General features: G+C 35.6%; 1 protein-coding gene across 1 annotated transcript; it reads right to left on the minus strand.

Annotated features, from left to right (window-relative positions):
- Positions 1–44,772: 44,772 nt before the first annotated feature.
- On the minus strand, positions 44,773–52,949 carry LOC126752856 (protein tiptop). The gene is made up of 2 exons (XM_050463859.1): positions 52,077–52,949; positions 44,773–48,710 (listed from the first exon to the last, which is right to left on the minus strand). The coding sequence occupies exons 1-2, from the start codon at positions 52,130–52,132 to the stop codon at positions 45,134–45,136; spliced, it is 3,633 nt and encodes a 1,210-aa protein (XP_050319816.1). The 5' UTR covers positions 52,133–52,949; the 3' UTR covers positions 44,773–45,133.
- Between the last annotated feature and the right edge of the window lie 19,140 nt (positions 52,950–72,089).

Consider the following 72,089-nt stretch of genomic DNA (forward strand, 5'->3'; position numbering starts at 1 on the left):
ACTTAAATATTTGCAGATCTGCTTCATAATCTATCTAAACGAAGACTATGTACAATAGGTGATTATTTAAGTAGCGGCTTCTTTAATTATTTTATATAAATAATTATTAAGATAAAACAAAGCCATTTAATATTTATTTAGCGGTATTTTTAATGAATATGTTGTCACTTTTTGGGTCAGTCAAAGGGCTTACTTAGTACATATTTACATAAGTACATCTACAAATTGTACATTTCTGTGCAAGTCATTGGTATGTTAATTCTATAACTCTTTAAAGTTTAAGGGTTTAATAGCTAAAGTCAAAAATATTCTCTAAAGTCTTCTACAGCATTTTACCATTTGATCTAGAATAAACTGCATCCGCACGTTCTTAATACAAATCTTCACCACCTGCAATATATGCTTCTTTTTTACTTCTCAATTTTCCATAAACTTCTCTTAATCCTCGGCCACCCCAATTGTTAAGGCAATTCAAATGTTTTTTATTTAATGTGAAGTACAATCGATACATTACGCTCTGCATATAACATCATTCAAAGGGATATGTGATACGTGATCAAGTTAGGCATAATAAAGACATTTTCAAAGCATTGGACATTGGGAATATTGTTTAAGTGACTTTTGTGGAACATTTTCGAAACTTTGTATGGCAAAGTTGAAAGGTGGAAAAATATGTGGTATAGCAATTACTGAAAGATACAGATTTATCAAAGTTATTAGTGTTCTGGAGAATAAATCGTTGAAAAAAAGACTCTAAGAGCAAATAATGATTATTAAGAAAGGCTATCTCTGCAATCTCCTGGATAAGTTTCCGTTAATTTTCGAAATTATAGTTATGAACAGATAGAGCGTTTCAACCATGATTTACAGGTAAGAGTGATTTAAGAATAGTATTAAAGCTGATGAGACTGTCATATTAGGGAAAATTACTGCTGGTCCTTAAAAAGACATTATGTTGAACTAATATAACACAAGTTTTCGACATTTCTCTCCCTGTTTACATAAAGGTATTCTTATTTTTTCAAAGCAAAGCTTACATGATAAATAAATCTGTTATTTGGTATCATATATTCTTATTTTTGTAATGTAAAATGGAAATAAATATTTAAAAACAGGAAAAAACGTTAACTTCGGTTGCACCGAAGCTAAATACCCTTCACAGGTGCATTTCTCTTAGTAACTATGTGTTTAGTTTGTATGGAAGCTACATATATGCTATAGTAATTCATTCTGAACAATTTTTTTGGAGATTATATTGTTACTTAAGCAGTAATCCATGCCAAATTTCGTGAAGATACCACTTCAAATGCGAAAGCTTTCCATACAAGACCTTGATTCCAATCATTCAGTTTTTATCGCAGCTATATGCTATAGTAATCCGATCTGAACAATTTCTTCGGAGATTACATTGTTGTCTTAGAAAATAAACTATATCAAATTTCGTGAAGATACATTGTCAAATGTGAAAGTTTTCCATACAAGCCCTTGATTCCGATCGTTAAGTTTATATGGCAGCTATATGTTATAGTGGTCCGATATCGGCAGTTTCTGACAAATGAGCAGCTTCTTGAAGAGAAAATGAAGTTTGCAAAATTACAAAACGATATCTTAAAAACTGAGGGACTAGTTCGTATATATATAGACAGACGGACAGACAGACAGACGGACATGGCTAAATCGACTCAGCTCGACATACTGATCGACATAGTGATCGTTTATATATATACTTTATAGGGTCTCCGACCGTTCCTTCTGGGTGTTACAAACTTCGTGACAAACTTAATATACCCTGTTCAGGGTATAATAAACGAGAGCAAATCGTATAAAACCGGTATCAAAAACTGTGGGAACATAGTATGTATCCAAAATCGATCTTATATATAGGGCATCAAAATCACTGTAGGCCAGTGTTATAGGCCCTGGTTCACTGGCAGTACCACAAGCTGAATGAGATGAATGAGCTTGTGGAATAATATTTTTGGAATTTTCGCTATGTTTTCTAGCATTACCGCCTCTTGTTCTGCACACTTTATCATTTGTACTGTCACTGTTATACAAAAGTTCGCGATCCGAGCATATTATGAGAATGAATGAATGGAATGTCATAAAACTTTCACAGTACTATATAAGTCTAAGATAATGATAGACATTTTTTGTTCAGCTAAACACTTTTCAGACGATGTTGTAGGTTTGGTTAGCCCGAAGAAACATTGAGAAATTAGTGAAAAATTATTTCTAAGGCACCGAATCGTTGAAACAAAATTGTATTTATTGTGTAACTGGCCAGTTAGAATCAAGTATTCAGCGTTTTATTGACGTATAAGGAGGTGAACGCTTAAAAAATAATAAAACTTGGTTCGATAATCTTCAGAGGACAAAATCAGGTGATTATTATATTTAAACATTCCATTGGAAAAGCTTACGAAAAAGTTAAGGAGTAAGCGCTTAAAATTAGTAAACGTAGTCTAATTAAAATAGTGATATTAGGTGGACACCAGCGCTTAGAAAATCATCCAAAGTATTAAAAAGACGGAATCTGCAATAGCAAATATATTATATTCACAGATGATATGGAAGCGTTTAAGTGTCGTAATAAGAACTGAGCGAGGTACGAAAAAGGTAGGTAGGTATTGTTAGATCCATTTAGTTGCCTTAAGAAGTGTAAATTGAAATCAACAAGCATTTTGTTGTTATAGAAAAAATGGTAGTTAAAGAAAAAAATCACAATCAACAAAAAGTCGTCTAAGCATCTCCCCGATTGGTTGAATTATGAAATTTTAAGTGTTAAAAGTAAAGTTTCTTCTTCTTCTTTATTGGCGTAGACACCGCTTACGCGATTATAGCCAAGTTAACAACAGCGCGCCAGTCGTTTCTTCTTTTCGCTACGTGGCGCCAATTGGATATTCCACCCGAAGCCAGGTTCTTCTCCACTTTGTCCTTCCAACGAAGTGGAGGTCTTCTTCTTCCTCTGCTTCCCCGGCCTATACCCATTGGTGCCTATGTCGGTAAATTGTCTCGAGTCGGCTCTGTTCCTATGCTTAGCTTTTAGTTGCTTCAAGGCCTCGAGTTTCCATCTGTAAATCGCTACTGAAACGCAACAAAATCGATACATTTCTGAAACGGATGTTTACTGGTGATGAAGACTACGTCACATACGATAACGTCAAATGAAAGCGGTTATGATTGAACCACGGTGAGCAGTTGCAAACGATGGCCAAACCAAGTTTGATGGCCAGGAAGGCTCTGCTGGTTGTTTGCTGGGATTGGTAGTGAATCATCTACTTTGAGTGACTTTTCAGCGGCCAAACTCTTAATTCAGACCTGTATTGTCAACAATTGGACTGTCTGAAGGATCAGATTTGGCCAATAGATGGGAAATTATGCTCTATCAGGACAACGCTAGGCTCACACTGATCAATAGTGACTCGGCAGAAGTTGCGCTAGTTTGGTTTAGAGGTTTGCAGTCACCTTATATGTACTCCTGGAAACAAGTGATTACTACTTGTACCTTTTTATGATTAATGGTTTGCACCATTGTATCGTTTCAAGAGACGCTTGTGAATATCGACTGTCCCAGTTTTTGCCAATAGAGACTATGTTCGATGAGAATGGCATCATGAAAGGCAACAAAATGTGGCAAAACGGTGCATGTTTGAACTTAAATTGAACCATAATCAAAGTCAACTTTTTAAGCTTACCGTTTATTTATTTAACATTCCCTTTAACGAACTCTGGTTGCTGTTATTTTAAGGTTTGGTTAGCCCCACCCTAATATTGTGAAGTAGATACATACTTACGAGTATACGCGCCACCAAATACGTGAAGCTATCTGTATGCGTTTGTATAGTATTCGACTAAACTTATACATAATATGACACGCTAACACAAACTGCTCCTCAGGAAGCAGGAACACAATATCAACGCAATTGTAGCATTTATCTGCGAAATCCACGACAGAAGCGAAATAGAATCAAGTAGTCCTAAGCACCAACCCATATGTATATGTGTATGTGTATGAGGTGGTATGACGCTGCTGCGCCTTCACTTTTTGCATTCGTAATGATGATCGTGCACGAGTTACAAGCGTTTAATTTGTGTATCTGCGCTGAAATATCTTTCCCACTGTCAAATGAACATATTGAACTGCGATTCTTGCGAGGATTACTACAAGCGCAGAATGCTTGCGGGTATTTAGTGTGTACGGATAGCTATATTTTTACTTAACCACTTACTATATGTGTATATACATACTTTTTATACAGCATACATATGTATATCTATCTATAAATATATACGCGCAGATCGTTCTTTGCCACTTTTAGGCCCTGTTTTCCTATTTACGAGTGAGCACCTTTCATCTTGGGTTTTGGGTTTCGTGCAACATTATCAATATATGCAAGCTTGTCTATATCCATACATATATACATACTTACACGTGTGTGTATGTTTGCATTTGTTTTTGTATGCTGCTGTTGTTATCGCTGCCAAAGGGTCAAGCCTATGTTGAAATCTGTTGCATCGCTTCGTCTAAGCCACTGCCCACTTACAAATGGCGGGGTGGTGGCAATACATTTTGCTTGTAATTTACGATTTGCCCAACGCATTTGGTGACCTCTGTTGTTGTTTCTTTTTCTGGCCATTTACAAATGCCACGCAACTACTGCGCGGCTGTGATATGATCTTTTCGGCGTCTGATTCTGTAGTTGCTTTTGCAATAAGTGGAATTCAATTAGTTAACTGGTTTGCAAAGTTGTTGTTGTTTGGTTAGTTTTTGCCTAACCGGAGGCAGAGGTAAAAATCAAAAAACAATTCTTTCAGAACTACTTATTTCTGTTTACAGCCCAAAAATTTGAAATTTTTTTAAAGCTATAGAGCGGGTTATGATAGATTTAGACCCCACGAGTCAATTAAAACTTAGTTTAAATAGTTTCTTTTAGAATTTTTCCTCACAGAGTTAACATTTTTATAAGACTCGAGACGTTTATTATAGATATATCCCCTCAGAGTCGAAGAAAATTCTTAGTAATAAAATTTGCTACCACAAAAAGCTCCCTGCTATAAAAATATTGCTTCAATACTTACTTTTCTTTTTGGACTTTTGGTTAAGATTTTTATACAACTCGAGAAGGTGTAATAGTTTTGGTGCCGAGAGTCGATAGATCTCTTAGTACAATAGCATCAATATAGTAAAGACTCCCTATCTCAAAAGCTTTGTTTTATTAATTTTCTTCAAAGATCTTTTGTTCACAAAGTTGAAATTGCTAAAGACTTCGAGAGGTTTATTCCCTTAGTGTCGAAGAAAATTCTTACTATTAAAGGTTCCTTACCGCAAAAAGTTCTTTACTATAAAAAGCTTCTTACTATAAAAGCTTTTTTACATTTCTTTTTAACTTGGTGTTTGAAAAAGTAAAAGTGTAAAAAATCTCGATTGGTTTACGAATAATAATATGATTTTTTTGGTAAAAAATTTGCTACCATAAAAAGCTCTTTACAATAAAATTTTTTTTATTTTATTTTAATTATTTTCTTTTCGAAGTTTTTGTTTCTAATTGGAATTTTTATAAAACTCATGAAGTTAATCACAGATTTAGCCTCTCAGAGGCGAGGAATATCCTTACTATAAAAAGTTTACTACCATAAAAAGCCCCAAAGCACAAAAACTTAGTTTTTCAATATTTTTTTTAAATATATTTTTTTGTTCAAAAACTTGATTTTTTTGAAAACTGAGAAAAAAACTTCATACTATAAAAGCTTAGTTTTTATTAGTGTTTTAGTAAATTTTTTTATTCAAAAACTTTTTTTTTTGAAAATCAGAAAGATGGTAGTGACATGCCCACAGAGTCGAAGAAAATTCTTACTACAAAAGGTTTAATACCATAAAAACCGCCTTAGTTTTAATTGATTTCATTTTAAGATGTTTTATTCTTGAGACAGTTATAATGATTTAGCACTTCCATAGTCAAATACAGTTCTCACCTTAAAAAGTTCAGTACCATGAAAAACTTCGTACTGTAAAAACTAATTTTTAAAAATATTTGCTCAAAAAGTTTAAATTTAATATAATTTAATGCAATTGAAAGCTTTTCTTCATAAAAGCTCATTACTTCAATTAAAAAAGCTTACTTGAATTAATTTTATTTTTTAAGTCTTTTTGCTGAAAAATTAAAATTTTATAAAGTAATATTAAGAAAAGTCTATTTTGACATATTAACTTCAATCTTTCCACATAAGATTTGACACAACCGTGGTGAAAAGTGCCCAGGATGAGCCTCTACTCCTTGGTTCCTGCTATATGCCTCACGAATGCCAACGGCAGAGCTTCAAAGGCTGGCGGCTACATTCAGCAGAAGAAAGCAAGCGTTGGTGGTGGACGCTGATGCTTACACCCATCATACGGTTTGGGACAGCCTCGACATCTATCAGCGGTGTGAGCCTCTACTCAATTATATTTTAAAAAGTAGTCAAATGATAGCTAATCGAGGTGAGGAATCTATCTACATAGGACCCACTTCCAGAAACGTTCTAGACATAACACTACACACATATAGAGGTAATCATGTTTTGTGACTGCTCCTTTCTTTATGCCCTCTTTTGCCTCTGGCTAACGATAACACTCTGCAATTCAATTTTTCGGGAATTCAGCGATTTATTTAGCTTTCATTTACGTGAGCTAATTATGTGCTGAAAGCAATGAGAACTGGTAGGTTAAATAAATAATTGAAATTTTTATGCCAACGATTTTAATATCAAAATCTTCCTTGTCAGTGATTGGCAATCAGCTGCTAGATGACTTTAAATTAGTTTAGCGTTTTTAGCTGCTTGGTAACACTGTGTTTGGACGGCGCACTTTATGGAAGTCTGATTGATGAGCAATGGGATTAGTAAACATAGCTGAAAAGTCCTAAAAAAGCTTCATTATTATTAGACCAAAAAAATTTTCGGACGATAAAAATACTCCTCTTTCACGGACTTCCCAGTCTCAGTACCAAAAGCGTCCATTGTTTTGATCAAGGAGCAAGAGTCGTTAGAAACCGATGCTAGTTTTTTATTTTGCATAAAAATATGTTTCTTAAAAGAAATTAATAACACAATGCCTAAGCCCTAATGAATAAAAGTACTGAAGTAAAGTATTTAGTTATTTATTGCGATTTTCTCCATACTCTACTCTTCACCTATTAAAATATTTTTGGGTTGCATCCAGCTCCGCAATACATATAATACATATTTATATACTTACATACATACAAAATATGGACATACCTAAAACAAACAGTACCAAAGCGCAAAAGTTTACGAGATAAATCAAACCTTTTGCAGACATTTATGGTTTTAAGGTTAAAAAGAAAATAATGAAATTAAAGTAATGGGCAGAGCGACGTTGTAAGCCATATTGGTTGCGACATAAGTGGGTAAATATGTATGCGGAATAAGGTGGGAAGGATTCACTGGAGTATATAAATATCTAAATATGTATAGTAAAAATGCATGTGTGTATGTAATTGATATACTATATGTGCGGTTGGACTTCAGATACATGAAAATGCAGTGCAAATTTTGAAATATACAAAAAGTATTGAAATTGAAATGTGACAAAATTTATAAAATTATTTTCTTCAATTGTTTCTTAATTGCTTTGCCTAAAAATATCCTTGGTTGGGTTTGTCCTTCCTGCCGTAAGCTTCATATCGTCAGTTCTTCTCTTTTCAAAACGTGAACTTCGGTTATATTTTAGTTACTTTAGGATGACCCTTAGGTTTTAATAACATTTTCTTTTCCTTATTTTTTTTATTTCTGTATTTTTGGAAACATAAAAATAAGGTACAAATATTTACTATATATTACTGTTCCTGTCCCCATTAGGTTGTCACATTTTGTTGATTTGAGCAGAACTTCGATATTAGTAATGCCAAGAGCTCTATTAAAGCCTACTAATACCTCCTGAACCTTGTTACTGCGTACAAACTTCTCTGGCACATCAGTTATTGCCAAAACATTTGAAGAATTGCCGATTTATCAATAGTTATCATTATTAGTATAACATATGTTCTAATAGCGATTAAGTGATCCAATACAGCTTTCATTCAACAAGTTCGGAAATAATCCACGATTGATTACAAAGAAACAAGTGACTAATATCTTTTAACATGGATTGCTTTGGTCGCTTTTGTTCCAGTATGTCCTATGATGAGGCTTCCTTATCATTTTGTACCTGAAAGGCTAAAAGATGGAATAATCTTTTCAAACCTTTTACGAACTAGTAATTAAGTTTCTAGTTCTTGTAGTTCCAATTAATCGCGTAATATTTTGAAGGATATGTACTGCGTATTTTGGTTGGTTGAAAGAAAGATGCACTGACCGCATGAAGCTGCACTAGCGCAAGTCATAAGGGAGACAGTAATGCCAAGGTGCAACCAATTTCTCCCTGTTCAGTAAATCTGTGGATTCTTAAAGGAAGTTTGTTATGACCCTTACAATGTTGTTTAGTTAATTCTAACTTATGATTATAAGCTTTTTGGTCTATCCAACATCGACGCGGTCTTGCGTTGCTAGTGTTCCAAGACTTCAGTTGTTCTTTATTCCCTTCTATTCCAATATAAGTAAATGGGTACCAAGAGGTTCTTAATCGAGGATTTTACAGAAAGTTTAGTGATTGCCTCCTTATATAATCTTACGCATTGAGACATCGAGTGGGCGCTGCGGCTAGCTTTTATTGCAGCTTGGTATTCCCTAGAAATTTAGTAGCATTGACGGTTAGAACAAAAGCTCACTTGACTTCTGCTATTCCTACAATTTCGGCCTGAAAGATTGAATTGAAGCCATTCAGTCAGAAAGTATATCTTTTTCCTGTTCCATTTTTCCATCGACTCGTTGGTACTGGTAATCAGAATACCATTGGACCAATCTTTTTTATGGGAGAAAATAAACGTTGCGTTTAACTCCGGACTATAACAGGATGCCTTTTGATTACCCCTACACAGTGAGGTCCATAAGCTTCCGGTTAAGGAACATAACTTCTCTGCAAGCAGTTTCTGCTGGAGTGTTTTTGCGGAAACTAGTCCTGCAGTCGCCTACTTGTCGCCTCTTAGGAACATCAAGAGGTCCTTCCATAACTACGTTGACGACATTTGACCGTACACCGGTCAGTCTTCGGACGAAATACACTTTAGCCATGCATTGACCGCCATCCATAGTGGAACCATTAACACCCTTATCGACTCTCTTTCAGTGATTGGGGTACTTGGAGTCAAATTACCACCCATTGCAGTCCTCGAGCTCGCGTTGTCGCAGGAATCTACAGTGACCCTCACGCAGCTTCGTTCTGAATACTGTAGCAGGTTAGAAACCTACGCATCCAGAGGCGATCCCGACAAACCAAATAAATGTCCAGCATGCAACGTGTCTCCGCATGACTCTTACCACCTCTTTGCATGCCCTGCAAACCCAACTCACCTAACACCCCTCTCCCTATGGTTCAACCCCGACGAAACAGTACGTTTCCTGGGCCTACCATTAGATGATCTCGATGACAACTTACCTGAGCCTTACCCCTCAAGCGGGGATTAAATAATCGTTACAACAACAACAAAGCTCGAGAGTGCAATAAATTGACCCTTTAGAAATGGATGATTGAATTGCAAGATTTTCGTCATTCTTGTGAAAAGAAATAATTCTATGTTCTCCCGATTAACAGTTGCCGGAGATATCAATGGATCCCCCAAATGAGTCCGAAAAGACGCTTATGGTTCCTTATGGTTATGAATTTAGAACTCCTGCAGAAAAGTTATGAACATAGTCCGCATGAAGGTAAAGCTTTGCTTATCAAGGGATATAAGATATCACTTCAAGGGTTAAAAAAATTGATCTGGTGAGCGATTTTAATACTTCCTCCATCCTTTATATCCTATATACGATCTTATCTATTGCTAAGGATCTGACTTAACCAGGTCACTTGATTTTGGTTGTTGTTCATCAATAGAAGCCACAGACGATATTAGTGCATTGGCATGCCGCTTTGTATTTTAATGAACTATTTTTCGCGTGTTCAATTGCAATTGGAAATAACGGTACATTATTTGTAGGTATGAAGGTTCGTGTGGTACTCTCGCATTGCTCGCACTTGTAATCGACGATAGTCAAATATGCACACATACATATCTATAGTCATAAAATAAATAATCTCCGTTACAAATACTCACGCACAAACACCTGTCTTCGCTCACCTACATTCATAACAATAAACATTCAAAAGCAGATTTCATAGAATATTTAATCAAGACTTATCTGCACCGCTAATGCTGCTTTACATATTCTTCCTCACATATTTATGCATTTATTTTAGCTTTGTGCACTTTTCACAATAATATCTCGCTCAAAATGTGTATGTATGTATGTGTGCGTTGCAGCAGTCGGTACAAAGGATGCCGACAATGAACAGCAATCGTAACAGCTATGTATGGGCGTGTGTACCAGCAACGCGAGTCGACGAAATAACTGTAGTAGCGACACATCAACGCGTTGTTGCTGCTGACAAATACATATACAACAACAGCTGCTGTAATAGCAACAATCAAGAAAAGATGAAAATAAAAAATCGCATATGTTTGTAGGTATGCATTTATATGAAAATTTGTATGCATGTGTAAGTATGGGCTTATATTTGTATGCGTGTCTGTATGTTTGTATGTGTGCATTGCATAGCGCGCAACATTTTATGCTGATCCCTGTCAGGTTACAAAACACACATAATCTTCAAAAAACAAAAAAATTAAAAAAGGAAACAACAACAATGACAACAAAAATTGCAAACAAAATAAATTTCCATCAACAACATGCGGCATACTATAACATTTACTGCGGACATTCCCGCTAGCTAGCTGTTGGTGGTTCTGGTGGCAACATCAACATCAACCAATAATGCAGGCGCGATTATGTCCAACAGGACACACTAGCCAACAAATTCCATTTCTTCACAAAAGTGTGTGTCGAGAGTTTTAAATGGAGGATAGCATGGAAAAATGGAAAAAAGGACTTCAGCGAGGTAGCTGGGCCAACCGCGCTGGACCCTATCTATATATGCATGGATGTGTGTGTATGTGTGAGTGAGGATGCTCATGCCACTAAATTTGCACAACGGACACTAAAATAACAATGCAAAGCGAAAGCGAAACGAAAAAAATGTATAAATATAAACAAACAACGAAGTTGACAATCCGCCCTTCAAGTAATCCACAAAAGAAAGGCGAGCGTAATGCACAGTGGAAAAGAATATGGAGCGGACTTTGGCTTTTCACAAAGATGTCCATGAATAATGTAGAGAATCTTAAAATTGTTGTAAATAGGTAGCAAAAGCCATAAGATAAAACTATGTCTAGATTCTGCAAGTTCCAAAGGCTGCAGGATATGAAGGAAAGAAAGCTCGTCAAATGCAGATTCAGGGTTAAGCATTCTTAAAATTTGTGGCAGGTTAGAAACAAGAGTTATAAAAGAAAAGCATATGGAAATTTTGCAAGTTCTAAGGGAACCAGGGTAAGGGTTACATCCCGGGGTCATGGAGACGAGTCAGCGTTACGTTCATCCCGAAGGCTGAAATGGGCTCCTACGTTACGGTCAAGGACTTTAGGTCACTCAACCCCTCCTTCTTCTTACTAAAAACTTTGGAGAGACTGATAGTGGATAGAACACACTATATACACCATAGTGCAAACCCATTAGTTATAGTCTAAGAGTCCAGATGTGGTAGGAAGTCTCCGCTTAAAAATTTCAACTTAAGATGGTGCATCTTCTGATCCAAACCCACTTGAATACAGTCTTGTACATTTTATACAAAATATGTTAGGAATACGGGGTTTTTCGGGAACGTAAAAGAACTGAGTCGATTTAAAAAAATGTATTGAACCAATCGTAACAATTCTTTAAAAACTTTTAAAATAGGCTCCTTCTGCAGCGGCCCGGCAGCGCGATTTCCAAGAATTGAATGCGTCACGGAAGGCATTATCCGCAATAACCTTGACAACCGAGGTGCATGCTGTTTGGATACCCTCTGTGGCGTGGGCCACTCGGAAGATTTGTCTCGGGATCATAATCAAAGATCCATTATTCGTCACTGTGATTACGTTTTTAAAAAATTGGGTTTCACTTTCACACATGCTCAAATTTTCTTGGCACACTTCCACTTGCCGCAATTCCTGGTCGTCAGTGGGCACTTTTGGGACCATCTTCGCGCACACCTTGCGCATGTTCGAATGCTCCGCCACAATGTCATGAACCATAGATTTTGATAAATTTAACATCTGGGCAATTACTTAGTCGACGGTCTGAGTTCAAAGCTGTGTGCACACGAGTCATATTGTCGGTGTTTGTCAAAGTCGCAGGTCTCCCAGCGCGGTCTTCAGGAACGTCCTCTACCGAATCCAGTACACTCGCGGCAGAAGAAAATCAGTCCAATTACTTAACGGACAAACCCTGTACTGTTTTAACTTCGTCAACTGTGAAGAGATTTTGAAATGGAACACCCTGGGGATAACAAAAAACTTCTGATGCAAATCCTTGAAGGTGATATTTTAAGGAAAAGTTCTTTTAATGATATACTAAGTTCCTTATATGGAGGTCACATCTAAGATATTTTTTGCAAATCTTATTAACTTCGTCAAACTGTTAAAAATTTTGAATAAATTCTAAGCGAAATAAAATCTTGGTTTACGTTGGGTTACGTTAGCTTCGTTGTAGGGTTGATCCTAATCGATGAATATCACTTGAGCAGTTGTTGGTCTTTAATGTGACCCATAAACTCCTAAAAAATGGATCACCATATCCTTATAGATCAATGAAGCGTTTTTATATTAACAAATATTTCATATCACATTATGGCAGAAGTCGGACAATATAGAAAAACTTGGCAAGATGATTTCATTTCGCCATCCTCCATGCAGCTTTGGAAAATATTTAGCTGCATCGCGTGTGAACCTTTAGTTTCCAGTTAGAACAACTACAATTGCGCAGAATAAAGTTTGCTAAGAGCAAGAAGTTAAGAGGGCTTCTTACAGTTCACTCTGAGAAAGAAGAATAGCACAGTCGTCCAAGCTCTGGTTGTTAACTAGCGCCTACCGAGCTCACAGCAGGTTCTTAGGTCCATCATTAAATCGCAAGATAACAATGGAATACCGATTCGCTTTTAATCGTATAAAGTTGACGTAAGGAGCCTTCCCTAGCAAGCTCATGGGCTTTGCAATTCCCGGATAATTCTTTGTAACTGGTCACCCGAACAAGTCTAATACAGAAGAAACTTGATGCTATTGCAATCCTTGACTAGTTTTGAGCAGTCGGAAATCGGAGCAAATGTACACTTCTCTGAGAGAAGCTGCAATTCGAAGCAATACATCTGTTAATATGGATTTCTTGAACTGTTATTTGGACTTACAGTGCTGAAGAAAGAAATTTATAACAAAATGGACTCATCGATCTGCTGTTCAATACATCTTAGAACTGAATTCAATATTCAATTATCGCGTCAGACGAGAAGTATTTTATTTATCAGTACGCGTCACAGTGCACTTAGATCGACATTTTCGAGAATCCAACAGCTGCTTTAGAGCTTGAAGAGATAGAAACATTCATCTCTTATAGAGGCCAACAACTTTTTCATCTAAAAAACTGTCGAACTGACTAAAGATCAAAATAAATAACATGCATTTCGGACGATTTCGCTGGTAATAAGAATTGGAACCCTCGATTCGTGTGAAACCGTATTTGGTAAGAGGAGAATGGGAAACGTAATGCCACTGATCTAAGGCGGTTGAAGAAGCTTGAAAACAAGTTTCCTCGAACTCGGAAAAGCAGCTTATAGAGGATTGAAATTATGAGCTTAGAAAGTTCTCATAACCGCGAAAACAAGTTTTCTTGAAGGGTTTTTGGAAACAGAGCGTAGGGGACCTTAAAGACCTATAATATGGATTTCACGGTAATCTACATAGAAATTCATATATCATTACCGTCTGTAGTTCCTAGGTAGTGATCCCCTATATTAAAAGTACCGTTTTGAGCCAAAATAGTCTTCAATTATTGTTTTTTTTCTCAAAATCCTTACCGTGTACTAATCCAAGGAGGTGAAACTGTAAAAGAGGCGTGGATATGCTCCACACTCGACTCCCTACACGAACACACTGATTTATGTGTGTGCGCATAGCAGCGTCCACAGGCGACCAACGACGAACTGAACATAAGAAACCGAACAGAACCCAACCGAGCTGTAGGAATGTTGACAAGTAGTTATAAAAGCATCGTATCGTATCGGCATCGTCACCGGTTAGGGGCGGTGGGGCTGACCGGAGAAAAATGAAATGCCTGCAAGGCATCAACTTTGGGGCAGCAAAATCTTTGCGGCTATTCTACCTGGCCTATCTGTGGACCAACTCCACACACCAACACAGCCGGCTCACCTATTTTCAACGTGCTGCGCCTTTATACAGCGGCGACGCCGCTGACATTGTACGAATATTTATACTTACGAAGTGAGCGGATGAGCAGTTGAGCGGTATGAGATCACAACCAGATACACACAAGCACACACACATAACTGCCTGGCAGCTGACCACTCATGTTAGCTGCATTCGTACAATGAATGCACTGTTGGAAAATGGCACGCTGGCCACAAAATAGTCGCCTGAGCCCCGGCGAAAGAGTGAATGCGAGCTTTCGCAGGGACTGAGCGGCATTCACAGCCTTGGCGCTTCAAGTCATAATTCGTCCAGCACCCCGATGCCACACAATACAACTAACTGTTGACACTGCTGTGGTTTGTGTAGCACATTTCTTTTCAGTGTTTTTTCTCTTTTATTTTTACTCACATCTTCTGTGTCTTTTTGCTTCGCGACATCACTGCTTTGTGTTATATCGCCGTTGAGCGTGTTTCGTCCGTCGAAACGGTGATAGGTAGTTACAGTTACTGTACATATACACATATTATCCTTTCGTGGCTCGCTGGTTGGTGTGTCTTTTGTCGTCCTCTCTAATAAAGTTTAGTTTTTTATATTTTATTTAGCTTTACGCCACTCAAGTTACCTCCGACTCGTCCGCACTTGCTCGTGCTATGCTCACTGCCTGTACTCTCCACACCTCTTCGACGTGTTGTTGTTGTTGTTGTTTGGAATCCGTGTTGTGACATTTTAAATTGCACAATTTTATATAAAATCCTTTCGGGTAGTCTGTGGCATTATTTGCGCAGAGTGTTTGCCCAGCTTTGCTGCGTGTCACTTTGGTTAGTGGGTGCATTCTCTCTTTGAATTTATGCCGTTTTCTGAGTGGTCCGACCAGCTGCAGATTATAAATAGTTACTCGTGTATCAAAAACATTCCAGTACAATGCTGGTAGTGCAAAAAGGAAGAAAAAAAATTTAAAGGATTTCAACGTCCATAAGGTTACTCGAGTATCCCTCTCGACGTGGAGATGTTGTTATAAATTTATGTTTGCATTTGTTTTCCTTTCTCTTAAATAAATTTGTTTACTTTGCTAATGAACAACTGTAATTTAGCTAGATCTGGATTATTATATTTTCTGGATTTTAAGTTAAAAAAATTGAGACAAATATTTTTACTTTTGATTCTGACGTTCTGATTTTGAAAGTAAATAATATAATATGTTGTTATATAGTTAAAGAATTTTCTCCTTAAACTCAGAAATGTTTATAGCGGTGATCTTAGATATTGTTTTCTAATGTAGTAGTAACTTCTTTCTGGTATGACACAAAAATATCTTCGAATCATTCATTTTATCTATACTACTTTTCCTGTCAAATGTTGTGCCTTCTTTTAAGAGGCCAGTTTAATACCATTTTAACATACAGTTATTTGTGTTCTTCTACTACAACCGTGGGTCGGTCTGGGCTGAGAACACAACATTTCGCCAGTTGTCTCTACTCTTTTCAAGGTCACGCCAGTTGTACATCCCAAGTGCAGACAGATCACCATTAACTTGGTTCTGCTAAATTGGACCGTGGGGCCTTGCTTCCGCTGACCTCCCATGTGAACTCTTCACTGGAGTATCATCCTCCTGCGAATGGCCTAACAAGTGCATTCGTTGAATTTGTATGCACTTAACTACATCAAAGTATCCGTATATACGTAGTTCATACAATTTGTGGTTTCATCTTTCTCGATTCAAAGATCTTGCGAAGAAAAGTTCTCTCGAATGGTCCAAGTGTTTTCTCATCTCGGGTTGTCATCGTCCATACTTCTGCGCCTTGTATGACGTACTTCTCAATTGCCTACCGATCCTAAAATAGCACTTGTTGGTAAGAGTTATTCTGCACTTGATCTCCAGGCTTAGATTATTGGTGGAAGTCCTTAACTTTTTCAAATTTATTGCTGTTAGCAGTAACATAGTTGGACGTTGGGAATCTTTGTATGTGGCCTCTAGGTAGTTTGTCCTACAAACGTTCACCACAATATCAACCTCTTTCGTTTCTTTTTTAGCCTTGAAAAGGACTGACTGTTCTGTTGTTAAAGCCTATGATATCAATACATCTGGGTACCCCAGTAGATACGCCAGTAGATAGTGTCCCTGGGGCTCAGATTTGCGTCACATATAATTTTTTCCAGCATCATATTACTACAGAGCATCACCCTGTCTAAAACTTCGTTTGGTATCGAACGGCTCGGGGAGGTCCTTCCTGATTTTAAAGGAGCTTATGGTTGTACTCAACGTCATTCCGCATAGCCGTATGTGTTTCGCATGGATACCAAATTTAGACATGGCGTCAACAGGCAAATCCTATTAGATTTTTTCAGTGCTGTCGAAAGCGGCTTTGAAAAGGTGATGGTGTCGATTTGTTTGAAGAGGGTTCAGTATTTAACATATTTTGAAAGTCTGGTCTGTCGGAAGAACCTTGTCTCCGTTCTTGTACACTCATCTTCCAATCATTGGGCATGCATTCATCCTACCAAATCATGCTTTGTAGTTGGAACATACGCCTTTCCAGCTCGTCTCGGCATTAAACAGCTCTGCTGGTAATCCATCAACTTCTGGGGTTTTGTTGTTCTTAAGTCGCTTTAGAACTGTTTTTATCTCGGCTTGATCGAATGGCGGGACGATAATGTTGTCACATTAAATTGTTGATGCGGGTTCTTCTCCATCTGTTACAGCATTGTTTCCGCTATTTAGCAAGTTCGAGAAGGGTTAGCTCCATATTTGGAGTGTACTCGGTGCGTACAAAATACAGCTTTTGCAAGAGCTGAAGCAGCTCGACCATGGGGGCAAAACTTTATGCGTGTCATTCGACAGTTACCCGTCGAAATGCTCGAACGAGTTATCGAAAATTGAACTCAACGGATGGATCATCTGAGACGTAGCCGCGGCCAACATTTGAAAGAGATAATATTCAAAAAATAAACGCCAAAGAATGTTATTTCGAATGATAGTAAACATTCCCCATTAAATTTGAAGTTTCTATGTTTTTTTCTTTAAAAAAGTAAGGAACCTCGAAATGGATCACACATTAGCTACGGGGCAACCGAAGTTATGGCCTTTTTTGTTATACCCTGAACGGGGTATATTCAGTTTGTCACCGTCCGTCCGTCATTTTTAAAATTTGAAGTTTCTGTGTTTTTTCTTTAAAAAAGTAAGGAACCTCGAAATGAATCACACATTAGCTATGGTGCAACCGAAGTTATGGCCTTTTTTGTTATACCCTGAACGGGGTATATTCAGTTTGTCACCGTCCGTCCGTCTGTCTGCCCGTCCGTTTTGAAGATATCGTTTTGAAATTTTGCAAACGTCATTTTCTCTTCAAGAAGCTGCTCATTTGCCGATATCGGACCACTATAACATATAGCTGCCATACAAACCGAACGATTGGAATCAAGAGCTTGTATGGAAAACTTTCGCATTTGACGTAGTATCTTCACGAAATCTGACATGGATTTCTCCGAAAAAATTGTTCAGATCGGATTACTATAGCATATAGCTTCCATATAAACTGAGCACATAGTTACTAAAAGAAATGCACCTGTGAAGGGTATATTAGCTTCGGTGCAGCCAAAGTTAATGTTTTTTCTTGCTTTATATTAAAAATGAAACGAATTTAATAAAAAAATTATTTAATAGTAAAATAATTATTGTTAACATATAAAACAAAAACAATTTTTTTAAATATATTAATTAATTAAATTATTTTTATTTTACTACTGAATGATTATTTACACACAATCACACATGCGTTAGCACCTTTATTGTTATGCAATCGATTGTCTCCAATATATGTATGTTTGTCTGCCGACTTGCCTTTGCTCACCATCCTTTTCTTCATTTTCACCACGAGTCCATCCTCGAAGGCCATTAGCTGGTTGTGTTGTGTTGCTTATTGAATGTGATCCTTAGCATTGGCACCAACTTCTCATGTGTTTTTTTTTTTAATTTTTTGGGGGATTCACACAACTGAACGAATGGCGGCAATGGCAGCTGCAGCATAAATCAAACTTCCATTACAAACGAAACGAAAGATCCTCCCCACATCAAGAACAACGCGCTGCATTGTGATTTATGTGGAAGAAGAATCAGTGCGCGTGCATTTCTTTCGTTGATAAAAATTTCGAACTAAATCAAAACTTCATTTCACTTCAGTGGCATTTCTTGCAATGTGCTGCGCTTGGCTCACTACACTTTTATGTGTGTGTTTGTGTGTCTGTGTGTGTGTGTGGGAATGCTACGCCCTATGCTGTGCCTGCTTTAGCTTTAGCGCTTACCAAGTGGGTGGTGGTGGTGGTATAACGGTGAAATATCGCTTAAAGCACGAAGATGCTAAAGCTCTTGAGCGGGCTAGCAGCCGTGCAAGGATCGAATGGATGTGCCTATGTATACACACATACATACATGCATACTATATTATGTACATGCAGCAGTGGCAGCAACCAACGGCTGTACATCATAGTTGTTGCTATTGTTAAAGTTAAAGTTGTAGTTGTTGCTGTAGTTGTAGTGGTAGTGATAGCAAGCAGTTTGCTGCTCGTCTCATGTCTCCGAGTGGAGTCGACTCGACAAAATTCTCGGCTGTCAGTTCAATAAATCATTTGCGTTTTGACAACGCAACGCTTCAGTGCATCCTCGTCTCGCTTTTGGGGCGCGCTGAGTTGTGCGCCACTAACCGAGAGCACTGCTGCTGCTGTTGGGACTCGAAGCTCGTCTCACTCTCGCACTGCAGACGTGGTGGATGTGAAGTGTTGTTGTTGTTGTGCGGATGGGGTGTAAAGTTGCTTTTGTTGTTGTTGTTAAATATGTTGTTGTTGTTTTTTTGTTGTTGCATTAGTGTTGCTATTGTTACTTTTCTGTAGTTGTTGTTACCTATATTGTTGTTGTTGCTGTTGTTGTCATTATTGTTGTTGTTGTGTAGCTGGGGTATGCAGCAGCTACAAATTACAGTTGTTGCAGTAGTTTACGGTTGTTTCTCTTGTTGTTGTCTTATTGTTTTTGTTATTGTTGTAGCGCCAGTAGCGTTATTGTTGTAGCGGCAGCAGCGGCAACATTTGCCAAACACGCGACGGCGTCGTGCCAATGAAAATCCATAAATAGCAAAACAAAGCAAAAATGGCGTAGTAACTACATCTAACACACACACATACACCCATACACATACATACATTGCAACATATCAGCACATTGCTTGTGCATCGTCGACGTCAACTTTGTCATCAAAAAATATAAAAAGACAACATCGAAAGCCGGAAAAAAAGTGAGCAAAACTTGTGACGTTGCATGGCAATGGCAAAGCAAAGCAAAGCCAAAGGCAAAGGCGCAAGAGCGCAAAAGACACAAAAAGCACTAAAAACCATAAATTCTCAATGCGACCATGCTGGGTTGGTGGACCTATGAGGCTGCGCACAAAAAGCATTTTACTTGAGCTTTCATAGATCAAGAAGGCGCAGACTCCTGGTGGATGTGAAAGTATGCCAACAACAACAAGAAAAGCAAGAGCAGTAACAAAAGCAACAATCACAACAAATATAACTGAAACAACAACATTCCGTTTTACTATCCCACAAGCTCGCTGCAGCCCTTGCACGTGTCGCTTACATACACACACTCATCCTTTGTCCATCTGTCACGAGGAGAAGGTGTATCCAGCAGCCAGCCGTAACTACAGTCACTGTTTGCATTTATGCAGTTATACAGCCGCCATGTTGTATATGTTCAGCGTCACATACAGTCTCACACACACACACATACGAGTACACGTACAGTGAAAGCCAGCAATGACAGCAACAAAGCACGTGGCAAGGACGCGAGCATAAAATATCCTTGGCGTGTGTGAGATTTACGTTTGTACTACTTACTTTTGTGGATTTATTAATGCGTGTAAATATATATATGTATATATATATAATATTCTGCAGTACTATATACATACATGCATAAACACTTGTATATACAACAATTTTTGGTATATAAAATCTCATTTTATACAAAAGTATTGAAGCTTACGATAATTATAAGTTCTATTAATATAAGTGAGGATTACGCGGCGTCCACTTAAAACCAAGGTCAATGTATCTTTAAAATGCATATACACTCAGTCCTTTTTTTACGCGATTTTCGGTTCTGCCACTAATCGCGTAAAAAAAATCGCGTTAAAATGGTTACTTTTCCAATATTAACTGACAAATTGGATCCGAATATATAAAATATCGCGTATAACAAAATATTCGCGCAAAAAAATATTCAAAAACAATACAATAAGTTTCAAATTTCAGACTTATGATTTATTCATTCATAACAAAATAAAAAATAAAAAACAAAAACCATATATAAAAGAGAAGAAAATGGAAAATAGGTAGATTTATTGAAAAAACCGTTGAATGCTGTTTAATCACAGTCATTGTCCGTAGTTTAAATTATTTTTATCCGCTTATTTTGATGGCCGGCACTGATATCATTAGAATTTGTATCAGAATCAATAGTAAGAACTGTGGAATGATGTTCTGATTTACTTAGCGTCTCCGACTGAGTTTGCACCATAAATTCAGTTAATTTTGTTTGAATGCTTCTTTTTGGACCCAATAAATTCCGATGTAGTTCTTTATATCTTAACATGCAGACACTCAATTCTTTTTGAAAAATTCGTGCACGTTCGGCATCAGTATCATTTGCTACAAAATAATTTTCCAATTCTGCTGCAAGTTTAAGACCAAGCAAAAAACGAAAAAAAGCAATCGCGTTAAAGTGAGAAATTCGCGTAAAAAAAAGGAATTTGCGCTGCAAAAATAACCGCGTTAAAGTGAAATAGCGTAAAAAGAGGTCGCGTAAAAAAAGGACTGAGTGTAATCCGAAAAGGTATTTAAGGGTATAATTTAATAAACATTTTTAAGAAGGTGCAGCAAGATTTTTTAAGAAAAGAATTGAATGTTTTTCGTGTTGCACGCAATAAAAATTATATTCCACTGCTGAAGTGGTTCCGGCGTTCTCCGTAGACGAAAGAATGACCTATTGCTGAAAAAATTAAAAATTCATAACATGGCGGGGTTTGAAAAAAAAGTTGATTTCTTTCCAAAATTTCGGTTGTTTTGATGATACTTTTTTAGTCTTCCACATTGTTGACTATTGTCCAGCAGTTGGATCGCAATTGCGTTATCATAGTTCTCCAAACGAGAGAGGCAACGATTACTAAATATTTCTAATATATTTAAAATTAAAATCGGCTGAGCTCAAAATTAAATTCCTTACGATCAGATAGGTCTGAGCATTGATTTGTACAGTGTTTCTTAAAAAAAAAACCAATCTAATTGAATTCTGAATATACGATTTCTTTTACAGGCACGAATTTGATGAACTCAATTTTCGTGTACTTTTAGCACTAAATCAAGTCGTTTGTCATGAACAGCACGTTCTATATTGACTTCTAAAGCTTGAAGAGAGTTTTGCTTGAACCAGATGTTGTCAAGATCAACTTTTCCCAATTGCGGTAAAAAAAATTGGTTATCTTCGATCTATACCGCTGTCCATTCACAGTAATGCTTGTTCATGCATAGTTTATGGATTTTCTTTGCACCAGAATGTTTATTCACTGCACTACTCTTGATTTTCATGAATAAATTGTTACTGTTTTCAAGTTGTTTCAAGCCAAAATCAGCAAATTCACAACGTTAAGATGGTTCAATGGCTTCAGTTCTTGAGTGAGAACATTTTTATAAGGATACCAGAACAAATCCTAATTCAAAATCCGCCAGATTGTTGTTTGAGATAGTCTCAATTTTTGAAAACGTCTTGAAATTATAGTCTTCAGGCACAGCAATATTTTCATTAAGTCGAGTGATTATTTGGCTTATTGGCACTTGAACATTATATAAAGAACATGTACGATCGAAATTTTCACCAATTCGACGAATAGCAAAAATAGGTGGACGATTATTACGACCAAAAATTGTCAAAAGCACACGAAAGTCAATTGGAGAACGATAATTTTGATAATAAAATGTAATAATTTGTAAACGTTGTTTTTGCGTATATCTTTATCCTTATAGGAAAACCTGGTAGATGATTAGCTTGTTCTTCGAACTGAGAGGGGATATTAATTTTAGGATCTAGTAAAGCTACGCACACCTTAACCTGAGCTTGATTCAATGTTCCATTTGGTGAACTACTTCGCTCTGCTAGATCAATTGCGTTTGCAGTATCCTGGAAGCAGTAGAATCGCTACTCGATGCCAGCTACTTAACAAATCTGAAGAAAAATTTGTGACTGATGAGCTAAGAGGTCTCCAAGGTGTTGGATGTGCCCTGATTACGAATTTGAGTTCAAATTTTTCGGTCTTAGCAACAAAAAATTTACAAGAAACAGTCGTCTCCGATATCACAGTCGGAAAAACTGTAAACTGGTGTGATCCGATTGGACGAAATGGTTAAATTTTAGCAGGCTGCAGCACAAAAATGCGGAAGATAAAAAATAAATTTGTTTCAAAATTTCACACTAGGTATGCTCCTTAATCGAAAACATATGAAATGCCAAAAGTATTTTTGGAGAGAAAAGTTTTAAAAAGTATTGTCTACATATCCCACAGACAACGAAAGCTATATTGCCAAATTATATGAAGAAATCGCAACAGTACAGCCTTCAACGCGAAAATCGGTGAGATTCAGTGCGGGTCCAGAACGGGGGGGGGTTTCCTTCCAAAATATTTTTTAATATAAATTCTTCTGGATTTGAATTAAAAGCTCTGTTTTTGGCGGCTGTTTTAGGTGTCAACCCAGCCCGTGGATGATAATTACGCCCTCCTCCCTATAGGTAACAGTTATGTTGAAAATAACTATAAGAGCGATATTTCTTTAACTAAATAATACAGATGTATTAAATTTCAAAGAAGATTGGCGGTTTCAGGCTTAAAAAGAATCAGTGCATAAATTGGACAATGAATAATATTACCTTGATGTCCTGATATAATGATTACCTAATTTCCAACTGGCTTTAAGCCGTTTACGTCCGTCAATATAACGGGTGATCCAAGTAAAGTACTTTTTTAATAGCCTTTTTTTGACAGATCACGCGTTCGATCGTATCAAGCTTTCATGATATTTTTGTTCGGTATTGTTTGGTATTTCATCATGGAAGGATTTGCGCCTGAACAACGTTTACAAATCGTTTAACTTTCAATTTCAATATGGTCAACATAATCGACTTAATGAGTGTAGTGAAGAACATATAACAGCCGTAGCTGAGAGTGTACACAAAGACTGTGGGGAGTCGATTCCGCGCCGTCCGCAGCAACTCAGACTGACAGTGACATCGCTCCGCTCTATAGGCTCTTGAAAAGTTTCAAGACGATCCGACGTTTTTGAGTCAAATTTTGTTCAACGATGAGACTCATTTCTGGCTGTATTCAAGAGCTGCCATTTCATTCACAAAAAAAAAAACAACGGTTTCGTGTCGTTTTAGGGTGGGTGAAATCATCGGTCTATATTTCTTCAAAAATGATGTCGGTGAGAACGTAACCGTCCTGGTCATTGAAGCTCGTGATCCCGGCGACATTTGGGTTCCACAAGACGGCGTCACACATCACATCAAACCTTGGATCTATAGAGAGAAAACTTCGGTGAGCAGATAATTTCCATTTTCAGATGGTCAATTGGCCACGAAGATCGTGTGATATCACACCGTTAGACTTTTTCCTGTAAGGATATGTAAAGTCTAAAGTCTATGAGCACGATTCACGAGTGTCATTCGCCAGTTCCCAGTAGAAATGCTCGAACGAGTTGCGGAAATTGAACTCAACGGATGAATCAGCTGAGACGAAACCGCGGCCAACATTTGAAAGAGATAATCGTCTAAAAAAATCCCAAAAATTTTTTTCTTTCGAATGATAATAAACATTCCATATTAAATTTGAAGTATCTGAGTTTTTTCTTTAAAACAGTAGGGCCTTCGAAATGGATCACCCTATATTATAAAAGCTATTAAACTATGAATCTTGAATTTATACAGAACAAATAAGTTCCAATTGTTAATACATGAAGGCATTTCTCCGGTTTCGATCTTTGCAAATTTCTAGAATAAAAATATACTGTTATACCCGAACTTAGCCTTTTCATACTAGTTATAGATATACTTGTATTAAGATCCTATTGATTGAGAAATTTAAGCAGAAAACTCGTTAAAATCGTCTTGAGCTACTACTTTTAAATTAATTTACAATATTATTTGAAATTAAGCTACTCAAAAAACTTGCTGTCTTCAACACATATGTATGTATGTATGTAGATATGTACACTTCTAGTATAGCCAGTCTCAGTGCGCCACAGAACAATCAGCAGCCATTTCTACTTTTCAAACTTTCGTTTGCTTCGTATTTGATTGGTAAATATTCACCGTACAGTAATTAATATACATGTGTATATGGTACGTATGTAGTTATGAATGTGTTTGATAATTGATGTAGATCGAAATGTAGATATTAGAAGGTATAGATATGTGCCTCTGTATATACTTATGTGGACATATAATATTTGAAATAATGTCTAAATATCAGCGTATATACCCCAATCATACCTTCGCAGCGAGCTAAATACGTGTAATGACAAATAGAAACAAAAAAAAAGTATATTGCAATGCGACAAAACTTTTCATCCTCATACGCCATAAATTTTGCAGCCGTCATACAGCTAACTGATATGCCATTTGCCGAGCACCCACAAGTTGAGGGACAACACAACGCCCACTACCAAGTTTCTTAACTCTCACTGCCAAGTTCCTTAAGCAAAACATATACTCACATCACAACTCACATATAAATACATACATATGTACATATGTACTCAGGTGTATATGAGTGTGTGTATGTGCACCTCAGACGGCACTGCTAAACAAAAGGTAACGGTACACGTATTTAAATACTCATATAAAGACGATCTAACACCAATTGGCGCATATGTTAGTATGTATGGGTGAGTGTGTGGGTGTGTGTGTGTGTGTAAATTACCTTAAATACATCCTATATACAAATTTATGTGCATCCGCATATGTAAATGTTAAGCTTAAGGATCGCTCATGTGGGTCGTCGTTGACGTCGGAGTCAGAGTCGTCGTCGTCATCTTATCTCTATGTCATTTTCTCCATGTAACGGTGGAAGCTTCTCTAATTTAACCCATTTCATTAGTTCTTGAAGTAAGGTACGGTTGCGTGCATATACATATATACGCAAAAGTTATACCTCATACTTATACACATGTGCATATGTGTGTGCGTGTGTGCTGGCGGAAAGCTATACTATTTGTTGCTATATGACACTTTGGTAAATAAATTTGATTTTGCCGTCATCGCCTCGAGCGTTGGCTCGTCCTATAACTTCCATACTCATACACGTACGCAAAGAAAATCATACTCGTATGTGTGTGCGTGCGTGTGTGCCACACGAGAGTTTCGAGCTTATCAAAAAAGCGTAATGTGCGAAACATGACACTTGCTGGAATTTATGTGCTTGTATCTCATTAAGAAGGCGCAGCGGCACACTGAAAAGTAGATATTTTATCACATTTACAGCTATTTTTGCTGCCAAACCAACGATGCTTCCCTTTTAACGCTGGCGAAGGGGGTAAACAAATACACACATACACATTTAAATATAAACCACATATTCGCTCATTTCGCTCGCATTGAAATAAAATAAAAAGCCACTTTTACTTTTTGCCATCCCTCAAGTAATTTTGTTTTTGTTGTCAGTTTATAATTTTGCATGTGTGGGTGTATCAACATAAATTTGTACTATTGTACACTTTACTAATATTGTATTCGTTTTAATTGAGCGCTGGGGGAGGAGCTTGCTGGGTTTTGTAGATTTTGTAGATATTCATGCCAATCTTCGAGTTGCTAGCTTAAGTAAGTTCAGTTCTTAGTAGTCATTTGTGTTCCTGCGTTGCTTTTATGTTTGACTAAACTAACACCTCTTAACACTCCTATACTATAAGCATGTGTGTGTATAAAAAACCGTTATTAGTATGAAAAAGTCTTCAACATCGACAAAACATTCAAAAATAACCTAATGTTTCCAGAAATGCATTAAAGTAGTAGTCTGGTAACTTGGGCTCAAAAAATCGAAATTTTTTTTGCTTTATTTGAAAGTACAATATCTTGAGAATATACTGTGAAAATTTCAGACAGAAATTCGAAATATTTCGCCAGTTATAAGGAGTTCCCTTGAGCACCTCGAAGTCCAACTTTTAAGGTTGTTTAATTTAAACGCGTTTTTCTCAAAAAATTGTTTTTCTGGTCAGCCCGAGCCAAACTTTTACAAGCTATTCTACACACTTATAGTTCTCGTCGGTACTAACGAGAATTTTTTCACCCCTAACTTTTTATTTTACAACCCTTTCTTTGCTAAAATAAAAGGACTTTTTTTTCAAAGTCCGCCATTTTGTTATTTACCCTTGAAATTTAACTTCAGTAGTTCCGACCAGAATGACATATCTATAGATTAAGAATAATCAAGAATATTTGATTTCAGATAACATCAAGAGCCAAAATCAACCGGGCCACCCACGTGCATTTTTTTTGAGGTTCCAACTTCGAGTGACAATAATAATAGTAATAAAGTAATTTTTTTTTTTCATATTTTCAATAATGTAAATATTCAAGATAATTAATTTTTATTTTCCTATAAAAAACCACTCCACAAAGAAGTCATAAAAATAGGCATAAGTTACCAGACTACTACCTTAATCTGCCGCCATTTTTAATCAATTATATAATTATACACTAAACAGGGTATGCCACGAAGTTAATAACACCCAACTGGAAACGTCCAAAGCCCTATAAAGTATATGTATGGTACTACTATAGGTTAGATTAGGTTATATCTACAACTATGAACCAACAATAGTAAGGTTCTGTTCATTATTTTAAAACTCTTAATTTATTCGTCAAAATCTGTGTCACTCCTTAAAGTAATTCCCCTTGGCCCCAATGCACTTTTGCAAACGTTTTTTCCAATCCTCGAAACAGTTAAAGTCAATTTTCGGAATAGCCTTGAATGCGCTTAGCGCTTCACGTTTAATGTCTTCAATTGACTAAGAACGGTTTACTCGGAGCTGTAGTTTGAGTTTGCTGAATAGCCAGAAGTCAGACAGAGCTAAATCAGGCGAATATGGTGGTTGCGACACGATATTGGTTGATAATTTGGCAAAAACTCTCGAAGAATCAGTAAGGTATGCGATGGTGCATTATTGTGGTGCAAAAGCCAAGAATTGTCAGCCCATAATTCCAGCCTCTTTTTACGAATAGCTTCGCGCAAACGACGCATAACACTCAAATAATATTCCTTGTTGACAGTTTGGCCGGTCGGAAGGAATTCGGAGTGTACCATACCTCAATAATCGAAGAAAACTGTCAACATAAACTTGATTTTTGACCTGACAACTACGTTAAAGCTTGTTTCACCTTTGCCACGTTATTCGGACTCAGCGCCAGTAATAATATAATATCCTGGTAGTCGGAAAGCATTGTCGAACGAGACGTTATATTTCGAAAAAATTTAGTGATTTTGAAGCCAATTGTGCTTTCACTTTTCTTAGGCTCAAATAATCTCTCAAAATGGTTTTCACTGATCCTTCCGATATTCTAATGCTGCTAGTAAGATCTCCGACAGTTAATAGACGATTTTCAACGAATGGGTTTTCGCGTGAAATTTACTACTTTTTGCCCGCAGTATATATGGTATATATAAATAATAATTTCGCGTGGTCTGTCTCTCTGTCTATATACTCGCGAACTTGTTTCTCAGTTTTTGACGTGTTAATCAGGAAATTGTCACATATTTATTTTCTCCAAGAAGCTGCTCATTTATCGGAGCATCCAATATTGGATCACCATAGGATGTAGCTGCCATCTAAACAGTCCGATCAAACTCAAGTGCTTGTATAAAAAAAAAAAAATTTATTTGATAAGGTATCTTCACGAAATTTTGCACAACGCTACAATCTTCGAATAATTTGTTTGGATCGGAACACTATAGCATTTAGTAGTTAATTAAACTGATGGAACAAAATCAAGATAAAAATCTTTATACATTGCTACTTACGAATATAGTATATTAAAAAAATGAAGGATAAGGTGTTTGAAAATCAGGCAAGTGTTAGAGAGATGTCAAGAAAGCTCGACTTCTTTCGTGAGACCATTCCACCGATTTTGGGTATGAAACGCGTTCTTGTTCTACTCATCTCGATGAAGTTGATTTTTTTCAAAAAGAGTACGATTGTGGCCGAAATAAAGCCAAAAATGCAATGAATACCATCTGTATTCACCAGATTTGAAATTTTAAAATTGCCGCTCCGTGGAACCCGTTTTCCGATCGAAGAGATAAAACTTAATTCGCTGAAGGAGCTGAGACCATCCCAAAAGTGCTTATGAAAAGTGTTTCGAGGACTCGAAAAATCGTTGCCGTAAGTGTATTACATCTGGTGGGGATTACTTTGAAGGCGACAAAATAAATATTGATGAATAATTAAATATTTAAATATTTTATAATTTGCGGATACTTTTTTGTCACAATGTATTTTTTTATACAATGACTTACTAACTTTTTCATCTGATCAAAAACCGAGTTTTTTCATTTCTGCTCGATCATAGATCATTCTATCGACAATAAATTCTGTTGCTACAGTGGAGGATCTACCAGAAAAAGATGATATTTCACTTTCATTGAGGTGCCTCACAGTTTTATCAACCTTTCCGGTTAAAAGTCAGTCTTAGGTACTAAGGTGCACAGTTTCGGAATCTGGTGACTTGAAAATATAGCGTGTTTTCACACTGCAACATAATAATACAAATATAACGTACAAAAGTACCAAATTTTGTTGAAATTGGTTAAACAGTTCCTCAAATACTAACTAACTCTAAAAATGTGTGCTTCTGATATAATTCTTTATAGGATTATAACAGTTTTACTAGCTTACAACATAAACTTTATTTGAGAAGTGAAAATACTTCCACCCATTTTCACACTGTCTGAGGCAAAACATTTGTCCTAAGCAAGTTTAAATGATATAGCTTTAATGGTTTGTGAGATACATATGTGCTTTAAACTTATTAAACTTTAAACTTTCATATAATTATGCTCTGTACCAAATAACAGTTCTGTGTCTTAATTTGTTGAAATTGGTTAAACACTTACCAAATATCTGACAACTCTAGTGTGTTCATTCTGATAAATCGAACTTCTTTGAACTCATTTTGACACCATGATATTTTGTGCACCCATAAAATACATATGTATATGATTTCAAGTGTTATAAATAACGGCTGAGAACAAAATAATACATTTTGCTATGTTCCAAAATATTGCGAGAGCATAATGATTGTCTAAAATAATCAGTTAAATAGCTCTTATTTTAATATAATCAGCATTTTACCTTTTTATATCATAGCCATGGTCCACGTCAACTCTCTCATCCGTGGGCTGTTTCAACGTTTTCATTGGTATTGTTTTTTACGTGGCGGGTCCCAAGCCCAGCGCACAACCCTGTGAGGGGATGTTTCGCCTTCTCACTTTAGCTCGCCTTCGAACGGATGTTTTTAGGCTACCCAGAGCATACTTGGTCTAATACCGGAAGTAGTGAGCTCCTTGAGCCATGTGTAAAAGAATCGTTTCTGGTCACTCCCAAGTGAATGGCGATCAGAGAACTTTCCTCACTTTCGTGAACTTCTACACATGACTCCATCCTCCACTTTATGGTCCTTTGCGCATTGGCCACGGCGAATATCGCATTCGATGGAACGATGAGCTGTACGAGATATACGACGACATTGACATAATTCAGCGAATTAAAAGACAGCGGCTACGCTGGCTAGGTCCGACGGATGAAAACAGTAATCGCCGGGGGGGGAAGCAGAGGAAGAGGAAGACCTCCACTCCGTTGGAAGGACCAAGTGGAGAAGGACCTGGCTACGCTTGGAATATCCAATTGGCGCCACGTAGCGAAAAGAAGAAATGACTGGCGCGCTGTTGTTAACTCGGCTATAATCGCGTAAGCGGTGTCTACGCCAATTAAGAAGAAGAAGATATCATAGCTACATCAGCATATCGCGATTTTATAACCATAATTTTTTGTTTCAGCTTTCAGTAGAAAATATTTCATTGATGGCTTGTAAAACCTAGTAGATGCTGAGGCGAACTTCGTGCCACTCTTGTTTTGTGGATTTTCTAAAAGGTCTTTCCAAGTTTTTATTTATAAAAAATACTTAGTTGTTTCTTCTTTAGCCAGGAAAATTGATAGTTCATACTACATATACAGAATTCTGCTTGTTTAGTTGTTAGTAAAAAAGGGAAGGAGATATCTCACGGATACGAAGTATGTATTCTGGCATCATTAATCATATGTATCTTAATCTCATTAACAATTAACTACTTATAAATTTAGCTTTGGTACCATTTAAAAATCTGTTGGTCTCAACAAATAATTTATATTGACGATTCCGTTCTTGCAATAGTTTGAAGATGATATTTTGGAGGCAGATGTCTCTCTTACCCAAGCTTACCTTATTTAGCAAAACTTCTACTTTTAAGATTCGTATTGTAAGAAGCCGGAGGGTTCCATAAAAACCCGCACTGTAAATAAAATGATAAGAATTTGAAATTGTTTTCAAATCCTCAAAAAATTACAAATATTTTCCGAAGTTAGTAGGTGGACATCTGGGGTTGGGGTCAAAATTCTGCTTTTTTGGAAATTCTGCATTCATAATTCCGGAAGTCGGAACACCGGGAATCAAAGTTATGGAAGTCAATATTCTGGAATTCAAAATTCTGGATAACGAAATTCTAAATTGCAAAATTCTGATGCAAAATTCTGCCAGCGTAATTTTGCCATTCTGTAATCATATGTTTTATTGCCTAGTAAGTAGTTTTTTACAATTTTTTGATTGTTATTGCTTTGTTTGTTGTTCTTCATTTACTTTTTTGTACTACCATAATGATTTACTTTACTATGTACCTACATATACATTATACATATGAAACCAATGTGTTACTGCAATTTCATTAATAAAAACGTGCTAAATATTTTTGTTGATGGAAAATATAACTGTTATCATTTTAAACGTACATGTATTTGGAACGAAAAAATAAGGTTAAAAACATTGTCACACAATATGGAACCCTATTTGGTCTTTATTTGTTAATACGAATCTTATAAACATGTTGAATTTTGCTAAATAAGGTAAGCATTTTGGATTATGTTTTGTTTATGTTAAATATAAGATAACTTTGCCTTAATTCTATTTTGAAATGCAGCCAAAAAAGCAAAGGAATTCGACCCAGAATTTTGATTCCGGAATTTTGACTTCAGAATTTTGATTTTAGAATTTTGACCGTTTCCCTAGAAATAACTATTGTCTCTATCGCTGTGCAATTCCATTCGGACCAGAAAATCACCTTATAAAACTATTTTCCATATCTTGGATTTTATTGAATTGAAGAATTGTATGAATTGAAGCTTTTCCATCCACTTTCTGGAAGATTTTGCAGAAGGAACATGGTTTGCGGGCTTACAAAATCCATCTCCTGCAAGAATTGAAGCCAAAGAAATGCGATGCACGTTCGGGGAATGGGCCCAAAGCGAGATGGTCACAGATCCTGATTATCACAATAAAAATTTGTTCAGCGATGAAGCTCACTTTTGATTGAATGGGTACGTTATTATAGAAAATTTTCACAGTTGGATTGATGTTGAACCGTTTCATCCTCAAAAAGTCACTGTTTGGTGTGTCTAATGGGCATTTTCTTCAAAAATAAAGACGGTCATTATGTTAGAGTCAATGAATAACGCTATATATGTAGCCATAATTAATAACTTTTTTGTACCTTAATTAGAGGACATTTGGTGAGCAAATAATGCGATTTAACCCGATTAACAGCATTTTGTGCGGTTAGTTATGTTAAGTCGCTCATTTTGGTAAACAACCCTTATTTTTATAATAAACTTTTGGCCATACCATTAAATTACATCCATGTTATTTGCTTTTGAAAACCATATGACTATAATAAAATACATTTTATTTATTTTGATAACTGATTTGACAGCTATTCGTCTCGGCAATTGACCAGCATCTAAGAAACACACTCTACTACTTACCTCTTCATCCAATTTATTTCGTTTTAAATTTTAATAAAAACGCAACTTTTTATATTTTGAAATGCACAACTTTATTTGTTGCTTGACATTTTATTTAATTTAATTTATTGATTCATAATCTGATATTTATGTACTTACGCTTACATATAGTACTTAGTTAATAATAGTGTGTGTATACATAAACAATTTATTTGCGTTGGAAAAGCGCTTACAGGACACTAAAACATCGACTGTTGCATAATCCACGCACACAAATGCAACAGCCTGCTTTAAAATACACTTGCGTGCATGTTACATAATTATTTACACAAATATATTTGTATAGTAAACATATTAATATTAATAGTTTAAGCATAATTAAAGACATAGCATTTAATTAATTAACTTAGTTTAAGTTTATTTAAAAATAATATCACAAAAATAATAATTATGCAATTGTTTACACTTACACGCGTTGCTTAATTAAATAAGTTGCTATTTATATGCATAAGTGTATGTGTGTATATGTGTGCGCTTATATTATGACTAAGTACTAGTTAGTATACACATTAAGTTGCCTGCTACACGGTTCTAATTTATGTTTTACATACATCTATTATGTATTCATAAAATTTTAAAATTTTTATATTAAGTTTATAAATACTTAGTTTATGTGTATATGTGTTAGTGTTAAACATTTTCGTATAGTTTTTAATATATTTTATAATTTATTTTAAATTTTTAATTGTTGGTATAGATTAGGTATCATCTTGCGTATACATATGTTGCTTTGTTTGTATTGTTATTTTTGATTTTGCTTCGAGTAACTGTCTACAGTACAGTAAAGAAGTACAATTGCTACTTAGTTTGTTTCATGTACTTGCAGAAATTAAATTTGGGAAAAAATAATACAAATTATTAATTAATTTTAAAAAATTTCATTTTTATTATATTGCAAATATGTACATATATGTACATTTTGCAAATATTTTTTTTTGTCAAATATTTTTTTATCAAAATTTTTTTTTTAATTAATGATAATAAAAAATTAATAATTTTTTTAAATCTTTTCTTTTTAATTTTTTTCATATATTTTTTTAAAGAATGAAAATAATATTAAAAAGTTAATATTGTTTTTTAAATCTTTTTTTTTTAACTTTTTGTAATATATTTTTTTTTCAAAATTTTTTTAATGAAAAAAAAATAAATAATTATTAATTAAATTTTTTTTAATTTTTTAAATTTTTTTTCAAATATTTTTTTTTTTTTTGAATGAAATTGAAAGTAAATAATTAATAATTTTTTTTAAATTTTTTTCAAAACTTTCAATTGTTTTTTATTTGAAAATAATAATAAAAAATTAATATTGCTTTTTAAATCTTTTTCTAAATTTTTTAATATATTTTTTTCAAAATTGACAAATTTTTTTTAATGAAAAAAAAAATTAATAATTAATAATTAAAATTTTTTTTAATATTTTAAAATTTTTTTTTAATTTTTTAAATTTTTTTCAAATGTTTTTTTTATGAATGAAAGTAAAAGTAAATAAATGATAATTTTTTTTTATTTTTTTCAAAAATTTCAATGGTTTTGTAATGAAAAAAAAAATTTTTTTTCAAAGAAAATAAGAAAATATTCTTGCAAAAATATTGGTTTAATGAATAAAACTGAAAATAAAAACTTAATAATTTATTTTAAATATATTTTTGTAATATTCTGCAAATATTTTTTTAAATATTATTTTTTATAATTTTTTAGTTTTTCTAAATTTAAAGTACCGCAAGTTTTTGGTATTCATTGCATTTTCAATTCTTCGTAATATACCGTATGTAATACGTATAAGTACATATTCAAGTATGCTTAAGCTTAAGCTTATAGCTTCGTATTGATATACTGAATTTTTATTTTTATGTGCTACAATTTATAAAATCTTTTTATCAGCTTTAGTTGCATTATTCGCTTGGTATTTACATGCTCACTTAGTCACAAATTTATGCCCATTTTTATATGTACACAGAAAGTGTTTATTTGGCACAATAATCTTGAGAGGCATAAATATATACATTTTTATATGTCTGTATGTATGTATGTATGAATGTCTGTATGGATGCATTTACAGTTATAGCCCGAGTATATTTCTATTTTAAATTATATTTTTTTATTATAAATACTTTTGACATGTTTTATATGGAGTTGTATACACATTAGGGCGGTCCTACTGTCAGTTATTATCTTATAGAATTTTTTTTTTTTTGCAAAAAAGGGTGATAGTACTTATTGTTAGCAAAAATAAAGCACAATAAAAAAATCTAACCTTAATAATAATTTTCGGAATTGTATCGAAAATACGGGTTTTTTAAGTCAAAATATTCCTTTAAATAATTAACTATATTTTTCTAATTCAAATTAATGGGGAAGTGGAAAGTAAATAATATACTTTTAAATAAAATAAATTAAAAAAATATAAATGAATTAAAAAATTCAAAATATTTAAATACTCGATTTTATCATTATCGCTGCAACAAACAGTTAATATAATTTATATAATTCAAAATAACATTTTTTTTCACAAAACTTTTTGGTTAAAAAATTTAAATTATAAAAAAATAAGTTTCACCCTAATGTATTTATGCGCTCTTTAAATTTTGCTTTTCTTTATTAATTGCAAAAAATATTCTCAAGGTTAAATTTTCATTCAACATTTTCTAAAAATTTTGGTACTATTTAATTTAAAAATATATACAAGTATTTTAATTAAATAATTTATATTTTAATTCAATATAGAAATGTGTTGATTTAAAATTAACTTTTATGCAAACAATTTTGTTTATAAAATTTTAAATTTGCATAAAAATTGTGCCACCCTAATGTGCGTTACATTCAGCTTGCTGGTAATATTTTTTTTAATTTTTTCTCTGTACTTTTTTCATGAATTAATTTTATTTAAATTTATTTTATTTTATTTTATTTTATTTTACTTAAATTTTGCGTTGTCATATTTAATTTTCTTTAGCTCCACTGTATTTTCTTTTATCCTTTTTTACATCGTTCATCAATTAAATTGTGTTTTCAGTCGAAATTTGAATTTTTATTTGCTTAAAATGAGGTTAAATGTTAATTTTTACGTATACATCATTATTACATTTTGTTTATATATTAGTAAATTTTCGAAAGGCATTATTTTTGAAAAAAAATTCACTTTATTTATGCTGAGAGTTGTTTAATTTGTTTTTTAGGTATATATGTATGTATATTTTCCGAAATATTTTTGCTTTTGTAAATACTAAATAGTTTATAATGAACTTTTGCTTAAAATCGTATACTTTTTGAGTTAGGTATGTGGCTGAAAGAGTGCCTTTTAAAAATTCTTGTTTCGGCTTTTAGTTAAAAAAAAAAATAATGTTTGCAAATATTTACAAGTATATACATATGTATGTATGTATAAACATTTCTATAATGGATTTACTGGGTATGTTTATAAAGGAAAGAGATGCAATGCTTGAACACTGAGAAAATTTTTAATTAAATTAAAAAAAGATAAATAAATAACTAAATTAATAAAAAATTATCAGGATCAATTTTCAGTAGATAAGTTGACGATTTTATGATACTTTAACTTAAAAAAAAAAAATAATCATATTTGAGTTTCTTTGTAAGAGTCTCTCGAGTTGAATATGTAACAAGTGATAAAAGTAGAGGTACTTTACGGTTTATGGGCCGGTGGATATTTCGGTCCATATTTCTTTAAAAATGTTGCCAGTGACAACGTAACTGTCAATGGCGACCCTTATCGTGCCATGATAACTGACTATTTGATGCTTGAAATTGAAGCTCGTGATCTCGGCACCATTTGGTTTCAATAAGACGCTGTTACTTCCCACGTATCGCATCAATCAATTGACTTATTGATAGGACACTCCGGTGAGTAAATAAGTTCACGTTTTGGACTGGTTTATTGGCCACCAAAGATCGTGTAATATCACACCGTTAGACTTTTTCCAGTGGGGCTATGTAAAGTCTAACGTCTATGCGAACAATCTCGCTTCTATTCACGCCTTTAAGCAAAATATCACGCGTCTCATTCACCAGTTATCAGAAAATCAGTCAGAAAATAAATGCCAAATGGTTTTTCAATTGATAATAAACATTCCACATTAAATTTGAAGTTTCTGTGTCTTTCCTTAAAAAAGTAGGCAGCATCGAAATGCATCACCTTTTATAAGGTACTTAGTTCTGTTCGTAACCATTGAAAAATCGTCAGTATTAATCTCTGGGGGTAAGACCAGTCTACAGCCACAATATTACAGTGATTTGGAAAGGAAATTTTTTCTATTGAATTGAATAATGTGTTAAGAGGTTATACGAGGGCTGCTATATACATATATTCTGGCCTAGGGCAACACTAAGTGTTGCCAGGTGCAATCTGACATTTCCATTGGAAAGTTTGACATTTTTTAGTATAACATCACTCAGAACGTTTTGTCATTTAATCGTGAATTGTTTTATTTACAGGGAATTAAAAAACTCATCTCGGCCAAAAAATGGAATTAACTCGTGAACATTTTCGTGCGATCATTTTTCACAACTTTCGACGTGGATTATCACGACAAGAGTGCATCGATGAACTAAAATCTTTGTATGGCTATGAAGCACCATCCTATAGCACCGTGAAAAACTGGTACAACGAATTCAATCGTGGCCGACGCTCGCTCAAAGACGAATTCCGTGAAGGTCGTCCAAAAACAGCCGTTGTGCCAGAAAACATCGATGCCGTACGTGAACTGATAATGCAAGACCGTCATGTAACATACCTTCAGATAGAGGCATGCCTATGCATTTCTCCCACCAGCATACATTCGATATTGCATGAACACCTGGCCGTAAAAAAGGTTTGTTCTCGTTGGATGCCGCACAATTTAACAATCGCTCAAAAAAATGCTTGTGTGGATTGGTGTAAAGAAATGCTGGAAAAATACGATCGCGGTGCTTCAAAAGACGTTCATAAGATCGTCACAGGTGACGAATCATGGATCTATGCGTATGAGCCCGAAACAAAACAGCAATCGACAAAAAAAAAAATAAAAAAAAAAAAAAAAAAACCATTTTCGTTGATAAATATGCCTATTTACATTATTAGGCCAGAAATATATATAGCAACCTACCTATCCCGGTTATCTCATTGTGAAGTATAAATTGCTTCCAAAAACCGACTGCTTTTGTATGCCGGATAATTTTAAGCGTACAAATCTTGTCGCCACCCAGATAATTTTTCGAAGGTCTTCATAGACATCATTAACGAGATCAAGGAAAGCGAGCAGAAATTAATAAATTCTGTAAATTGGTAGTATGGTACCGAAGACAATGAACGAAGTGGATGCCCAGAAAACGTTGTTACCGACAAAAAAAAACATCAAAAAAGTTCACAAAATGATTTTGGATGATTGTAAATATAAGTTGTTCAAGATAGCGCTTACTCTAAAGATATCAACTGAACATGTACATATGTATATATGTATGTACATACATATACATATACATATGTATGTATGTATGTACATACATATACATATGTATGTACAAGTATATCATTCACGAATATTTGGGTGTGAGTAAGCTCTGTGCCAAGTGAATGCCGTCTGAGCTCACTTTTGTCCATAAACAAAAACGAGTTGATGATGCGGAGCAGTGTTTGGAGATGTTCAAGCGTAATAAACCTATGTTTTTGCGTCGATATGTGGCAATGGATGAAAGATGGTTCCATCTTTTCACTTCGAAGTCCAATGGACAGACATCCGAGTGGACTACACATCATGAAACTGCTCCAAGCCCTGAATAAACGGAACAGTCCACAGACAAGGTTATGGCGTCTTAATGGGATGTGTATGGAATAATTTTTATTGTTACCTTGATAAAGAAAGGTCTATAAACAGCGACTATTATAAGCGTTATTTGACCGTTTGAAGGACGAAATCACCAAACAATTTGAAGGAAAAGAGGAAAAGAAAGTGCTGCTTCACCAAGACTATACACCGTGTCACAATTCGGTAAAAACGATGGCAAAAATCCATGAACTGGACTTCGATTAGCTTCCACAGCCACTGTATTCGCCAGATCTGGTCCGCAATTACTCTTTCCTGACCTCAGAACTCAATTGAATGCTCGCTGGGAAGAAATTTTTGTCGAATGAAAACGTCGATTCGCCGAAACTGAGGTCTATTTTGAAGGAAAGAACAAATAGTACTGCAAAAATGGTATCGAAAACTTGTAGGGTCGTTATAATCAGTATCTCACCCTTGAAGGGAACTATGTACGTTGAATAAAAAAATCGAATTTTGCCACTAATTTCAGATGTCAGTTTCTAAGATTTTTTTTTATATAGATATTTTAAATACTTTTGTATTAAAGGGTAGTTCTGAAAATTTTTATTTAAATTTCGAAATTTTTTTCAAATTATTTTTTATTAATTTGTTTTTAAATATTTGTCGGAGCGGTAGTAGGTACTTGTATTTTGTGTGTCAGTGTACGCATGCGAATGTATATTTTGTAGAATGCTAATCGTTTGAAGTAGGCGACGTATTGGCGGCATATATATTATTACGGTACTATAGATAAGCATAGTAACAGGAATAGAGAAACTGAGAGAATAGAGGCAGGAACCGTTAGCTACTTTTAGAACAGTGAAGGAGTGCGCAATAATTAGGCGCAATGGTCCTTGCAGAATAAGTTCGAAAGGTGACATCGATAAGATCAGAACTTGCTGCGCTGGTTGTTTTTTCAATATAAATTATAAACTCGTAAATAGGTCTTGGATTTCGTTCGTAGACGATTCCATTCTTATTTGTATCACTTTACACTTTTATCTTGCTTTAGTATAATAACTTCACTTCACATTTTTATATTTTATATTGAAAGAACTACCAGCACTTCGAAATTGCCTTAAATACCATAAACGTGTGCGAAATTATGGCTACCGAACGCCATTTATTTCGAATAACAACGGAGCAAACTATTTCGAGCAACACTCAAATATTCTACTCACTCATTTCATGCGCATACAATTGCACTCAAAGCTAACGCTCATAACGCGCTCAATGCTTTCAAGAAAATACTGGTTTTTGCAAAGCGCTTTTACACCCCGCCTCATAATAAAAGTTTAGAAATAAATAAAATACAACACCAAATCTACTATGTGGTCTGCTAATATTGCTTTGTTGCTTTTTATTTCTAAATGACCAACAAGTGTGACGGTAATGGCTGACATTCGTACGAGTTGCCACTTCGTATTGACATCTCACTTGCACTTGTGCGTGTTGCAAGCTTGACGGATAACATTTCATCAAACTCGGACATAATACACGGCAGCGCTGATGCTGACAGCACCGAATGGTAGCTTATAAGTGAGTGTGTGTGTGAGTGTAGATATGCGAGTGTGCGGAGCCAACGGTGGCGGTGCACATTAATTGAATTTTGATGCACTTCCTATGGGCCATCCCGCTGAGAGTAGCGGAGCCCCGTATGCGCTTGCCAAGCGCATGACAAAGCGAAGCGAATGCATTGCGCGAAAGTGATGAACTGCTGTCGTCGAATACAACAACAATGCTGGTGAGTAGAAAGGGATGGCTGGTGTGTGTTGTGCGCCAAAGAGTTGTGATTTTGTTTGTAATTTTTTTTTCGATTTCAGCAAGGTGTTTTGAGAGCGGATTTTTTGCTGCTTTCTGGACGTTGTTGAAAGAGCTGTTACTCAGTATTTGTGCTTTTATAAAATAAAGAGAAATGCTTTTGCAGCTGCTCGCTTAATATAAATTGAAAGCGAGCCAGTTAAGAGCAGTCGTTACAGCCAGATTTTGAGCGCGCAATTCTACTCTTTTATTCACAAAAGAGCATAGCCCACTATGGTCAACTCGCTCTCACATTGTTTTCAAGAGCGTCTGTCAACGCTCTGCTTTTGTTGACGTTTTCTCCCACTTTAGACCGCTGTCAACTTGTATTGACGCTGTTTAGCGACCTTGTTTATGTTGTTGTGGGTGTATTATGTTGTGTTGTTGTAGTGGCTGCATCGCATGTGATCGCAAATCAATTTTTAATATTTAACTACGACTCCGCTGTGTGTCGCTGGTGGCGGGGTTGGCGTGGTAAATTCTTTTCCCACAGGTCTAGTTTTTTATAAAGTAATACATTGCTGCACTTATGCATTTATTTATATAGCGGTACATATGTATTTACACCCATATGTATGTATGTAGTTAGTGAAATTGTAATATTATCAGCGCAATTATTTATGTGTGTAATTATGTGTCATATGTTCGAGCAGCTAAGTCATTACCTTATTAACCAGCTTGACGTAATACCGGTATTATTTGTTATACTCGCAAGAGCGTGTATGTGTGCATGTGCATATCTACACATGTAATAAACTGCATAATTTATATACATACATAGTTGCTGTATGAGCATGTGTTGAGTCAGTGGTGTTGCAAATTTGCCGTCGGTTTTACGCGCTTGGAAATTGTTTGCTTTTGGTTAGATTTTTCAGGTATGATGTTGCTTCAGAAAACCATTTTTAAATTGATTTAAGACTGATGATAATTGAGTAGCAAAATAAATATTATTATATTTGCTATATATTTAGATGCTACCGCCGGTGTGCAAAAACAAAAAGATGCTGTCGTAGTTTAAAAAAAAAGCTGTGAAAGCACATGAGGAGGCATCTAATCTAAGAATTCTAAAGTTATTTCTGTTTTACCTTAACGAGGGACTTACATATGTATTATGTATGTATGTTGGATAAAAATGACATACGAGCTTGGGTTGTTATTATTGATGTTAGATGTTGGGCATGAAGGCTACCCCAAACCATTTTACAAAATGCTGCCGAGATTTCCAATGGAAAACATAAAATTCTTGATCCTTCTCTGATTACTTCGAAAGGACTGTTTTGGAAACTGGCAGTTACTGTTATGTAGAGACTTCTCAACAATTTTATAGTTTTTTTGCACACGATAATTTATAAAAAAAATGCTATTCAGGAGTATGCCAATCGGTTATGGGAAGTGTTTATGATTCCATATGAGCTGTTAGACTCTCATCCTTAAAAAAATTTGGAAAAATGTTCAAACAGTAGAGATCGAGTTTATTTTTGATATACATATGTATGTAGCCTATTCAATTATTTTAGGGTAAAATTATTTTTGCTTCTTGAATGAATATTTGAATAAAAATATTTTCTTCTTCTTCTTCAAAAAAAAAAACATAATAATAATAATAAAGTGTAATTAAAATTATATTTAAAATAAAAATTCAAAATTCATTTTCAAATTAAACTTAAAATTGAAACAAAATAAAAAATAACTTTACAGACTAGTTGCAAAGTAATATTGAGTAAAGTAAGATAAAATAAAATATAACAAAATAAAAAAATCTTTGAAACTCGAGTTTTAGCTTATAAAACCAATTACTAGTGATATTTTATTATAAACGCTAAATTGAAAAAAATTGCGCTTAGCTGGTTTGAGTGGCAGAAAAAAGGTAAAGAGTTCAGAGAATTTAATAGAATTAAACTAAAAAATAAATATGAATCAGAAAATTTTTTTAAATACATAATAAAAAATAAAATAAATTGTAAATAATGAGATAAAAATATTTTTTTATTTGAGTAGAAAAATTTTTATTTTGTTAACAGAAAATATTTTTTTACAGAAATTTATTGTTAACAGAAGAAATCACAGAAAATATAAATAATAATAAAAAATGTGCAAATACTACTTTTAATTTTATAAAAAAAATTAAAGAAATTGATAAATATTAAAAACAGATATTTTTTAGTGTATAGTTCCTTTTGAACAGAAAAAATTCTTTGGAATAGAAAAAAATATTTTTTCAACTGGAAAATTTGAAAAAATTTTTTTAATTAAATAAAAAATATTGTGTAGTAGAAAATAATTATTTTTTTTTTTAACAGAAAAGAACTTTTTCTTTGACAGTGCTGAATCCTTTTTTAACAGAAATTAAATTTTAACGGAAAAAACTTCTTTTGTTACGCAAAAAATATTTTTTAAAATTAATTTAGGAAAACATTTTAAATTATTTAAATATCGATTTCTCTGCGGAAAAGTTTTAAAAAATATATTTTAAATGAAATTTTTAATAAGTAACTAAATAATAAAAATAAATTAATATTAAAAATAATAACATTAATTACAAAAAAATGTGTTTTACAAGTTTTTTGAATCAAAAAATTTCAAAAACATTTAAAAATAGCGAATTTTAAGCAGAAAATCATTAAATATTTTAATGATAAAAACCACAAAAATATAAAAGCAAACAGAGTTATATTTAAATATAATTTTTTTAAAAGAAATTTTGTTTAAGGAAATAAGAAAGGTGATTTTTTAGCCAAAATATAATAGAAATCTCGTCTACTTTTTGAACCGAAAACGGTTAAAAATTAAGTAAGCATTGATTTTTGAACTGGAAAGTGTTAAAAAATATATATTAAGAAGAGTTTAAGAAATTAGTAACTAACAGAAAACAAATTAAAATTGAAATTAATTATAAGAATGCAAAAATAAAATACAAAATAAAAAAATATGAAAAAAAATTTTTTTTTGAAATTTTATTTAAAGCAATATCGTTTTTTGAACGGAAATATAACTAAATATTTTAAATTAGAAATTTTACGCGGTAATATACATACATACATAGTATATAGAATTAGAAGAATATATGTACAATCATGAGAAGAAAAAACTTTATAACAGCCAAAAAGCAATTTTTAATGTCAAATTATTTGTAAGTTAACGCCAAAAGTTCCAAAGAGAGTTTAAGATTTAAAAATCATTATTTGAGAAATTTTTAAGTTCAAGCATTTATTGGTTTCAGAAGTATAATTGCTCTAAAAAAAATTCTTTAAGAATATTTTGCATTTGTCCAAAAATTGGAGGTTATATTTAGGGAGGGGTTAGGGTTCCAAGGAAAAAAAATACTCTTTAGCGAATTAATTCCTCAAATATGGATTGAGTAATTTTATTCGGATCTTTTGTACATTATTGAGGACACTTTTGACAATATATGTACCATAGAGTATTTTTTTTCGTCACGTTTTGAGTTCATAAACTTTAGACGCGTTTTTTTCAAAACTACTTTTTAAAAGTAGGGGAAGGCTGAAGATTATCTTGATCAGAAAATAGTAGCTAAACTTACTTAAGCTTTTTGAGGTATAGTTACCGCTGTTAAAGTTTCGTGTAAAGTCTTTGCTCGATTAGTTCCGGCCGAACCAGTTTGGATGCCGGGTCAGAAAAATGCCTATATCTCCGAAAATAATTTGAATTTTGAAAAATCCGCTTGTGCACATATTCTTGAATAGTTAAACTTTGAAAATAATAAATTTTTAGACCAGAATACCCCCTTAAACGCGTTTTTCTCAGTAAACTGACTTTTTCGGAACGATACCCACGATTTCTCAGGTTCTACGGGACCGATTTACTTGAAATTTTTATAGAGTCTTCTTTATAGGCTTGTCTATGGTTGGAACTAGCCCCATCCCCAAATTTTTATTTTTATTATTTTTAAAAAATTCGAAATAGTCAGAAAAAGTGATCCAAAAAAAATTTTTTTTCAGGCAGTCGCCATTTTGTGAAAAAAAATTTTCCCACTTTTCCGTAGTTCAGGCCATTGCGACATTATTCTAGATTAATAATCTTTTTTTTTTTGTTTCAGATAACTAAGAGGGTTGAAATCATAGGTATGGTCACGTGGCAATTTTTAGAGATCCCACACTTCGTCAGCTCATAATTTTTGAAATTTTTTTCCTCTTTTTAGTTTTTAGTTTTTTTCTGTACTCTTCTAAAATTAACAAACAGCTAATAAAAAAATGATAGTAAAAATATTATTTGCCTTTTTTTTACGACACTTTAAAAATTACCTGAAATTCATGCTTCTAGACCAGAATACCCCCTTAATATAACGACATAACTCAAGGTTGAGCTGAGCCTCTAGTTCTGGTATATAGGCAAATTCATTTTATGCTTAACCCTAATAAGTTTAACGTAGTAGTGGCAATGAGCCTAACAGACCGTGGTTTTTGATTTTTTTTGGGGTAAAAAGGGAAATCAAAAGCAAAAATATTAAACATGAGCGGAATAAGCAAATTTTTTAAAGTAAATTTAAATTTTTTTGAAAGTATGATTTTTTATAATTAATTTCGGTAAGTTAACGATAATTTTTTGTAAAAAAATATAAATTGCATCTCTAACCTAATTTATAATTTTATCCAAGTAATTAAAATTTGTAATTTTTTGAGTGAAAAAATATGATTCTAGCGAAGTCGTTGAGCGCCAAGTACTGCTACTGGTTATTGTAATATAATATTTTCTTTGAAATTTCCGCAAAATTCTTTGTTGTAATATTTGTATACATATTTACAAGTTATAGCTAGTCCTCTAAGCCTCACAAAAAATTAATTGAAAAACATTACGCCGCTTTATTTCGCTAAAACACGTACGCACGATTCATGATAACTTACCGAACGAACTCCTATAACCTTCCTAGTGCCGCCAAGTGCTACATTATGCATTCTTCGATGACAATTGCTTCGCCAATTCGGTATATTTGAGGAACTTTGATTGTGAACTATCGCTAAACGGATTAATTATGGGCGCGCTCATGCTGCCTGCGCCCACTGGACTCTTCGATGAGCTCTTTGGCGAAGCACCAGCCGATTTCGGTGAGCAAGCCAGCGATGAAGGCGACTTGCTGGCACTAACCAAAGCATTCAATTCGCTATCCTCCTTGCTGTAATGTACTTTGGAGAAGTGATGACGATAGGCGCCCTTCGTACTGAAAACGGCATCACATTGTGTACACTTGATCATGGACTCGGCTGTCGTATTCTGCACTGCATCATTGCAGGCCCAACTGAAAGCCATCATATTGCCGGTTAGCTGCGACTGATGACTGATGCCATTGGTGGTGGCGCTGCGCGTCTTCATTGACGGTTTCTCAGTGGTTTCACAGAGTTTTTGCAGTGCAGCGAGCGGATTGGCATTCGACTTCTTATTCGCATTGTTATTATTGTTGTTATTATTAGTTTCGGCGCTGGCGAGACTGTCGGCGTTGGTATGTGATTGTGCGCTAGTCACGCTGCTGCTCATATTATTTAGGCTATCAAACATGGAAGAAAGCGCTGTGAGGCTGCTACCCACTGCGGCGAAGCGTTTATCTGCCGACGATGTTGTGGACTTGGGCGTGATGGAGCGTTCGCTGGCGCTTGGACTGGTAGCGCGCGAGCAAGGTGTGCGCGCTTGAGGCTTGTAGTGCCGCGCATCGCCCGATTGACGCTCATCTTCGTGGTTATCGATCATGTTGAACTCTTTCTTAACGGAGATCTTTTGTGGCGATGTGGCTGACAAATTCATAGCGTCCTTCTGCTCGCTAGCTGTCAGTTCTTGTGACTCATTGGTGGTTTCTGCTATCTCTGTTGGCTCTGATTTAATATTCAACAGCTCGGTGTGCATTGCTCCGTCTTCGGTAGCTGATACGGGCTTCGGTTCCACTGTAGCCACCACCTTATCTGGTGTTTGACGTGGTGTCACTTGCGTGGTATTACGTTCGGGCGTAAAAGACTCGATACGACTGCTACAGCGCTCGGAGATCGAACTGGATTCGCTAGCGCTGCGATCGCGCGCCGAGTAATTGGAGTAGGAGCGCATAAAATGCATAGTCTGCGGATCCAGCAATGGTTTCGTGTAGTCCACGGTATCGTCAATACCGAGTCGCTTCAAAATACTTGAACCCAAGGGTGTGCTGCGTTGACTGCCATTACCGCTGCCGGCGTAGTTGCTACTATTACGTGGACGTGTGTCGAAACTTTTCTCGATCAGCTGCTCGATGGCATTTAGCACCGATGGTGTGGAGGACGTGCTCGTCTTTTCTCCCTCCTTTGGTAGCGGACATAGTATTTCGGGACGCGTGGCTGAAGCATGTGACATATTGCTATCGGCGGTTTTGCGTCCATCGCTGCGACTAGTAGGGGTTTGTGGACTCGCCAGCTGTTCCATCGCATTGAAGGTGGACTTCAAGCTATCGCTGACGCTGTTATGATTGCGTGTTGGCACCAGCAACGTTCCGCCGAGACACTGGCGTATGTGATCGACAAATAGCGCGGTCTCAATCTTTTCACCACATTTCTCGCAAGTAATTTTCGTAGTGGCGGCAAAGTCACGTAAAGGCTTCAATGCCGGATCCAAACTGTTGAGCTTGTAGTCCTGTTGCGCGCGCTCCAGCTCCAGCAGTTTACGCACTGGCAATGACTTTTTGCGTTTTTCACGCAGCTGTCGTCCGCCACGCCGTCCCGCATTTGTCGGGCCGGCAGTCGTGGTCGGCGTCATTGTGGCATGCTCCACACCGCCCATAGCACGCATCATATGTTCCTTGTAGTGTGAATTTTTCATCATGTGATTGCTGAGCTCCTTGAGCGTGGCGAATGCCTGATCGCACACCTTGCATGTCAGCACGGCACTTACGGTAGCCGACGCGCTGTTGTTGTTGTGACTGGGACTGGACTGGCGCATAGTGACGGCGGTATTTAGACCGCTAGCAGTCGCTGGTGGCGTTGTCACGACAGGTGATGTGGATGTTGTTGTTGTGCCGCCGCTACCGCCACCAACTGAGGCTGCACTGCTGCCATTCGAGCTCTTATCATCCGTCGACTTCCATGAAATGATCTGCTCTTGGGATATTATGTTCGTGTAGTGTTGCGTCTCCTGCATGTGCGATGTCATTTCGGCTAACGAGCGAAAACTCTGGCCGCACCACATACACTTGAGGATCTCGCGCGTTTGCTCGGCTCCCTTGCCCAGCCAGACATCTTGGCCACGCACCAGCTTGCGTGGCAATGGCATCGTTTCTTTGATTAACAAATTGAGATCAGATTTATTGGCGGCGGTTGTTGTATTCCCTCCTGTTGCTGCTGTTGTTGTGGCAGCCGATGTTGTGCCGGCATTAGCCGTGTGACGTAAGTGATGTGTTGATTGTGCCGACTGATTGCCATTGGTGGGGATACCAGTAGTTGGTGTCGTCGCCGTAGCAGGCATATTGACACCACAGTGTTGCGTCTCCTTCATGTGTACCGTCAATGTGGCGAGCGTGGGAAAGCTCTGTTTACACCAGACGCACTTGAAGACATCGCGCACGGCATCTGCGCCCTTGTTCAACCAATGCGACTGCCACGCACTGTGACGTCCACCGTTGCCGGCATTGCTAGACGCGCTGCTGTTGTTGCCATTGGCACTAAGCTGGCGGTGCGGCGGTAGTTCGGCACTGTCTGTAGCCGAGCCAAGTCTTGTCATTTCAGTCATTTTCTCTAACGCTTTGGTAGCTTCATTTGGCAATAGTTTGTGTTTGCCGCTCCATTCGAGCGGCGAGAGTGGCGATTTGGGCGGCGATAAGCTGGCCGCAGCCACTGCGGCTAAATATGGATTGATTGTTGGTACCCAATTGCTGGTGGCGGCCGGTGGTAACGCGGTACGTAAGCTCTTACGCATTGCGATGTGTGGTGGTGGCTCGTCAATTGTTGCGGCGCGCTTACGTCCACCAACTGTCAAATCAAGCGGGCTATTCACGTCCATTGCTGCCTCAGCGTTCTGCATGCCACCGTCATCAGCGTTGCGCTCATGATTGTCATCATCGGAGTCACTCTCACGTTCGGATACCCGTCGGCGTTTGGTGCTAAAATCCAATACGGGCTCATCGTTGGTTGCATCGGTTTGCGGCGAGGTGGGTGCTGTTGGCTGCCGATTTGTTGTTGGCGAATGCGCTTGTGTTGCTTGCTGCACCAGCGTCGCGGCGGCTGCTAACGGATTGGTTAGCAGCAAATGATTTTGTTGTGCTGCTGCTGCTGCTGCGGCATTGAAGTAGGCAGCCATGGCGGCCGATTGTGGTGGCAGCAATGCTGCTGCTGCCGCTGGTGCTAGTGTGGCCTGCAGCGGTAGGCCGGCAGGCGGTGTACTGGGTAACGAACTCGTGGCGGGTGTTGTTGAGCGCTCGTTGCCGGAACAATGCGAGCCATTTGAAGGGCAACGTCCCTCCATTGCCGCTGCTGATACATTCGATTCGCGCGATTGGCAACGCGGGCTGGTCAACTCACTGTAATTGTAAGGCAATAGAAAGTTGTATGAGATATTTTCAATATTTTAATATATTTGATGGCGAATTGAGTATAATTATTAAGAAAAATGGTTTATATTTTCAGCGTTAATCACATATTTTTATAATCGTAATCGGTTCATATCTATTTTTTGGTCAGATTCAATCTTTCTTCCAACATACTTAACGATTTTTTTCCAGAAATCAGCTAAAATTTGTCGTTTCCAAAGAATTTTTACCTCCAAAAGTCAAAAGCTCTGACTTTTGGTGCTTATTAGAAGACTTGGAGTTTTTTTTCTAGGACGAAAGCGCAAAAAGTATACACCAGACTGCAATTTAACATCGCTACATCTTCTTTTAATGTGGTTGTATTTTTCAAATTGCAAAAGAGTGTGAAAAATAGTGGGACACATCGAACCGATTACCTTTTAATGCCAAAACATTTCTTAAAAATATGAGTTCCCAGTTTCAATATAACGACAAGATCCCAAAGAAGCACTCTTTTGTTAGTAATGATTTGCTGCGTTTCATTTAAAAGTTGATTGCTTTATTTTTTTATAAATTGTAATATGTAATAATGTATAAATTTTTCCACTTTAGCATCTAAATTTAACACCATATATTTTTTTGTTTTTGCTAGCAAATTCAAACTAATTTTTGTAACTTGCTTACAATTTGTTTCTATATCATTAAGGATAGTGGAGAGTAGAAGTATTCTACTTGTAAGTCAAATTTTTTTACAGTGCAAAAATTTACTAATTGACTCAATTATGAACTGTCAATTATGAAACTATGAAACTCCAGGGAAGTAAGAATATATAGTACTGTGTTATTTAAAAAAAAAATAGGGGTACTATTTTCAATATCGGGTGATTTTTTAAGAGCTTGATAACTTTTTTTTTTAAAAAAAACGCATAAAATTTGCAAAATCTCATCGGTTCTTTATTTGAAACGTTAGATTGGTAATGACATTTAGTAATTTCATTTTGTTGACCGCGGCTGCTATTCGGAAAGTCCAATTTTGGGCAACAGCATTATTCTACTTGTTGTCTTCCAAAGCTGGAATAGTTGCTCAAATTTTTGTAGACTTTAGACTTGACAATTTAGTCTTTTAAATCGCATATCTTGGTGGCCATTAATTTCTTGAGAAATTGTTCTCCGAAGTTTTCTAAAATGGCCATAGAATCGCGAGCTGTGTGGCATGTAGCGCCATCTTGCTGAAACCACCTGTCACCCAAGTTCAGTTCTTCCATTTTTGGCAAACGATAGCGATCGCCATTGTCCAACAGCATCTTTGAAAAATACGGTCCAATGATTCCAATTGTTGCATTTTTCGGGATGCATGGGCAGTTCTTGAACGGCTTCTGGTTGCTCTTCACCCCAAATGCGGCAATTTTGCTTATTTACGTAGCCATTCAACCAGAAATGAATCGCTGAACAAAATTTGTCTAAAAAAGCGGATTTTCAATTATGAACAGATGGCTCAATTATTTTATACGAAAAGATCTTTGCGTAAAATCTTCCATGTGGTCGAAACTCAAACCCAATTGGCGAAGTAAGAATATATAGTACTGTGTTATTTAAAAAAAAAATAGGGGTACTATTTTTACCATATATAATTTGATAATTGCCTAAATTACGAAGTTTTATGAAACTACTTGTTCGAGGAAATATTCAGAGGATTTACAAACCCATCAAATAATCTAAGTATTATTTTGTTATAAAGTCAATTAGTTATATTTATTGTGCTTAATATCTGCAAAATTACTTAACTGACTCAATTAAGTTACAATCATTATTCAAGAAAGCCTAAAAAGCTTAAGTGATGTTGATTTTTGCAAATTATATAAATCAATATAGTCAATCAGGTATATTTTATGGGTTTTTATTTGTGTATTTAGTTAGTTCAATGACTAAAGTAAGTGAATATTTGTAAAATTATGCATTAAAGTCAACTAATTTACTCAATTAGTCATATCTTTTATGCTCCTTCACCTAATTTAGTCAATTAGTCATATTTCCTGTATATATTGCGTAGTTAATTGACAACATTAAATAAGTATTTGTAATAATATGTAATTAAGTCAACTAATTTACTCAATTATTCATATTTTATATGTTTGATTTAAGATTAATTAGTTAATTGACTCAATTAAGTGACAATTATTTCTCAAGAAAGCATATTAGCATTATTTTTTTTGTAAATTAAATCAATCAATATAGTCAATCAGCAATATTTTTTATGTTATAATGAAGTGAACTAATTTAGTCAATTAGTCACATTTCTTATGCTCCTTCAGCTAATTTAGTCAATCAGCCATATTTCTGGTTTGATTGATTATTGACACATATTTTCTTCGTAAATAATTAGTTAATCGACTACATTAAGTAAATATTTGTAATGCTTTGTAATTTAGTCAGTTATTCTTATATTCAATTTACGCATAATTAGTGAATTGACTAAATTAAGTGACTATCATATTTGTCCATCATTGTTTGATTATAGAAGTAATTTGACAGATTTTTTGTCAATGCCACAAATGGAAGGTCTTATATCTCAATATAGATAATTTTGTATACTCTTGACGAACTATAAAGGATTGGTCATTTTCCATTTTGAGGATGAGTAGAACATTATTGTTGATCACTAACCTGAAAATCAAGAGCTCTATCTTGTTTTTAATAATATTTGGAGCTTAACAATGATCATAAATGATACCTGAGCTATATTCTGAAATTTTTATAAAAAATTTTTTCTTCCATTTTTGATCATTTATGAACAAATTATTGTTTATAGGTATTAATAGTTACTTATAAAACCTGGAATAGGAAGGGTATTTACAAAGGCGGGCCAATATTCAAAAATACCAATAAATATTAGTTATGTTTTACAGATTTTTAATTATAAAAGTATGTGAGTACTTTACAATTGTACAAACTACAATATCTAAAAAGTTACATAAGCCAATCTTCGAAAATAGCACATTTGTGAAGGGTGTTTTAGCTGCGATGCAGCCGAAGTTAACTATATATGTATATTCTTGTTTTTACATCTACTTTAAGCGTTTTGTCCTTAAAATTAACGAGCAGATCTGTGGCGAAACGAAAAAGTCCTACATTTCTTTAGCAACTAATCTAAAATCTGCATACAAGTTATTCACAAACCATCTTATTACTCGTACATTACAAAATACTGAATTTAATAGTTTTTTATTAAAACAATTAGAATAATTTTTTTTAATAATAATAATAGTTTTGTTTTAATAAAATAATTGAAATGTGTTTTAATTATACCACCCTAGTACGCGTATACGCATAACAAAATACTTAATCTCATACAAAAAATTCTATGTAAGTAATATTCACCTTGCTGTGAGCGCCTGCCTATAAATTTCCAGCATAACTGCTTCGTGCAACATCATTTCGTGGCTGCCGGTCTTTGATTTAGCGAAATCGAAGAAAATGCGCGAGCAACAAACACTCGACCAAACCGTATTTAATTGCGCTGAGCAAGCACAATTACAAAGCGAGAAGACAACATTTACAAAAACAACAATGAGTGAATGCAAGCGAATTTGCTTTTGATAGCGGCCGATTTGTTGTTGCAGTTTTTATTAATTTTGTTGTTGTTTTTATTAACGTTGTTGTTGGTTTTTTTGTTGTTGTTGTCTTTATTCTTTGATGGCGTATTTGTTGTTCTTATTGTTTTTTTACACTTATTTACAATAATACAACAATGGCGGCCTCTTTGCTGTTGTTGTTGTTGTTTTGTCAATTTTGTTGTTGTTATTTTATTTCTTAATATTTATTTCAATTAAGCAACAACATAGCGAATGCACACGAATTTACTTTCATTAGCGTTCCATTTGTTATTGTTTTATTAAGCTGTTGTTGTTGTTGTTGCTATTATTGTTGTTACTGAAATTTTTCTATTTTACTTGATTTTTGTGAGTTTTTTGTGCGCTTCTTTTTGGTTTCAACTCTTGCGTGCGGGCGTTTTGCTATTTTACCGTTATAAACGTGACAGGCTCTTCGTAGACTTTCCTTGTATTAAACACTTGCCACTTGTCGCATACATTGTATGACTGATTTATCAGTGTCCACGGCAACCGCGATTAATTTGCTCCGACAATAGTTGCTGGGTGTTCTTGTTGCGTTTTTTTTGTTGTTGTAAATAAGACGCAGGAAATATTTTCTTTTAAAAATAAATAGTGTTAATGCTTTTATGTGCGCATTCGGCTGCCGTTTTAAGACATTCGCTGATTTATTTAGTAGCTACTGTCAGATTTCCACATTCTAGGCGCACCACTAGCGTTGGGAATACAAACACACACAAACATGCACATAAAGGTGGCTATTGACGCTGCTGGGCAGAGATGGATGGCATGCATGTAGCTAAGCAAATCTATATATGTATGTGTGTGTGTTTGTATGTCAGCCTTATTGTGTCTTTTGAATTTGTACGAGAACGTGTCACTAGCGTGTTATGCCTCTATCAAAAACACACATGTCAAATAAATCAAATGTCAGGCGGCTGGTTTTAGTGATTTGCTACGAAGAGTGATGGTGCGCTGGCTGAGACGCTGTGCGGAGTGTTGTTGGGTAGTCAAGTGAAGCACAAGGAGAAAGGAATGTGCTTGCAATGCTTTAGTTGATGTGGTTGTTGTTTATATTGTTGTTTTTGAAGTTGTTGCTGTTGTTTTTGTGTTCACACTACTGCCGTGAGTGGCTCTGCTGACGCACGCTCCACTGGATAAGTGAATAAATGTGCTGCGGCGTGCTGTAGGTTGGGCCTACACTAATTTACCCATACAGACGCATACCCATACATATATATGTATGTATATGTATATGTGTGAGCCAGCTGTGTATTGCTGCTTGCATGTGCGTGGCACTGGTCACCTTGTCGGTCACAACGGCTGACGTTTTGGCACTCCTGCTCTTCCTCCTGGCTGATGGTGCTGCTGCTGCGGCTCGCAGAGTGACAGTCATCAAAAAGTGTCAATCTCAAACAAATACACGCACGCACACACGCACATACGTACACGGGAGTACGCTCAAATATGAATGAGGGCAATGTAAACAATTTCCTGGTGTGCAAGTGGGTGGGTGACAAGGCTGCGCTGTTGTTCTACAGCTCTGCTAGCAACGTGCTGCTTGCTGTTGTTTTTGCTTTCCTTTTTATTTGTTTTTTATTGTTGTTGTTTCTGTTTGCTATTCCATTTTATTTTTATTTTTGGCTTTTATTTGAATTTTTATTTTTATTGTTGTTGTTTTTGTTTTGCTTAATTTTTTCTATGCTTTTTGTTTTTGTTTTTATTTAGTTTTACTGCCACCTCTATTTTTGTTATATACAATTTAGTTTGTTGTTGTTGTTGTTTTAATTTTTATTTTGTGGCAGCTCCCGCATAGCGCCTTAGTCCAGTGATTTAGCAGCTATTTGCTGTAATTTATAGTCTCTTGTTGTTTTTGTTGCTAAGCGCTATTTATTTATTTAGCTTTTGTGCTTAAAGTTTTTCGGTTTTCGGTTTTTTGGTTTGCTTATTTTCCACCGTTAATCTGCTGCTGCGTTGATATGTTCGGCTGCGTCTGTATGTTTAAATTTATGGAATGTTTTAGTATTTATGTTAATTTCTAAATAAATCTGCTTGCTTGCTATAAACTATTAGTTGTGAACTCTTTCTAAAGCCCTTAAAGTGGTTTGAGGTAAATTTTAAGTGAATTTTTGGTATTTATTTGCTTTGTTACTTTATAAATAATTGTAAGTTAATTTTGTTTAATTAGTTTTAATTTTTGTAATATTTAATTATTTTATAATTAATTATTTATAAAGTCATTCACTTAAAAATTGAAAAAATTAATATGTTATAAATTTTTTTTAATTTAATAAATTTAATTTAATTAATTTAATTTAAAAAAATTAATATATTATATATTTTTGTATTGAATAGTTTTATAAATAATTTTATAATTTAAAAATTTTAATTATAAAAGTTATAATTATTTATAAAAAATAAAAAAATTTAGTATATTATATATTTTTTTAGTGAATAATTTTATAAATAATTTAATAATTTTCAAATTTTAATTATAAAAATAATAATTAATTATAAAAAATAAAAAAATTTAGTATATTATTAATTTTTTAATTGAATGATTTTATAAATAAAGTAATAATTTTCAAATGTAAATTATATTATACTATATAACTTCAACTTTCTATATGAATTTGTTGCTTTGGTACACAATGTGCATTTTTGCAGCCAAAATTTGCGTTGTTTTGCAATAAATTTTTTATTTGTCGTTTTTATTTATTTTTTTTTAAATACTTTTTTTATATTTTTTTACTTTTTATTTTCATTTTTTATATTTTTTTATTTATTAATTTTTGTACCAATTTTGGCTAATATTTTATTGTATCTTAGTCCGTTTTTCATATTAATTTGTTTGGTTTCAGAAAACACTTTAAAATCTCAAATACTTTATATTAAATTGCATATAATTTAATATCTATATATTGTTTGTATTGCTTAATTTTCATATCAAATAAAATTTTTGATTTTTTGCTGTATTATTTTGATACGGTATTTATGGGCCACAATAGATCTAAGGTCGCGTTGCAATCCTCATCTATTTATCTTTTTACTATCTTTATGTTAATATTGTTTACTTTATTTCATTTCTTATTGTTCAAGCTATATTTGCTAAAGTTAGCATTGTGTCTTTATGTTACTTTGGTTTTACTTTTGGTTTTCTTCTACAGTTCCTTCTATCGAAATTAATTTTCAAAGTTAGTTGGCATTTATTTTGCACCTTTGCTAGAGATTTCTATTAATTTTCTGCATTTTTTTGCGATTCTGATGCTTTATTTCCAATTTTGAAATTGTTTCTGAACTATGCACAAAAATCGAAGGTTTTATTCTGCTCCTTGATAGAGTTTCTATTTGACTTTCATAAATAGTTTCATTGTTTTCAAAGTCAATACTTTCGTATAAACTACTTAAACTTAAATTAAAATTTATTAGTAACACTAGTTTACAGTCATTTTGTGACTACGCTGTCAACGGCTGTTTCTTGCTAATTTTGGTTTGCTAAAAGCGAAAATTATAGTAAAAATTTCCTAACACATGATCTTTTTTGTGTTATAGTCAGGGAGTATAGGGTTCAAACCACCAACATTTACTAAAATGACAAACCGTTCCCATGACAGTCGGGTCTACATAACCGGAACGGACATGGATTTTTATCTAACCAAAGATTGTCAAACTCGGCAGATTTCTGCCGCTACAACAACAACAACTAAAATGGAAAACTTTTACACTCAAATTCGTAATCAGCACACCTCAAATACTCCACAGACCGTCGCAAATTTTTATTTCAGATTTATTGTTTATTGTATCTTAAATGATATAATGGTTTATTTATATTTTTTTTTATAATTCTTTTTATAATTTGTTGTATCTATTTTTTTCTGTGTCGTAACTTATTGTTTATAAATCGTATACTTTTGAGCCTACAGAATTTCTTAGTGTTTCATTTGAATGTATAGTTGTTCACTTTATTGTTTTGTCAAAATATTTTTTTCTTCTTTTTTTTTAATATTGGAAATATTGTTGGGATTATGATAATTTTATTTCGATTATTTAAATTTAATATCGTTATTATTTTTTTAAATTTTTTTTGTTGTTGAAATTTTGATAGCTTAATTACAATAACTTAAATTTATATCTTTAGTTTTAATAAGCTTTCTTTAATTTTACTTAATTTTTATTTACTAAATTAAATATTTTTTTTTAATTTAGGTTTATCTTTTGCAAATCTTAATTAATTTTATTTTGCTTTCTTTTATTTTTATGTTGTTGGAATTTTATTAATTTTATTTTAATAATTTAAATTTAATATCGCTAGATTCAGTTTGCTTTCATTTTTATTGATTTTATTTATTTTTTTTTTTAATTTGGGTTTATCTTTTGCAAATCTTAATTTATTTTTATTTTATTTATTTTTTCTTTATTATATTAATTAAGAATTATTTTCATTAATTTCAATTTATTTCATTAAAGTATAAAAAAAGTGTAATAAAAAATTTTATTTATTTTTTCTTTATTATATTAATTAAGAATTATTTTCATTAATTTACATTTTTATTTTCATTAAATTATAAAAAAAATATTTTAACTTTTTAGATAGTTAATATTTTTTATTTTATAATTTTTAGTTTGTTTATATATTTTTTAATATAATTTTCTTTTTATGTGCTTTAGTTTGTTAATTCTTTTTTATTAATTTTATTTTATTTTATTTCCAAACAAATAGAATCCATAGCGTATGTTAATTTACCAGTAAAAGCGTTTATGCGCTCTCTTCTGCTAACTTCTGATAAGAAACTTGTAAAATAAGTTCAATTATTCAACACACGTGCTCAACGCACTCGCTTTTCGCTGAGCTCAAATTATTTTTCACCATTAGGTTTAATTACTTTTATTAATATTTGTATGCGATTTTTCATTTGTTTAAAAGTATTGTAAATTAATTCATAAAGTTTATATATTTTGTATTTTATAAAAAGACTTCATTTATTATTGTTTTTATGTAGTAAACAAATTTATTTATTTTTTTATATTTTCTTTTTATTTTTCCATATTAATTTAATTGATTTTTTGTATTTTTTGGCGATTTTTGTAATATTTATAGCTAAAACCAGTAAAATTTAAAATTAATTGTATTTTATTATTTTTTTAATTATTATTTTTTTCTAACATTTTACATTTTAAAAATTATTTTTAGTTTCATTTGACATTAACTTTCAAAAATTGTTTTTATTTATTATTATTTTCTACTAATTTACCACCACTTTTTGCTACTTAACACTACACCTTATCACTGCCTTGCACACACAACAATCAACAAAAAAAAAAACACAAAAAAAAAAATAATTATAAACACTTTCCACCTTAAATTTCATTGAGCACACTTTGATTGACACTAAACTTGGATTTGTTGTCAATTGCGTACGTCAGCGTCGACATACAATGTCTTCGGCGTTTAGCAAATGTCCTTGCCGTCACACAAATGATAACGCTGCTGCCAACAAACAGCGACGACACTCCCGCCAACACTAAAGGCGCTAGGCGCTCGAGTCAAAAGCACAGCACGAAAAGCTGCAAAACACACACTTACACATACATACACAAATGGAAATACAAATACACTGCGCGCTGTGGGCTAACACGTTTTCACTTTCTTCTTGTTGTTGTTGTTGCAGTAGCTAATGCAAAATTACAATATTGCACGCGCTGGCTGCCACTGCATTTGTTTTCAGCATTGCTGTTATTGTTATTGTTATCTTTACCGGTGTTGTTGTTGCTATTGCTGTTGTTGTTGTTTTGGCTGCCTCTAATATTTCTATTATTTTTGCAGCTGTCAAATATGCGCTGTCGCTTACAAGTGAAGTGAAGCTGTCTTTAGTTGCTGTTATTGTTGCTGCAGTGGTAATTTTAGACGTTGCGAAAAAAGTAGTTAGTTTTGTTTTTGTTGTTGTTGTCGTAGTGTTAGTAGTGGTAACAGGCAGCGCAACACTATTGAAATTCTTCGACATGATTCCGTTGAAGCGTTCAGTTGTCGACTAAAACATCTTTTTGACACTGACAACGTTGAGAGCTGACAGCCCAATATACAATGAAAGGCAGCAGGAGCAGGAGCAGCACAGTCAGCGGCACAATGTGATGTTGCCACGACACAACGCAGCAAACACAATGACGCTTGACGAAGAAGACAACGGTAACGACGACGACGACCACATCGATGAACACACACACGCACACACAGCGTGACGGCAGCGCTGCCGACAACGACAACGACGACTTGAACGATGTGCACACGACAATCAAAATGAAATGCTGCTTTCGCCAATGCTTGCCAGCAGTGAACTGTGCTGCGGCTGCTGCTGTCTGCCTGTCGGTCCGGTGGCTGATGCTCTGCTGAGCGGCACACGAAGAACGATATGGTCGTAAAATTGATATATTAAGGGAGTGCGCGCAGGTCGGGCCAGCAGCGTAAAGTGTGCGCACAGCTAGTGTGAATTGCTCTCCAGCAATAAAACTCGCAGCACAAACACACGCATATACACATATGTATTTATATGTAGCGTTGTAGCGCAGAGAGACCCAGCGTATGTGCAAAAGAAGAGTGTTTGCTGGGAGCCCTTGTGCTCAGTTGGCGAGTTGTTTGCGAAAATTGTGCTTGCAGGCGAGAGTGTGGACTCATGCAGGCGCATATATATATGTATGTAGATATATATAAACACACCGCAGCACATAAAACTGCACTGGCGCTCTCCTTCGTGCTCAGGCGTGCAATTTTTTGCATATGTGTTAGCATAGTTTCAGGCGCTGCAGCCATCTGCCATCGCTAACGAGCAGCTTGCAGTTTTATTGCAACAATTTTTCATTCTTCGCTTTGCAACGCGTGAAGCGCAGCAAAGAGTTCACTCACGTCATTGAGCGCCATAAATGTTATCGCATGCGCAGCCGAGCGCGCTCTTCTTTCACTGCACGCGTCTGACTGTGTGTGTGTGTGTGCTTTGTTTTGATTTGATTTATTGTTTTGGTTTTGCGTTGTTGCTGGAATGCTTGGTGTGCGCGCGCTATTAAAGGTGGCAGCGTGTAGCGAGCGCTGAGCAGCGCTAAACACATGTTAGGCGCCCACACAAGACAATGCGTATGTTTGTGTGTGTGGATAAATGTCTATGAGTTTGCTATTTGCTCATAAGAGCAACAATGAGTTGACAGTTTCGCGCAAGGCATATTTTTGTAAGCATATCTAACATCTTTATACAAATATATATATATATATATGTATATTCTTATACTCCGAATTATGCAAAACCAAAAAAAAAACAATAATATTAGATGAGCGACACTTTGCAGCCGTTAATACGCTCGACCTTCACTGCTAAAGAGCGGCGCGCAAATTGTTGCAACTTACAACAACCAAACACTGTTACTTTAATTTACTTGCAGCTCACTCTGCAGCAAGGTAAATACGTGCGTTGCAGCATAATTATACATACATATGTACATGTATATACATATACATATATATATAATATACTTTTTTATATTTTACTTTTGCCTTACATTACTTGAGAGAAATTTAATGTTAATGTCTCCCAAAGCAGTGCTAAAGTTGAGAAATAAAAATCTAAAAGCAGAAAAAAAGTAAAATTTAAAATAAAACAAGAAAAAACGTTAACTTCGGTTGCACCGAAGCTAAAAACCCTTCACAGGTGCATTTCTGTTAGTAACTATGTGTTCAGTTTGTATGGAAGCTATATGCTATAGTAATCCGTTCTGAACAATTTTTTGGAGATTATATTGTTACCTTTAACAGTAATCCATGCCAAATTTCGTGAAGATACCACGTCAAATGCGAAAGTTTTCCATACAAGCCCTTGATTCCGATCGTTCGGTTTGCATGGCAGCTATATGCTATAGTAACCGATCTGCACCATTTCTTCGGAGATTACATTTTTGCTTTAGAAAATAATCTGTATCAAATTTCATGAATATATCTTGTCAAATGTGAAAGTTTTCCATACAAGAACTTGATTCCGATCGTTCAGATTGTATGGCAGCTATATGTTATAGTGCTCCGATATCGGCAGTTCCGACAAATGAGCAGCTCCTTGAAGAGAAAATGACGTTTGCAAAATTTCAAAACGATATCTTAAAAACTGAGGGACTAGTTCGTACTATATATACAGACAGACGGACAGACAAACGGACATGGCTAAATCGACTCAGCTCGACATACTGATCATTTATATATATACTTTAAAGGGTCTCCGACACTTCCTTCTGGGTGTTACAAACTTCATGACAAACTAAATATACCCTGTGCAGGGTATAAAAATACAAAAAGTGGAAAGAAATGTTAAACTCGGTTGCACCGAGGCTAGTTATAAGCTAAGAAGTTGATTGTTCAGTGTGTATGACAGCTACATCTGCACGATTTCTTCGAAGGTTGTACCGTTGTAACATTCAACGTCAAATTTGGTGGAGATATCTTGTCAAATGAAAAAGTTCTCCATACAGGAATTTAATTTTGATCGTTCAGCAGCCATATTCTAGAGTGGTCCGAGAACAGCGGTCCCGTCAAATGCGCAACATCTTGGGGTGAAAATGTGTTCAAATGAAGAAAGTCTCAGTTTGACCAATCGGATGGAATTCCGAGTGCCCCCAACCACGATGATCGAATAAAACTGTCAACATAATCTTGGTTTTTAACGTTTGACGTGGTTGTTTCGGATCGTCTGTTTCTGTATCGTAAGCATTGATCCAAGTTTCATCAACAGTAATAATACGTTTCATGACATCTTGGTAGTCGGAAAGCATTATTTCACAGACGTTGAAAGCAGTTTTTCGAAAAAATGCGGTGATTTTGGAACTTGGCTTTTTTTTTTTGTTTTCACTAATCCTTCCGATATTCTAACGATGCAAGTAAGATCTCTGACTGGTAATAATAGATTCTCAATCACCAATTCCTTTATTTCATTGACGTATTGCTCATCAGTTGTTGTTGATGACCGTCCTGGACGTAGTTCGCCGTCAACGCGATCTCGAACCACTATGAGAATTTTTACCAATCAAAAACATTTGCTCGCGACAAACAATAATTACCGAAAGCCTTATCCAATATACTGAACGTTTCGGCACCAGTCATTTGATTCGCCAAACAAAATCTTATGGACCTTCTTTGTTGACTAATTTCACTAATCGTAAAAATCATTGATTATCATGTACTTCAGAAAGACAAACGTATACAAAACACTTATTATTTTGGTATGACAACGATCCTGCTCACTGCACTTATTCGAATCTACGCTGAGCCACGTTAACTTCTTTTTTTGATAAGACAACGATTCTCTTAATAAAGGAGTAAAACTGACTCTATGTAGTTTCAGTGATAGCTGGAAATATGTTCCAAAATATGAGTACTCCTGTTTGCTACAATGTTTGTTGCATTCCCTACGAATTCTATTAAATTGCGTCAACTTATTGTGAGCAACTGAAATTAATGAAATACTGATTAGCGTGAGTGGGTAGGTAGGTAGAAATGTTCTCACCATGTGCTCAATTAGCGCTGGAGGCGTCATTTTGGTGCACTATCGTATCTTCTTATAATCTTGCCATTCCGTTTTATCGTTGCGTTCCAATCAATGGTGCTCCCCATGAAACTACTTATATCAGTTATACTTTTTGTGGACAGTCATTCAAGGTTTGTTGCCTGATTGGTTTCAGATATTTTTGTCGGATCTGTGATAGAGCTGGGCAGAGAAAGTGGAAAACAGTTTCCGCATTCTCTTCACGCTTGCTTGCACTTTTAGCGCATGCTCTCCAACAGTCGAATGTCACAGTTATAGTAGTTCTAAGTCTGTAAATACTATTTCTGAATCTATTTAATAAGTTCTTGATTCTATTCCGATTGTACTTGGCCTATATCTGCTTTGTTATCTTCCAGCTAGTTATTGATATCCATCTATTTGGAACACTTAGTTTGTTTATTATTTAAAAACTATTCTAAACATATAGGTTAAGCTAGGTTAGTTTGGTAGGTAGGCCAATGAGCCAATGGTTTTGGTCCTTTGCGATACCAGATGAAGTTCAGTTAATAGGTCCATGAGTAAAAGCCATTCTTTAGGATGAATGCGCTTGACGCGAATTTCTATAGAATCTGTGGCCTCACTATCAATACCTTTTCCGGTTTATCATACCGTAGGGACCCCAAATGCTTACAGCATAGTTTTGGTAATGTGGAACAAGTGCACTAGAGATGCTCCATTATTTCCCTTGTGCCTTGCTCAAGATATTTCCTGCAGTCTTTTCGACCTGTCAGTCTTATTTTGCTGGCGTGTGTCGCCATCAGAACATATTAATAGAAAGGTCTTTCGCTTTTCAATATCCCATTTTTCTGGAATATTGGAAAGAAAAATTCATATCTCAGTCTCTCTAGGAAATTGAATTCTTTTCGTTAACCTCACGTACCGAAAGCTATTAAAGCTTAAACCAAATTATTTTAAGGCATATTTTCGGACTTAAACTATGAGGCAAAGAACTTTTTCCAAACATTTACACTTATATTGGGGACTACGCTGCCCTTTGGAGCAAATATTATAAAACCGAAGAGTGGTGAATTTTATTCTCACTAACGCCAGAACTCTGGTGTAAATATTACCAATAAATTATTTTTTCTGAATGTATGTATGTATTTGTTTACATATTTTATAAAATTTACAATTTCTCCAATTGAAATTATTTATATAACTGTTAAATGCCAAAAGCTGCTAAAAAAATCAGCAGCAAACAAGTAATGATGAAATGAATAAAGCGTTGAGTAAATGTTTTCCTGTTTATTTAGAAAATCAAACATCATAACAAAAATACCGAGAACAAATGACCTGCGGACGTATTTGAAACTGACAGCAATAAAGTTTGTTGAAATTAAATACTGGAAAAACTGAGGCACCCATCAAAAGGGTTATGTCTAACTTTTTAATTGCAATTTGCCTGATCTAAGTGCAAGTGGGAAGAGAGGAGGCGAAAATCATACGGATTTTGTACGTAGAATGCCCGATTGAATTAAATATCAGCTGATGCTGAGTGAAATGCAATTGGCTTATAGATTTTAGTTGACCGCAACTGGGAGAGGAAAAGGTGAGCAAAAAATATTATTTAAATTATTGAAAGATTAATTAAAGCTTACAAGGGAACTTGCTGGATGGTGCGAATATGGGTAAATGGGACATGTACCTGCCGCTAATAAATGATTATTAAAATTTTTTTAAACAAAAATATCAAATAAGTAAAAAAACAAGAAAAAAGTGTTATTTTGGACAGCACCGAAGATGCAATATACTTCACAGGTGCATTTCTTATAGCGTAAAAGGGTATAAAAATATCTTTGTTCACTAGTTGGAGTCACCGATTCCAAATGTAAGCAGATCTTTTTCCACCTTGTCATTCCAACGGAGTGGAGGTCTTCCTGTTCCTCTGCTTCCATTGGCGAGTACTGCGTCGAATACTCTGGTGATGGAGTGTTTTCACCCAATTGGATGAGAGGACCTAGCCAGTGTGAGCTTTGTCTCCTAATTCGCTGAACTATGTCAATGTCGTAGTATATACTCTACAGCTCATCGTTTCATCGACTACGGTGTTCGCTGTTGGCAACACGCAAAGGACCATAAGTTTTCCGCAGAACCTTTCTCTCGAAAACTCGTAACGCCGACTCATCAGATGTTGCCATCGTCGATGTGTCTGCACCATATAGCAGGACGGGAATGATGAGTGACTTGTAGAATTTGGTCTTTGTTCGTCGAGAGAGGACTTTATTTCGCAATTGCTTACTCAGTCCAAATAGCATATATTGGAAGAAGTGTTTCTGCCTTGGTTTTCGAAGCTGACGTTATTGTTGGTGTTAATGATGGTTCCAAGATAGTCGAAATTTTCTATGACTTCGAACGGAGTGGGAGCCAAGTCGCGACTGTTTGTTTGATGGCAATAGATATTTCGTCTTTCCCTCGTTCATTACCAGACCCATTTGTTTCGCTGCTTTGTCCAATCTGGAGAAAGCGGAACTAACGGCGTGGTTGTTGACGTCATCAGCGTATGGTACCAGTTTACACTCTTGAAGAAGATTGTACTATCGCTATTCAGGTTTGTAGCTCGAGTTATTTTCTCCAGCAGTAGATTGAAGAAGTCATACGAAAGAGAGTCGCTTTGTCTGAAACCGCTGTTTGTTGATAAACTGTTCGGGAAAGTCCTTCCCGATCCTGATGGAGCTTTTGGTATTGCTCAACGTCAGTTTACACAGCCGGGTTAGGTTTGCGGGAATACCAAATTCAGACACATAAAGGCAGCTCCTTTTCGTGCTGTCAAAAGCGGCTTTAAAATCAATGACGAGGTGGTGTGTGTCGATCTTCTTTTACGGGTCTTTTCCAATATTTGGCGCGTGGTGAATTTCTGGTCAGTTGTTGATTTTCCAGGCCCGAAGCCACACTGATGAGGTCCAACCAGTAACTTCTTCATGGTCGGGCAATGGAATGGCTGTTTCATCATATAGGACATACACCATTCCCAAAATTTATTCAACACTTTTTAGTTTTGCTGTCTTCATTCTGAAAATGCAATAGAACAAGGCTTCAATACACACACACACACTCACACTCTACACATACATTTTAGACCCAACGCCGAAATCTCGTGCCGGCTGTCAATCCATCAACGTTTACACATTTGACAACTGCAACAAATGTCCAAATGTGTATGTGTGTTTGTTTGCTTATGGCAGAGCCATTGTGTGAAAGCTCGTAGCTGTTTGACTTATGTCTGTATGTGTATATGTATGCTTGATGTCATAAATGCAGCAATGTTTGGCCGATAAAAATCGCTCCTAAGCCTGGACGCGCGTGTCCAAAGATTTCTGACAGTTCACGTCCAGTGCTGTTTTTCATTGCATTACATTCGGCAATGCATTCGCATGTATATGTATATGTGTGTGTGTATTTACTATTGCTAGCGCCTTGTTTTTGTTTATGTGTAGGTATGTAAGGCACAGCGCATTTCGCAATCATGCCGTTATGTCGATGAATTTTGACACTCACGTCGCTTGTAAAGCGGGTAGGCAGGGTTTCATACTTGTATGTGAGTTTTCTCTTATATCTAAGCTTCGTTTCTAGACATATTGCAAGGCTTATGGTCGCAATGGAACACTTGTTGAGCCTAGCTGCTTAGTGTTATATACTTATATATATATCAATGTTCAATAAGTATGTGTTGTGTTGACAATTCGGTTTAAATTTAAGTTGGCAATAATTTCTGAAAAACCTTTAAGAACTTGCAACGCAAGGCTCTAGTCTCAAAATGGAAACCTGATCAAGTTAAGTTGTACTTTAGCGGTTTTCTATCGGGCTCCTGGCTGACGAGATAGAATTATTCGCACTTCTTTTGGACTACCATCCTTTTCCGAAGCTAAGCTTGAAACACTTTGGGTTAGCTTAGGTTAGGTTAATCTGGTAGGCCAATTAACGACGCATAGGCCAGTTTTGGTCTTTTGCTATCCCAGATGGAGTTAAGTTACTATGTCCACGAGGAGTAGTCATCCTTTAGTATGCCTACGCTTGACGCGAATTTTAACACAATCTGTGCCCTCACAACTGATACGTCTTCCAGTGTCTCATGGGGGCAGTGTAGCATACCGTGGAGACCCCAGGTGCTTACAGCGTATGTAATCTTGCCAATGCGGGACAAGTGACATTAGAGGCCAGCTCCACGGCTTTCGCGATAACAAAGACTTCAACTTGAAATATACTGCAGTGGACCGGCAACTCAAAGTACTGCCTTGTGTCTAACTCTGGACAGTATATCTCCGCACCAACTGAATCGTGCATTTTCGAGCTAACAATATAAATGTTTAGAGTGTTGCGTGTAGTTAACATACCGTTACGCCAACCGACGTTTTCTGTGTTTACTTTGCACCTTCTTTCCTAGTTGAAAAGTGGGATCATGTTGTCGGTGTTTCCCAAACCGTCATTACCCACCGAGCTATGCCCGAAGGTTCTATATGTTAATTCTCCTGTAGCCAGTAGTCGTCCAGTCAATTTCGCTGTGCAGTTTTCTGCGAAGAGGTCTAGGTGGCAGGTTTAGTGCCAGTTCAAGAGCGGCTGTTGGAGTTGTTCTTAAAACTCCCGATATGCACAGCACAGCTAGCCTCTGAACCCTTTCCAACGATTTCCGGTAGGATTTTTGTACGCCTGTCGACGATACTACTGCGCAATACAGAAGAATTGGTCTTACAAGCATAAAAAGCACTCTATGTTCCACGCTGTGCTTCTACAGCAATTTGCTGTTCAGGACTACCCCAAGGCACTTTGTGAAGTTTTTGAGAGAGAGTTGTGCACCATTTATCGAAGGGAACCTCCGTAGAGGAATTCTGTGATTTCTTGTGAACACAAGCAGATCCGTTTTCTCCGAGTTCAACCTTAGACCCGCTTGCGGTGCCCAATACTGGATTGTATTGAGAGTAGTGATAAGTGTGTTTTCCTCAGTTTTGGCAACCAGAACGGCAATAGAGGAGAAAGTGTATCGATTTCCTCCATACAGCTTTGAAAAAAAAACCTGTTCCAAAATATTGACCACACCGCCTGTGAATCTACTGGAAGTATTCAGTCAGAACACCTAAGTATAAAAGCAGTGAGATTGGTAAAAGAAAGTACTTCAGACGACCTCTTACAGTTCACTCTGGGCCAGAAGTTTCTTGCAGTCGCACTAATTCTGGTTGTTAACCAGAGTATAACAAGCTGATGAGAGGTTCATAAGTCCAGCGCTTGAGCCAATTGAGAAGAGACTTCTTTCAATCGGATAAAATTAGGGAATATAATCGGCTTTGCGAGCCACTTCCGCTTGAAAAACATTGGTACAGTGTTTTGGGCGCCTGATGCTAGAGTTCATGGGCAGCTCCTATAGAAGATTCCAACTCCTATCCACCCTCTTCGTTTTGATCCATCTGCAAAAAATCTCACTGCGGCATAGCCTGGCCACAAACCCTTTGCCCGTTTGTGAGCAGAGAAGGTACTACAATCGAAGTAGTGGAGAATTCCGCATGTCCCTGCTTGCGACCCTTATGCACCTAGCTTCCATAAGTCTAACTGCAGCATTCGCCGCAAAACAGCTGTCAGCTATGTCTACAGGTTCAAAGTGTAAAATGGCTATTGGTGATGTTGTCCTTAGTACATTGCAGACGTCAATAAGAGCAATAAGATATACTTCGTGTGTTTTTCGAATCGATAAATATTCTTTTCAGTAAGTTGGTAGAACTGTTAGTGACTTCTAGATCATCTAAATTTCACGTCAAAATATTCATTAGTATTTGAGATAGGCGTCATTTTGTGAGGATCTAAAAGTGAATTCTTCGATTTTTATTATGTCTGAATTTATTGAACAAAGAAGTGCGATAATGCACCATCTCATACTGCATTGGTTATTCGTGATCATTTCGCCATTTCGTGCCGCAACCACCGATTCGCCTGATTTACATTCGTGTAACTTCTGGCTTTTCAGCAAATTCACATGACCACTCCGAGGACACGGTTTGGACTCGATTGAGAACATAAAAGCTGAATCGTAGAAGGCTCTGATGGCCATCACAACGGAGGATTTTACCAAGTGCTATGATGACTGGAAAATTCGTTGGCATAAAAGTATTGCTGCGGGAGGGGATTATTTTGAAGAAGATGAAATGGACAAATTTCTATTTGATCACAGTAGTATTTCCATTATAAAGTCACTTAGAAGTTCGAAAATCTTTATATTAGGTATGTGGAGGCTCCGATATTGCGCTGATTCAACCAATTTTCGGTACACAGAATAACTATTGTCAACTATATTCAATTGCATATCTCACCTTTTGATTGATGTTTTCGGTCAAAAATCACTATTAATACAGTGGTCCACATATTCGGTAACTAGGGCTTGAACAGTTTTGGCTAAATTTGAACAATTTTTGGTCAAAAGTTGGCATACTTTAAAGGAATTATTAGCGCAAAATATTATCCCGTTATACTAAGTGCTTCTTGATTTGTGTACTGGAAAGTGTAAGAATCTAGAGAAATTTAAATTGTGTTATATAGGAAGGGGGCGTGGTTGTAGTCGCCCATTTTTTCACTTTAATATGGGAATATAAGGCGCGTTCCAAAGTAAACAGGACTTAAAAAAAAACAAAACAAATGGTTTTTTCGGCAAAATCAATTTATTGTATTCAAAATAGTCTCGTTCTGCTTCAATACAGCTCTTTGCACGGTCCAAAAGCATGTCGAACGAGTGTTTTAGCACGTTGGCCAGTATGCCGGTGCAAGACTTCTAAATGACCTCTACGTCTGCATAACGCTTTCCTTTCACCGGCAAATGCATTTTTCCGAAAAGTAAGAAGTCGCACGGTGTCATATCAGGTGAATACGGGGAGTGTTAACGGTTAAAATGTGATTTTTGGTCAAATAAACCTCTTTAATGATGTCCTTCGAATGTTGGATTCTGAGCAATTTTTGGTCGTCAGTTAATTTGTGTGGAATAAACCGTGCACACACCTTTCGTAAGCCCAAATGTTTTGGAGATGTTCAATTCCATTTACATGAATTTCAATGATGATTTCGGCTGATTTTTGATGAATTCACGCACAGTTTCGATGGAATTTCCGGTGATCACGGATTTTGATTGGCCCACATGTCATTTATCGTGATTTATGTCCGCAAGACCACTTTGAAAACTTTGAAACCACCCGTGCACTCTGCTGCGGGATAGGTAATCATCGCCATAATTTTGTTTCATCAATTGAAACGTTTCGGTAAAAGTTTTACCAATTTTAAAACAAAACTTAATGTTGGCTCTTTGTTCGAAGCTCATTTTCGCACCGATAACACAAACATACTGACACTTAAGACGCAATAACTTCACTTCCAATCAATGGAATGTCATGAAATTCTCACTGGACAATCGATACAGTTAGCAGATTCTAACGCACCAGCTGACATATAGATGGCGCCACCAGGGAGCGCTAGATTCAAAAAGTCCTGTTTACTTTGGAAAACACCTTGTATATCTCAGCGGTGGCAAACTTCATGCAAAGGACGATGGACCCACATACTGATTCCGGACATGCTTCCGTGTATAATACTCAGTGACCATGGGTGCTTTAGAAACGCATCGTCATGACTTTAGTCCATATTGTCCGTCCTGTACAGAGTGTATAGAAGAAGACTTTTAACACGTATGTACTCTATCATTGCCTTCGGTTTTCAAGTATAAGGGAAATGCTGAAAATCACACATTGGAGACAGTATCACGGTGAAAAATTTTACTATACTTAGTGCGAGTCCTTTGTAAAGTGGAAAGCTGTCAGCGAAGCGGCAGCTCTCATTACGACAAGATTGAGACATTTACAACAGATTAGGCGTCAGTCTTATAATAGAGGAGACTTAAGGTGTTCTTCTCTCCCATGAAGTAATACTTTATTCAATGGTCCCGTGGGAAAGATATGAGATGGCAGTAGGTTGGTTTTAGTGGATTAAAGCCACGTACTTCGGCTTTCGATGCTTCCACCTACCATTGAAAAAGTATATATTGTATTTATACATATGTATGTATGTATGTATGTATGTATGTGTGTTAAAGTGTTGTCCAAAATCGTATAATCACCTCAATTAAGGTCAATTTGGCTCGTAGATAGGGCATCGAACATGATTCTGATACATTTATTTCCAATGTTCTATACATATGTACATACAAGTATATACTTATATTCATATCCATTGCATATGTGTATATCTGAACGATTGCTTACACGGAGAATTAGTGAAAAAGCACACACGCACATGTGTCTTGCAGAATATGCTGCCAGAAATCATTCATAAAATGCAAAACTATCACAACTCGGCTATGTTGCCTACGCCGCCGTGGGAATTCGCTATGACTTGTGCAAACACACACTAACATGCGGGCATGCATACATCGCATACACACATATATGCATACATACTTACATACATACATACGCTTGCATAAACAAACATTGCATACGAGCTAGTGAACAAGTGCAATTGTGCGTCTAACAAACCTGCATACACATACACTAACAAATATATAAATGGAAATACAAACACACGCACATAAGCACACATGAGCACTCATGAATAACCCGTTCATCAGCAAGCCGGCGCATTTTTTCCCACTTTCTTGGTTGCTTTTTTTCATTAATAAATACAAATATTTGTATGTGTGTGTGTGTGTGCTCGCAAGTGGCACTAACGACTCGATGAGGGCAAGTAAGTGTGTTTGCGCTTTGAATCTGTTAGCTTCGTTGGTTACTTATTTGATTGTCATTGCCTTGTGTTGACTATTTCTGGGCGAAAGTGATGAAATTCAAATGAATTGCGACAAGCAAAGCTGTAAAAGCGACCACAGTGGCAAACAACAAACAACAACAAGAACAACAGCATACAAAACAGCGAGCGAGCAGCATTTGACTCGAGTCAGCGCAGGAGTCGAAGCAATGAGGCTGCAGCAAGGCTGTGAGTGCGCTAAGTAACACATGTATACATGTTTGTGTGTATGTATGTGTTTGCGCGTTGAGTGTTGGTAGGAACGAATGAATGAATGAATGTCAAGTGTGGTGATATATGCAACAGAACAAGTGTACAATCTAACAAGGCAATAGCAATTGCAAAAACAACAAAAGCGAAACAACAGCAAACAACATCATCTAACAACAACAACAAGAAAGCGACCATTTCTAACACGGCAATGACGCAATAAAACTGACTCTGGCAGGTTTGGTGTTTTTGGTAGCGTTCCGCCAAGCCAAACTGATGAAGTTGATGCTGTCACACATGATGAACACCAACACAACCACTTTCTTCTACAGACATGCACACACATACTTATATTCAAGTAGGTCCATATACAGGAGTACATAAATCCTCAAACTAGCGTTTGGTGTGTTTAGATGGATGGCTGTGAGTAACAACATGTTGACAGTCCGAAGCGACAATGCGTTTAGGACGAGCAGATGTATGAGCTGTATTAGCAACAACAGCAACAACAATAAACGTACATAGAAGGCACCTTTGGTGGCTTGCACGGTGGACTTTTGGAGATGAAAAAGAGTTGTGGCAATAAATGAGAAGAAATGAAGCTGTAAGTCTCAGTTAATGGGTTGTTCGGAAAACCGTTATACTTGGACCATAGTTAGTTATATTGTTATGAGAGGATATTAGTGTGTTCAGATTGATTTAAGATCTTTAAATGTAAGTTCAGCTTTGAGCTCGCTCACTGTGCACTCAAAGTTAGTTGGAGGTTTGAGGAAAGGTTAGTGGAGTGTCTAATCTCACTGTGGATAGCATCAATATATTTTATTATCCGACTCGTTTGGATGACCTGGTCATAACGAAAATGTTGGAACTGTAAAACTGGTGAGCTCGCAAGGGAGAGCACCTGAGGGACCCGTTGACATCTGGTTGGAAACTAGTTGGGTCTCTGTTGTCCTGTTACGTTCTAGCCCGGAATCTCTGGACTTCGCTTGAGTTTATTTGAGGTTTTGGTTAACAAGTAGCGATATCCAATTCCTTCTGACCCAGAGTGAATCCACTGAACTACTTACTCTCAGTATATTTATTGTTGCCGAGTTCTTATAGGTCATTGCCAAATAGACGGGCATGCGGTAAGACTGCAAATTTTATAAAGGAAAGTGAGGTCGAAACATGTATTCACTTTTTTCTTCATTGACCAGCTTTTGTAAAGAGTGAGGTTGAAACATATCGGCAGTCAAATCTTC

The sequence above is a fragment of the Bactrocera neohumeralis genome, chromosome 3 (assembly GCF_024586455.1).
Source record: "Bactrocera neohumeralis isolate Rockhampton chromosome 3, APGP_CSIRO_Bneo_wtdbg2-racon-allhic-juicebox.fasta_v2, whole genome shotgun sequence".
NCBI classification, from domain to species: Eukaryota; Metazoa; Arthropoda; class Insecta; order Diptera; family Tephritidae; genus Bactrocera; species Bactrocera neohumeralis.

Bases quoted from the DNA above. Each gene is read 5' to 3' on its own strand.
- LOC126752856 (XM_050463859.1), bottom strand. From the start codon at position 52,132: ATGATGTTGCACGAAGCAGTTATGCTGGAAATTTATAGGCAGGCGCTC. The intron at 48,711-52,076 runs GTGAATATTACT...TTACAATTACAG, and splicing joins AGGCAGGCGCTCACAGCAAG to TGAGTTGACCAGCCCGCGTT.